We start from the raw sequence: 72,089 nt of genomic DNA, 5'->3' as shown, positions 1-72,089 counted from the left end.
AAGTGGTTAAATGTCTTACTCCAACATGATGACAGTTCTGTCAAACAAGTCTAAGCTGCCTAAGACATCCATGAACATTTTTATCTGCAACGCAATTTTATACAATATGTAGTGCTGGGGGTCCCTGCTTCATCTCTCTCTCTCTCAGCTAAGGGGTCCTTGGCCTGAAAACGTACGTTGAAGACTCCTGATGTAGACTGTGAGGGTTTTCACCTATCGACCTGCCCAATATACAGTTTCCCATTCGCACGGGGGGGTGGTGGGAACAAAAACAAGGAACCTCACACAGGACAGGTCAGGTCAACAAGCAACTTAGCGAGGTCGTGAACTTGACACCCGAAAGAGCCGAACCCTCACCGTTTCCCAAGGAAACACATCAAAAACATTTTTTACACATGAAGCGCGCCTCCATCCTTCAGACGTTTATTAACACTTCTACTGCCAGATTTATTATTTATTTATTGGGGCTGGTGCCAGCAAAAAGCAGCTTACCTTTGCGATGTTATAGAAAATTATCTATTGATTATTTTCAAACTAATTCGTTTTGCAATGGACGCTCATATGTGTACTTTAGCCGAGTTGGCGGCAGAGGGCAGCCTTATGCAAAGAATTAATGTGAATTGGGCCGCTCCGCTTGCCATACATTCAGAGCATAGAAATGCATTATCTAGATCAGATCCACAGAAAACAGCCAGGAAGTGATTTGGGACTTCGTTATTGCTTAACGTGCGGTGGATTTTTGAGAGCAGCGTTACGGGAGATGTTTTTTACTGTACTCACCCGCGCGACCCCTCATCAGCTTACAGTCATCAGACAAGGTAAAAAGAACGAGCCGTATTGGCAACGAGCTGGTTTGAAAATTGGGGCGAACGGGAACGTCCGAAGCGGTAAAAGAGTTAAAAAACAAACAAGAAAACGGGTTTGTACCCCTCGTCCCTCGAGGTGTACTCCGTCCGCCAGCTCTGAGGAGGAGTGCTGCCTGCCAAGCGGCCGTGATAAAAATGTTACAGCCGACATCAGGGCTGGTGGGAGGGAGGGCGGGCGGTGGGTACGCTAGCTGTCATAAACTGCACGAGAGGAGTCTGTTGGAGGAGAGGGGAGAGGTGGTGTGGAGAAGGGTATGGGAGTATTCACTCAGCACAGAGAAGTGTGTGCATGTGTGTGTGTTCATGTCTGTGTGTGTGTGTGTGTGCGTGTGCAGCTGTGTCACACCACATTCTGGGCCCTGGGTACAAGGATGCACTGCGGGCCCCCCATGAATGTTCTTCATGGGAAAAGGGGGTTTAACCCATTTAGACCGGGAACGCATCATTACGCGTTATTGTGTGCTTTAACTATTGAAAAACAGCGCAGCACCGAGTGCTGCAAGCTTGTAGATCTGCTATTTTTGATACATCGTGAATTATTTTGTGGAAAACCTTTGTTTATATCAGTGGTGCTCAAACCTTTTTCAAGTCAAGGACCCCCAAAATGATATGTATTTGGCTACGCACCCCCATCTCAAAAATATTTAGTGCCAGGGATCCCCCAGAAGCAACATTTGAGTTACAAATGTTCGCTTAAAAAATACATATATTCAAAGATTTGCATGCATTTTCACGACAAAAAAAAAATAGCTAAAGTATAAAATAATTAGGGCCCCTCCACCTTGGGCCCTAGTAACTCAGTCCCATTCCCCCCCCCCCCACCCCCCCCCCCCTCCCTCCCCCCCTTGTGACGCCTGTGTGTGCGTGTGTGAGTGCGTGTGTGCGTGGAGGGGGAGGTTTGTTGGGAAAAAAACACAACAATATCCGATGAAAAGATGAGATGTGAAGAGGGAAAAATGTTACTTCTGCAGGCACTTCTTCTCAAACCAGCGAGAACACAGCTTTTCACCTTTGTGGTGCAAAGGTCAGGCTTCGCCTCAGGCCACGGCAGCCCAGGGTTAGAGCAGCAGAAAACAGAGTGAGGAGAGAACTGTGTGTGTGTGTGTGTGTGTGTGTGTGTGTGTGTGTGTGTGTGTGTGTGTGTGTGTGTGTGTGTGTGTGTGTGTGAGTGTGAGTGTGAGAGAGAGAGAGAGAGAATCCAAGCAAATGTAATAGAAAATGGACCCTGCACATCAGAGGTGTCCAACTTGCGTCCCGGGGTCCAAATGCGGCCCGATGGCTTTGTTCCTAAATCGTACAATAAACGGCCCCCCAGCACCGTCAAACAAGAACATTTTATAGTATAATATCAGGATTCCTTGCTCCCTGTTGTTCTGAAGGGCAGGCTATTTTATTGTATTTTTTTACCTTTGCATGTCTGGTTACATTTGGTAATGTGAGTTATTTGGGTTTTGTTCAGAGCACACACCTGCACACCAAAAGACCATTGATTTTAGATATTGATGATGATATTTAAATACATTTTAATTGCGATGCATATATTTATGTGACATTGTTATGTACTGAAAGTACATTTTCTCAGGAGATGTATTCCAACCCTTGGGTGTTTTAATATGTTCTAATGTGGCCCCCTTTGAAAAGAGTTTGGACACCCCTGGTGTACATTATGTAGCTGTTAATGGGGCTGTTTTATGATCACAGGGTTAGAGCTGTCAATCACATCCTCTCTCTCTCTCTCTCTCTCTCTCTCTTTTTCCCCCCAAAAGATGTCCAATGAACCCTCTTTGCCCCTCTGCCAACTGTGCCACATATTCCTATAGATGTATGAACATGTTGTGCCTACGGATCTGAAGCGATGTCGAGGGAACTCCACGTGAACACCACTGACTTGAGAGTATGGATGGTAGGGTTGGACACGGTAACCGCCGTACCGCGGTAAACCGAGGTCTACCGCGGTGTCAGTGTGCTTACCGCGGTAAAAAAAGACAAAAAAAAGTCTATTTTTTATTGGAAAACAAGCGAGTTTTAAAACAGGGGAGAAGCGAGGACCGCATGCGCTCCATGCCGCTCTGCTCTGGGCCGTGTACCACAGTTTGGAAGCCACATACGTCACTCTCACTCTCAGAGACACAGACAGTCACTGCTGCTGCCTGCGTAGAGGAGTACAGAGCAGCGTAAACTTTCTTTGTAATCCACACGACACAAGGATGTTAATACATACCTTGTGTTGTGGCATATCTTTTTTTATTCATACGGATTACTGGCGGAGCGCGGGCCGCGTGGACTAAAACCGAAAATGAAACTATTTTACTTTTTCCATCGCGTCGCACGTTGTGCCCGTTCGGCGGCGCGTCGGAGATTTTATAACCTTTTCTGTCAAGTCTTGTAACTAAAACCTGTATATAGCAGCACTCAATCACTGGGATTTGAGAGTTGCGACGTGACGTGAGTTTACAGAATCACTGTACACGATCTGACTACCCGTCCTATTCTGGTTTGTTCACACAGCTGTTTGTGTCTGAAAAGCCTACTAGCTAGCCTACGTTACTATGGTACCCGACAGTGCAGATCTAAAAGCTCAGAACGCGTCGCGGATGCAATGTGTTGTGAGCTTGTAGATCTGCTCCTTTCAAAGCCATACCCGCTGTGCTGTACGGAGAAGTATAACTCGGGCGGTCAGGCTGTGTCGCCTCTCCACTGTGGAGAGGCGACTTTAGGGAAGATGATTGCAATATTTTGGCTTATCGCCGAACCTTAATTAATAGATACGGGGGTGCGGTAATTACCGCAGTACCGTCGGTAAATGGGAAGACGGTAATCGCGGTAACAAAATGTCGATACCGCCCCAGGCCTAATGGGATGATATTGTTCATATCACGATTATTGTGACAAAAGAAATCGCGATTTACGATATTATCGCGATAATCAAAGTTCATTATCCTGGGGCTGAACATTTGCCAGTTGCGTCGCGTTTTGAGCTTGTAGATCGGCTATTTTTTGGCAAAAACATTTGATAGAGATTGGAAAAAAAGTACCTTTTACCAATAATAGTGTTTACGTGGTACCGGATATGCAGCTTGGCAAATAAAAGGTGAATTGATCCCAGTGCATGACGGAGGACAATATCTCGATAAATTAAATCTCCACGATACGATTATGGTGAGTGTTCTTTTATCATGATAAACGATAATATCGCAAACCGCCCCATCCCTACTTCAGAGAGAGAGCGAGAGAGAGAGAGGGAGAGAGAGAGAGAGAGAGAGAGAGAGAGAGAGAGAGAGAGAGAGGGAGGGAGGGAGGGAGAGGGAGAGGGAGAGAGAAGAGAAAGAGAGGACTACATGCTGCTTGAAAGAAAAGCAGAAAACACTCAGACATGCCGCTGATGAATTGACATGAGTAAGCGGTGGAGAGAGAGAATGGAAAACGGAGCGAACAGAGAACGAGAGAGAGAGAGACTGAAGGAAGGAGTGGTGAGGGAAGGGAAATCAGAGAACAGCAAACGAGAAAGAAAGAGAGAGGGAGAGAGAGAGAGAGAACTCTGATTAATAATTGCGAGGCTGCTATAGTTGCCGATCCGCTGCTGGCTTCTCACTTCACTGGGCCGGCTCGGGGATCTGGCCTACGGCCGTGTCGGTGGGGCTCATTAGAGCGCCTCCCGGGACCTGACAGAAATTGTTAGCGGGGAATGTGATGGCCAACTCAGGCAAGCCTCAGACCCCCAGCACACCCCCCCACACCCACCTCCACTCCCAACCCCACCGCAACCCACCCACCCACCCTCCTGACTCCACTCCACCAACCCACTACCCACCTCACCCTCACAACACACACACACAGGGGCGTCACAAGCTGGTAAAAGTGGGACTGAGGCCCAAGGTGGAGGGGCCTTAATTATTTTATACTTTAGCTATACATATCAGATATACAAGCTCACAGTGCAAATCTTTGAATATATGTATTTTTTAAGCGAACATTTGTAACTCAAATTTTGCTTCCAGGGGGTCCCTGGAACTAAATATTTTGTGATGGGGGTCCGTGGCCAAATACATATAATTTTGGGTGTCCTTCGTATGAAAAGGTTTGATCACCACTGACATAGAAACGTAGATTAAAAAAAACAAAAACAAAAGACTTGCACAAATTTTCACGATTTATCAAAAATAGCAGATCTACCAGCTCACAGATCTGGAAAACACACTTTGGTGCTGCGCTGTGAGCTTGTAGATCTGCTATTTTTCAATAGTTAAAGCACAAAATGTAAGTGAATCTTTGTACCCAGGGCCCAGAATTTGGTGCGACGCCCCTGCGCATACACACACACACACACACACACACACACACACACAGACACACACACACACACACACACACACACACACACACACACACACACACACACACACACACACACACAGACAGACACACACACACACACACACACACACACACACACACACACACACACACACACACACACACACAGACACACACACACAGACACACACACACACACACACACAGACACAGACACACACACACACACACACACACACACACACACACACACACAGACACACACACACACACACACACACACACACACACACACACACACACACACACACACACACCTACACACACACACACACACACACACACACAGACACACACACACACACACACACACACACACAGACACACACACACACACACACACAGACACACACACACACACACACACACACACACACACACACACACACAGAGAAACGCAGTCGCCCACCACCTCCTCTCGTGGCTGCCCTTCATCCGGACAGGAAGAGGAAGACCCCTCCTCCTCCTCCCCCTCTTCACACAAACCTCCCAAAGCACTGGAAAGGAGGTGTGTGTGTGTGCGTATGGGGGGGGGGGGGGCTAACAAGGCTGCCTGTGCTACACCTGTAATCAAACCACTAAGTAAAGCACCAGGGAGTGTGTGCCGGGGCTGCCGCTGATTGGCGCCACGGAGGACAGACCCGGGTATGAGGAGTATGGGGGGGGGGGGGGGTCTTACTAGAGTCCGATCCATAATTGATGTGTTTGCACTTGGGCATTCACTAAATATTCGAATATTCGAATATCAAAGTCACTATTCAACGTTGTTTTTTAGGCCATGGCCCCCCAAAAAAACATATTTGCACTGGGGACCCCCGCCCTGACAACCACTTAGAATTGTAGGTATTACATTTAATGTGACTCAGTTCCACAGATAAATATTGTGAAAATAGCAGATCTACAAGCTCACAACGCCTTGCGAGCTTGTAGATCGGCTATTTTCACAATGTTCGCCTCTTGCTTACTTAATGTTTCACAGTTTGGTCGAATATTCGACTATTTGAATACTTTGAGGTAGAATAATTCGAATACTAAAAATCACTATTCGTGAATGCCCTATATGACATAAAAAGCAGATCTACAGTATGAGCTCAGCTTATAGATACGACTCGTAAATTAGGCATCACTCGCTCACCGTCTCTCTTTTTTTGAATGTTGAGATCGCTGGCCAGTATTTGTGTGTCTGTGTGTGGCTCTAAAATGATGGATGGATGGCTGGGTCCGTGTGACTCAGTCTGCTGAAGGTCTGCATAATGGACTTCTCCAGGCGCATATCTTCCACTTAGAGGGGCGTTGGTTTTGCAGCAGCAGTCCACTCCCACCAGCCGCCAGGCTCACTTGATCTGACTTTGTAATCCAGTTATATGTGTGTCAGCTCACTGCGCCGTGGCGTGAACATTTGCACAGTCTTCACTGTATACACCTGGAACATGTAAAACTGAAGTATTGTCTCTAGTGAATTTACTTGTCTACGGGTACATAGGGCTGTCACGATATGGCATTTTACATAACGATTAATTGTCACTCAAATAATTGGCGATTAACGATTTAATTGTGTTTTTGTCGTTGATAATTACATTTCTGTTTGGCTTTTAGGCTTTGAAGTTGTACATGGTAGATATGACACATAACCTAAATATACAAAGAAATTACTGACATATTTGACAACTTACTACTTAAAACATTACTTTGATAGTGGAAATAGCCGATCTACAAGCTCACGTTGTGAGCTTGTAGATCTGCTATTTCCACTATTTCGGACATTTTTCAACATTCACGATTATGACAAAATAATTGTGATAATGACAAATAATCACGATTAGACGATTATGTAATAATTGTGACAGCCCTACGGGTACATGAGAGCCTATGGCCACCACACTAATAATAACCTCTCCGTTCCGAAGACATGAACGGTTATGTAATGTTGACTTCTCCATTGACCTTTATCAACCCAAAGGCTAGTAAAGCTCTTCAGGGCAGCCATACTGATTGTTCTCTCCAAGTATTATCAACATCCACACATCCCTTTGCAAGTTATTATGCTAGCAGATACAGCAGGACCGATTACAACACCCAGCCATGACTCGCTACGGATAGCGTGATGCAGGGCTTCTCAAAGTGGGGGCTGCCAGTGAGGTCCAATGGAAAGAGTGTGTGTGTGTGTGTGTGTGTGTGTGTGTGTGTGTGTGTGTGTGTGTGTGTGTGTGTGTGTGTGTGTGTGTGTGTGTGTGTGTGTGTGTGTGCGTGTGCGTGCGTGCGTGCGTGTGTATAATTCATGCAATTCACTACATTATTGTGCCAGTTTAACTCATTCATTGCCTTTTCAAGATGGCCACCAAGTACCAGGGTGCCACGTTCCTAAATTTCTAGTGCACGGATCAATTTTTAGTGCACAGATTGTGCACGCCCATGCCTAGATATGCACCATATGTGTAGTACTTTTTTACAGCTTTCAAACAAAAATCCGATCAGGCATTCATGAGATAGAAGCCTTCAAAGTCAAACAAAACAAACAAACATGGCTGCCATTTTGAAAGATGTGTTTGTTATGGGGCTAAACATGCAATTTCGCGATTGCAATCATGCCTAATACATTTTAGGCATTTTTGGATTTTTTTGTTTTTACTTTTGAAAAAAAAAAAAAAAAAAGACATTGTCTATTTCATTCCCCCCCAAAATGCTAAAACATTCTAGGACTTTAAAAATGTCCAGAGGCTACTAGTAAGGCCATTTAGGGGGTCCACAGCTGGAGAGGTTTGGTAACTTAGTAGTAATTCATTCATTCAGCTTTTGTCTTGGCTGTAGATTGACTGTATCTGGAGCATAAGCGTCACTCACTGTGTGAACTTATAATAGTGACGTGTCATGCCATGTCTGTAGGCCTACCGATTAGAATAGCACATTGTTTAAACGTGATCGCTGTATGTATATTGTTTTTGAAATAAGTACCACTCAGTATTCTATTTAAAATCATATACATTCAAACAATTTAGAGAAATGCTTCTATTGTGTATGGATAGCCTGCTGAAACAATAATTGATTACTTTTATTTCAGTTTTTCTTTGTTAGTGGTGTCAACATTAATCAAGTTTAACATGAGGTGAAAGGTCCTCATAACCAAACTTACAGTGGAGGAGTACAGTAAAGGCCCATTCCCACTGGGCCAGATAACAGATAAAAAAATCTCTTTCTCCAGATATTTTTCCATTCAAAGTGGATGGTAGATACAGAAGAAAAAAAAAAGATCTGCCACAGATATTTCTTTTTTTCTGTGGCAGATATTTCTTTTTTTCTGTGTCTACCATCCACTTTGAATGGAAAAATATCTGGAGAAAGATATATATTTTTTTATCTGTTATCTGGCCCAGTGGGAATGGGCCTTAAGTCTTTCCTCCATGTTAGACCACAATCACGGTACGTTCTCTGAATAATCTCAGTCACGCAGAAACAAAAAGATTATTGATGATTTAAGTCTTCGCATGCTTGGGCGCTTTAACAGTAATTTGGTAGTTCAGCAAAATCACCACTTGCAAAGTTTTACGAAATTTACATAAACCCTCATTTTTAAAAGACCTACAAATGGGTAGTCTGTCTCTATGTGTGTGTGCGTGTGTGTGTGTGCGTGCGTGCGTGCGTGCGTGCGTGCGTGCGTGCGTGCGTGCAGTTTAATATGCATGGGTGTAAGTGTGTGTGTGTGTGTGTGCATGAGACAAATTAAATAATTAGTTTTATCTTGTGAATACAGTATAAGTTTGCAAAGATAACAAAGGTAAATGTTACAATTACTTCATCAGCAGAGATCATAACCTACAAAAAGGTATCAATTGACATGGTGGCAGATTTTATAAGTTGCTAATCCTCCATCTCTTGTCAGTTTAATAATAGCTGGGAGCTGCACAAACTCTATTCTAACGTAAGAATGTCATTAATGAAAACACCCGATACATGTAATTAATATTTGTGTTTGGCACAGCCCTTTGGATTTGGCACATTCTGTAACGTCATTGGTTGCATTTGATTTGCTATTTACCTTTCATTACAAGACAATAAGGTTTGATTTTCAGTCAAGAACACTGTTATTATCATTTTATTTTTTGAATCACTGATTTCCACTATTATAGAAACCCCCCTACTTACAGTAGTTGTGTTGTTTTTACTTTTAGTTGCATTTCGCCTCTGTCGGGCAGAAACCTCATATTTCCAAGTTTCAAATGTGTTTTTTTTTTTTTTTCCCGTAAATTAAAGCTACTAGTACTACTTCATCATATAAAAGTGTCGCACAAAAGCTAGTGAAAATAGCAGATCTACAAGCACACAACTCCTCGCGTTACGAGGCGTCGTGTTCTTGTAGATCGCCTATTTTCACTAGTTTAAAGTTGTACCATGTAACTTTTTTTATAAAACAAATCTTAAAATTGTCCTAACTCTTAAATCGCTAAAGTTTTAGAACACCCACTCCGTTATTTTCAGCTTCTGAAGCCTTCTCTTTATATGTTTTCTATGATCCTGACCGGGGTCCGGTTTTCGCGCAAAATTACGTCATCATACACTATCGGCCAATCACAGCGAGGGTTATACACTGCCGGCCAATCACAGCGCATCTTGAAGTGGGGTCGCTAGCTATCACAATAGGGCGGCCATATTTGTAGGCGCCCGTGTGTCTCTATCTATACTCGGGTGAAACACTCCGTTTCTCCGGAATGCCTGAACGCACAGGAACCATCTAAAGATAGATCTCGGCGAGGTGGAGGCAGACGCGGGGGTGACGCGGGGGTGTGAGGCCCGGTCCGTGGCGAAAAACGGCCGAAAGACGCGGACGCTACTGACCACTAGTTGAGCAACTTACACAGTATAGCTTTAAATACTAAACAAAACGGTTTTGGACTTAAGAGGTTTCCACCCCGACACCGACGATTTGATTAAAAGTATTGCAATTCAGATGGTGCCCCTCGCATTCAGTAATCAGTCCATGACCTCGTGGGTTTGCTCTTTTTGTTTGGATTTTTTTCCCTGTTCAACTGCCCTTTTTTAAAGTAACATCTTTTAGCTGAAGTCTGACACTGTGTGGGAGTGGGGTGTCAAAATAAAAAAATATATTAATATCATAGAAACCTTGATGCACAACAGCCTTAACCGCACGATAACATCCACAACCTGCGTTATGTGTTCCACTCAGACATTCTGTATGTTCTGTGCATGCACTTCCATTGGCACACACACACATACCCCAAGATTTGTACTTGGTTGCCAGTGTCTAGTTACTGAATACTTTGCAGATATAAATTATAATCTTATAAAATATACATTAATTCACTTTAGACCTATTTTATACCTAGGCATTTTGAAAATAGTCGATCTACAAGCTCACAACGTGTCCCGGTGCGACGCGTTGTGAGCTTGTAGACCTGCTATTTTCAAATATTTTGTACTTTTACTTTTGGTACTTTAATTATATTTTGATGCCAATACTTTCGTACTTTTACTCAAGTACATTTTGAATTCCAGACTTTTACTTGTAACAGAGTATTTCTACATTGCAGTATTGATACTTTTACTTAAGTCAAACATTTGAGTAATTTTTCCACCACTGTTGGTTGCGCTCAGTGTCACACACCAAATATAGCCCGATCTTCAAGCTCCCAACGAGGTTGCAGAACAAACACTTTGTGAGCCTGTAGAGCTGCTATTTTCGCTGTGCGGTGCGCGCGCAACTAAGTATACAGTGTGATGCCGAATGTAAAAGTTTAGGTTAGAAAAAGATTACAATTACACTTTTCTTTGGGGAGCAGTTGATCCAGTCAATTCGCTAAAACCCATGTAAATCTGCATCCTTTTGACCAGCAGGGTGGCGGGCTTGGGGTATAGGGTGGGGGGGCTTGCTTGTTATTAGAAGAACGCTCAGAAAGAGATTGATCAAGCATAAAGAGAAGAAACAAACAAAAGAGAATCCTAGTGTCCTCACCCTTCGAGTGTCAACAGGTGAAAGTGGGCGATAACATTGTTTGATGTTGCCAGACAGAAATTTCTACCCGCCAACTTTGCCCCCCCCCCCCCTCTCTTCTTGGACCTCTGAACAGACATCAAAGTCCTCTCTCTCTCTCTCTCTCTTTCTCTTTCGCTCGCTCCCTCTCTCTCTCTTTCTCGCTTCTTCTTTCTCTCCTCTCGCTTTAAATCCACTACACCACCAGAGCTCTTCAGTTCAAAGCACCTTCCCCACTCTCAGTCAGGGAACCAACCTCTCTCTCACACAGGCACGTGCACACATAGACATCAAAGGGGGCTTGAGCCCCTGCCCGTTTACCCGTCTGTAAAAAAGTGCCCTCTCCAGACCATGAATGCAGTTTTTACTATGGTGAAAGAAATGCAAATGCCCCCTCTTTCCATGCCATACCTGAAGGCAGCATTTCAATTCAAGGGAATTGCCTTGTCCAAGCTCTCCTGAACTTGAATGCAGCATCTTATGTTGAAAGAATTGCCCTCTCTGTGTAGAAATCCATGCCGTCACGCCACATCTCCAGTATTTACTTGATGATGCTTACTGGGTATCAAGTTCAGTGTGGTATCAAGCACCGAAATAGCCGACCTCCAAGCTCACAACGCGTCGCAGAGCTTGGAGGTCTGCTATTTTTTGATGTTTTCACCAAAAGGCCCTTTTGGAAATGTCAGCCCCTGCCTCTCTAACATTCTCTGCACGTCTCCTGCTCACACACACACACACACACACACACACACACACACACACACACACACACACACACACACACACACACACACACACACACACACACACACACACACACACACACACACACACACACACACACGCTGCGCAGCGCACGCACACGCACACACACACCATTATCAAAAATACAAAAACCTGCAACCCCAAATTTGTGCCCCTCGCACTACGCCCCCCACCCCCCCTCCCCCCCCCTTCCTCACGTCATCCCACCCCGTCCTCCCCCCCCCCCCCCCCCCCCCCCCTCCGGCGAGTAGCAATTACAGCCCTAGCTGTAGCGTGCTGACCAGCTCCCCGCTATTAATTAATCCCACAAAGAGAGCGTTCATTTCCTGGCCTTCTTAGATTGACAAGAGGGAAGGGGGGGGGGGGGGGGGGGGGGCAGCGGGGTGTGTTGGGGTGGGACTGCAGAGATGCCTGATTCAAACGCTCTGACGCAGAGAGAGAGAGAGAGAGAGAGAGAGAGAGAGAGAGAGAGAGAGAGAGAGAGAGCAGGCACGTGCACACATAGACATCAAAGGGGGCTTGAGCCCTTGCCCTTTTACCCCGCCTGTAAAAAAGTGCCTTCTCCAGACCATGAATGCAGTTTTTACTATGGTGAAAGAAATGCAAAAATGCCCCCCAAAAATTGCCTTGTCCAAACTCTCCTGAACTTGAAGTCTAATGTCGAAAGAATTGCCCTCTCTGTGTAGAAATCCATGCCGTTACGCCACATCTCCAGTAGTGACTTGATCATGCTTATAGTTCAGTGTGGTATCAAGCACTGAAAATAGCCGACCTCCAAGCTCACAACGCGTCGCGCTGCGACGCGTTGTGAGCTTGGGAGGTCTGCCATTTTCGATATTTTCACCAAAATTTTAAAACATTTTAAAATGTCAGCCCCTGCCTCTCTAACATTCTCTGCACGTCCCAGAGAGAGAGAGAGAGAGAGAGAGAGAGAGAGAGAGAGAGAGAGAGAGAGAGAGAGAGAGAGAGAGAAGAGAGAGAGAGAGAGAGAGAGAGACCTCCCACCCTAAATGAGGTGGAGGTGGCCGGGCGGCTTCGTTTGATACACGGTCCTACTTGAATGTGATTGAATGCTTTGTTGTGGAGAGCTCTTTGCTCTAATCTGTACCTGCACAAAGATACGGGACACTTTACAACAGGCCGGCTGCGGGGCCCTTAGTGGAGAGAGAGAGAGGCTTGGGGCCCCTGGGTGGCCCCGGGAGCATTTTAATGTCCTGTCCAGGGGCGTCACAATGGGGGGGAAACTTAAGTGGGACTGAGTTACTTAGGGCCCAAAGTAACTTTGGGGCCTAAGTAACTATTTTATAATTAGCTATCTAAAAATAGCAGATATACAAGCTCACAGCTATTTTTGAAAAGTCGTGAAAATGTGTGTAAATCTTTGAATACATATATCTCTTAAGCGAACATTTGTAACTCAAGTTTTGCTTCTGGGGGGGTCCCTGGACCTAAATATTTTGAGATGGGGGTCCGCGGCTAAATACACGTAATTTTGTGGGTCCTTCACACGAAAAAGTCTGAAGGACCCACTGACATATAGAAACATACTTTTTTCAAAAAACCTCAGAAGGATTTGAAATATTCAAGGACTTTCACAATTTTTCAAAAATAGCAGATCTACAAGCTCGCAGCGCGGCACTCGGTGCCGTGCTGTGAGCTTGTATATCTGCTGTTTTCAACAGTTAAAGCACAAACTAATTGAAGTGAATCCTTGTACCCAGGGCCCAGAATTTGGTGCGACACCCCTGGTATATGTCAATGCACTTTCTCTCTCTCTCTCTTTCTCTCTCTCTCTCTCTCTCTCTCTCTCTTTCGCTCATGAAAAAGGCCTCCTTCTCCTCCAACAGACAGGCGGTTTAGAGAGGGAACGAGATGAAACCACACGGAAAGAATGGAAAGAGAGAGAGAGAGAGAAAACGGGAGAGTAAGGGCAGCGACTGAAAGAAAAGCAGAATGGGGCAGGACGTTTCATTCATGTCCGGTGTTTGAATAGTGTGACTCAATCCACTCGACACTCTGTTCTCATGGCATTCATCTTAATACTGTGAAGTGACGTATCATAGCCCACACCATCAATGACCATTAGCTCTAGAGGAGGAATAACATGAACCACAGTCCGTAGTACTGATGTCATGCTGTCCATGCTGGCAATGTAGCAGTTAGTATATGAATCAGGGGGCATAGTTCTGCAGATTTAAAATGACTCCAATACGGAACTAAAACTTCCTATGATTGGCCGCTAGTTGCGCTGTTTTCCCCCCCCGGCCGATCGCAAAAAGAATTGCCCTCCATTGGATCCCATTCATTTTCCCCTTTCGTTTTCTAACCTTAATTAACATTTTCATGAATACTGTATGGTTCCTATCGCTAGTTAAACATTGCCTTTCAATCACCATCATATTCGTTTTGTCGAAATGTGGTCCAATGCATTTTAAAATAAATGATAAAGTTGCGGGGGGGGCGTGGCCAACTAAACTGATACCAGCCGGCTGTGTTCTTCTTCGTGTGCTGTATTTCGGGAGGCTCCGACCACATTCTCCCATGTATCCCTGCGTTGCACGTGACCGTTGGCAGCCAATAGGATCTCTGATGCCTTTACAATTCTATGATGGCGACACCCATTCCAAGGGGTAGAAAGGGGCCATTTGCGCTGCATAGAAACCAATGGCTTTGCTTTGTCCATATTTTTCTACAGTCTATGATATGAATGTACATGCAGGGGTGTCGCACCAAACTCTGGGCCCTGGCTACAAGGATTCACTTGTGGGCCCTCACCATGAATGTTCTTCATAGGGGAAGCAGGGGGTTTAACCTATTTAGACTGGGAACGCATTATTACGGGTTATTTTGTGCTTTTAACTATTGAAAAATAACAGATATACAAGCTCACGGCTGCGAGCTTGTAGATCTGCTATTTTTGAAAGATTGTGAACATTTGTGCAAGTCTTTGAATATTTCAAATCCTTCTAAGGTTTCTTGAAAAACATATGTTTCTATGTCAGTGGTGCTCAAACCTTTTCACGTGAAGGACCCCCAAAATGATATGTATTTGGCCACGGACCCCCATCTCAAAATATTTAGTTCCAGGGACCCCCCCCAGAAGCGAATCTGAGTTACAAATGTTCGCTTAAAAAAATACATATATTCAAAGATTTGCACACATTTTCACGACCTTTAAAAAATAGCAGATCTACAAGAGTGCCGCGCTGCGAGCTTGTAGATCTGCTATTTTTCAATAGCTAAAGTATAAAATGATTAAGGCCCCTCCACCTTGGGCCCTGGTAACTCAGTCCCACTTTTCCCCTCCTTTTGACGCCCCTGACAGTCCATAGTCCGTAGTGACGTCATGCTGTCCAGGCAGCAATGTACCAGTTAGTATATGAAAGTAGATAATCACAAAATGTATGCAATTCTAGGAAAAGGTGTCACCGTGTCATTGATGACACAGAAGGCATGCTAACAGAAGCAATCTGCTTAGAGTGAACAGCTGTGCGTAAAAAGAGAAAGTAATAATAGTGAGCCCACTGTACAGGAAAAAGACCTTCACCTCTTACATGGTTCAGGGAAAAGAACAACATTTATCAGACATTAACTTAAGAGGATTATAGAAGGAAGTGCAGAGCGAGTTTGTGTATTGACTGCCATGCAAGATTGTATACACCAGGGGTCTTCAACGCTTTCAGGCCAAGGACCCCTTAGCTGAGAGAGAGATGAAGCAACCTTATATCATAGATTCAATATACTGTAGTTTCATTGTTTGACAGCATGATCCTCAGTGTATGTTGGATTTGTCAATTTGTGATTTCAGATATTGAACCACTTGAACCGTCAATACAATACAACTTGACTTTTTACTCTGTACTTAGTCTGCTCTTTGCCGAAAATAGCCAAACTAGTAGTAGTAGATCTGCTATTTTGGCAAAAGTTCTCAGAATATGGACGCTAGGGTTCAAGTGGTTAATATAACATTTTTGAAAAAAAGGTTCTATCACACAAAGATTTGGAGGACCCCCTGTAGTAACTCTGAGGACCCCCTAGGGGTCCCGGACCCCCTGTTGAAGACCCCTGGTATTCACTGTGTCATCAGAACAATGCGACAATAGCCCTTCTTCACGCACTTGATGGTGTGTCAATATTCTAAGTAATCAATTTCTCTGAAGAGTTTTGATTGGCAAGGTTTAAATAATGTTGGGATCGTTGGCACTGGCAGTCAATGCAGTTTAAACTGCATTGAAGTGGTTTTCTTTGTCTACAGCTTCACTCTGGGAACAGTACAGTTGACTTAAGTTAGAACGCCATTTTCTTTCTACTCAAGCAGCTCTACTACCTCCTCGGCCAACTCTGTTTGGTTTCAAGATCAGTTCATTTTCAATATGGCCGCTTCTGAAATGCCGTTTTTCCTGGCGTTGGCTGTGTTTACACTAAGATTCAACAGATTAAAGATATTGTTTCCTCAGCCATGCATAATTTTTCATACATGCCAGCCTCATACATTCTTAATTTACTGAACTGCAAATGATGGAGTTGCGTCTCTTCACAGTAAAATCCCCAGTGTTGATTAGAGCCCGACCGATATATCGGTCAAACCGTCGTTTTTGGACCCTGATGTCGGTATCGGACATCGGTCATCATCTCTCCGATGTATCGGTCGTTTTTATGAGTAATATTAGACCACCATTTGATAACATTTAGCCACTCAGACCCAAAACTTAGAATATATTGTCGTTGCCTGTAAGGATCCATTGGGATTCATTTTACACTCATGAGTTAAAGATCTTATAAAGGGTCCATTTGTTTACCAAATCTCCATCATGTTGCTGGGGACCACCTGGAAACCCCTCAAGGACCACTGGTGGTCCCCGGACCATTGGTAAAAAAAAAGGAAAAAAAGGTTTGAAATTTAGGCTATTCATTATTATTTTATATTATTACAAAACGTCGGTTAAACATTGGCAATCGGTGCTCTATCTGTCTAGCACTCTCCATCGGCAAACATCGGCATCGGTCAAAAAATATGGCATCGGTCGGGCTCTAGTTTTGATTTATACATCTGTAACCGAGAGTGTACAAACGGAACCAAATGGACCCTTATACGAGTCCATTTGATTCTCAGAGTTAACTTACCACTAGGGGTGGGCGATATGGTGATAATTATCGTTGAGACGATACAATGTCTCCACGATATGCCTTTTCAGAGGTATCGTATGTATCGTGATACAATTGATGGAGCCTTGTAAAAAAATCCTGTTTAATCGTTAATACAGAGATTCATTGCAGGATTTAATAAACCTGCATTTTGGTCTAAATCAGTAGTTCTCAAACTTTAAAATGTCAAGGTCTCCACTTAACTCTGACAGTATACAAATGAAACCAAATGGACCTACATTTGGTTTCATTTGTATGCTGTCAGAGTTACATACTTGTAAAGTTCAATTTAGACCTCCCAAAAGGAACCCAGAGAGTCTAGTTTTTGTCAAGTAACTTTGAAACTGTAAAAACCAACCTGAAAAAGAATCGTGATAATATCGTGTATCGTGATACAGCTTGGAAAAATATCGTGATATTGTATTTTTCCATATCGCCCACCCCTACTTACCACTGAGGGTTTTTCTGTGTGTAGGCTAATGAATATCCCTTTGGTCTACGAGGGACGCGCGGGGTCACAGGTGAAGGAGCGCGGTCGTGCCTCTCTGTCCAAGCACCGTCAGCCAAATGAGGGCAAAGCGCTGGCAGGTGTGAACGCCTGCGTCTCCTTGACGTCCAACAGCTCTCAAACACGGGAAGTGGAAAGCTAAATATTTCGGCCGGAGGGCGAGAGAGAGAGAGGGAGAGAGAGAGAGAGAGAGAGAGAGAGAGACGGGGGCCATTTTCACTGACCCCAAATGTCTACGCACACCCCCCCACCCCCCCCCAAACCTGAACCCGCGCCCCGCCACTCTCAGGACCGAGCCAGATGTTCTTGTACATATTTATATGCGCTCGTTCTCACGTGCACCACACACACACATGTAGATAACAAACACACACGTAGAACACACATGTAGAACACAAGCACACATATGCACACACACACACACACACACACACACACACACACACACACACACACACACACACACACACACACACACACACACACACACACACACACACACACACACATGCAAACCTGGGAAAAAAAGAAGGTGAATCTGTTTATTTTGACACAGATGGGCCTGTGCATGTGCGCATGTATGTGTGTTGGTGAATACATGTGTGCACGGATACATAAAAAAAAACACAGATCACAGAGGTGTCCACATCTCCCTAAACCAAGGGGTCTTCAACAGGGGGTCCGGGAAAATCTTTGAGTGATATAAACTTTTTTTCCCCTTTTTTATATTAACTACTTGAACCCTAACGTCCATATTCTGAGAACTGTAGCCGAAAATAGCCAATCTACAAGCTCTTGTAGATTGGCTATTTTCTGCAAAGAGGTTTGATGTAGAGGGGAAAAAGAGCAGACTAAGTACAGAGTCAAAGGTCAAGTTTATTAAGTATTGACAGTTCAAGTGGTTAAATATCTGAAAACACACATTGACATGAATCCAAAACACACTGATGATTGTGCTGTCAAACTGTCAATGAAACTATATATGGCATCTATGAAAAGGTAGTGGGGGTCCCTGCATCATCTCTCTCTCTCTCACCTAAGGGGTCCTTGGCCTGAAAACGTTGAGAAGACCCCTGCCCTAAACTAGTTGTTTTTCTACCATTCATCAATGTTGCTGTCAGCTAGACGTCGGCTTAGAGCAGTTATTTCCATCAAGGGTTAAAAAAAAAAAAAACCCCGACACAAACCAGATTAATGGCCACACCTGATTGGATATGATTGCCACTTCCTGTTTCATGTGCGGCCACGGTCCAGAGTTTGTTTTGGTTTTATTAAGGTTAGGACGTGTTCTAATTTGGGACCGGGTCCGCCTCATAAGTCTCACCTGCAGTGACGCGTACTTCTTGCGAGTCAGACAATATGACAAAGACGTGTTCCACACATGGCCGGCGTTACCAATTCTCCCAACGCACCGCAACGCTTCAAAGTGAGCCTTTGTATGGCTGTTATAGCCCCTCCCAGGGGTGTCACAAGGGAGGGGGGGGGGGGGGGGGATGTGGGACTGAGTTACTAGGGCCCAAGTTGGAGGGGCCTTAATTATTTTATACTTTAGCTCTTGAAAAATAGCAGATATACAAGCTCACAGCGCGGCACCGAGTGCCGTGCTGCGAGCATGTAGATCTGCTATTTTTATTATTTTATTATTTTTACAAGTCGTGAATATGTGTGCAAATCTTTGAAAACATGTATTTTTTTTTTACATTTATAACTCAAATTTTGCTTCTGGAGGTCCCTGGAACTAAATATTTTGAGATGGGTGCCGCGGTGCGAACTTGTATATCTGCTATTTTTCAATAGTTAAAGCACAAATGAATGCGTTCCCAGTGTAAATGGGTTAAACCTCCTCCCCCTATGAAGAACATTCATGGTGGGGCCCGCAGTGAATCCTTGTACCCAGGGCCCAGAATTTGGTGTGACACCCCTGACCCCCTCCTGCAAAATAAGAGCTGGCACTCTCCAAACAAGAGAGCTTCCTTCGGGGATAATTTGGTCCACGGGGACGGTCTTATGAGCCATTAACTAACGTCCCTGTGCCGTTCGCAGGGAGGTATGATTGTAAGAAAAACTAACACTTTAAAAAACGTAATATTCCCCTCCTTGTTTAGCCGACCTGATTAGCGGCATGCTAATTCTGCTCCCCGGCGCAATTAATCACGTTGACACCTGTACTGCAGGCCTCCGAAGCCTTCACTCTCAATCTGCCAAGTGGCTCGTAGCTATGCGCACAGTGAAATCCTCGGTGTCAATTTAACTCTGAGAGTGTGCAAGTCCATTTGGTCCCATTCCGGGGTCTGGGCCCTGGGTACTTTAACTATTAAAAAATAGCAGACCTACAAGCTCACAGCGCGGCACCGAGTGCCGCGCTGCAAGCTTGTAAGTCTGCAATTTTTTTAAAGTCTTTTAGTCTTTGAATATTTCAAATCCTTCTAAGGTTTTTTGAAAAACCTATGTTTCTGTCAGTGGTGCTCAAACATTTTCACGTGAAGGACCCCCAAAATGATATGTATTTGGCCACGGACCCCCATCTCAAAATATTTAGGTCCAGGGACCCCCCCAAAAGCAAAATTTGAGTTACAAATGTTCGCCTAAAAAATACATATATTCAAAGATTTGCACACATTCTCATGACTTTTGAAAAATAGCAAATCTACAAGCTCACAGCGTGGCACTCGTGCTGCGCTGTGAGCTTGTATATCTGCTATTTTTCAATAGCTAAAGTATAAAATAATTAAGGCCCCTCCTCCTTGGGCTCTAGTAACTCGTCTCAGTCCCTCTTTCCCCCCCCCTTGTGACGCCCCTGCACGGACGCACAGTGAAATCCTCAGTATCAGTTTAACTCTTGAGAGTGCAAATCCATTTGGTCCCATTTGCACGCTCTTGGAGTTACAAATGGATCATATGAACACTGAGGATTTTGACTGCGTAGCTCCTGCCATATCAGCGCTTTTTCATGTGTTCTGTATTATATGAAGGTACTGTAGGTTGAAAAGTGGCAAAGTCGTCCTTTAAGTAAACCCAAATATCTAATAGGGCAGGGGTCTTCAACGTTTTCAGGCCAGGGACCCCTTAGTTGAGAGAGAGATGATTTTTGGATTCATGTCAATTTGAGTTTTCAGATATTTAACCACTTGAACGATCAATACTTAATAAAGTTGACCTTTCACTCTGTACTTGGTCTGCTCTTTTCCCCTCTACAAAACCTCTTTGCCAAAAATAGCAAGCTTGTAGATCGGCTATTTTTGCCTAAAGTTCTCCGAATATGGAAGCTATAGGGTTCAAGTGGTTAATATAAAAAAAAGAGAAAAAAAAAGGTTTCTATCACACAAAGATTTGGAGGACCCCCTGTAGTGACTCTGAGGACCCCCTAGGGGTCCCGGACCCCCTGTTGAAGACCCCTATAATAGGGAATTAATGGGGAATGGAAAGAACAATACCCTCGTATATAAGCGGCTTCATGTCAATATAGCTCACAGGAGAACATGGGAGCGCATATACCGTATGTGTAACACTAGACATGCTGCTTGTCTCTTCTTGGCAGATAAAGACCACTAAAACATCCCAATAGGTCACTTGAAAACATCTCCTTGGAGCTTAGTTTATAACCCAAAACAAATGTATTATCCTTGGCAACTGCTCATTATTATGAAAAGGAACTTCTAGGTCTTGTTATCCATCAATCAAAAAAATAAAACATATATAATGTGAGATTAACCAGTACAACTTTACTTTTTTATTCTCTCACATGTCTCATCATTCATGCACCCGCTGTCAGCGTTCAAGTTCAAATTTGGCCTGCAGCACAAGGCATGCAACGCATGGAACATAATCGTAGTAAATGCATTAATGAGATCAGTATACATAACGCTATATACTGTATACATGCACTTGCCCCAACTGTTTTAACCCATTTAGAACGGGTACACACATTATCGTGTATCATTATTTTATGCTTTAACTATTGAAAAATAGCAGATATACAAGCTCACAGCGCGGCACCGAGTGCCGCGCTGCGAGCTTGTAGATCTGCTATTTGAAAATTAGAATTTTGACCCGATTCTATAAGTGTCTTTTGAATCCTTCTAAGGTTTTTTGAAAAACCCTATGTTTCTATTTCAGCAATCTGGCCAGCCACCGTCAAAGAAAATGTCCGTTTCACTTAAACGGAGCTCAGTTAGCCTGTTCTTGAGAGACTACTATGTCAGTTGTTCTCAAACCTTTTCATGAGAAGGACCCCCAAAATGATATGTATTTGTCCACGGATCCCCATCTCAAAATATTTAGTTCCAGGGACCACCACCAGAAGCAAAATTTGAGTTACAAACGTTTGCTTTAAAAATACATTTATTCAAAGATTTGCACACATTTTCACGACTTTTTCAAAAATAGCAGATCTACAAGCTCGCAGCGCGGCACTCGGTGCCGCGCTGTGAGCTTGCATATCTGCTATTTTTCACTGGTTAAAGCATTCAATAATTCTAGGCCTAAATGGGTTAAATACAGGCAAAAAAAACAAACAAACTATAAGCTCTCCACTGCCTCCTCAATTAAATGTTCAGTCTTCATGCAATTAGACTTTGACTATTTTTATGCAATTTGTTTTTTATCTATGTAATTGTATTTCTTTAGTCTCATTATGTACATGTTACCTTCTCTGGGGCACTTAGTGCATGCCCTGGGTGCATGCAATGTGAAATACAAACACATATCCGCCTTGCCACGGTACATTCTACAAACAACTTAACAAAGACTAAAAACGAAGATTTCGGTTCAAAAGGTCCTTTTCGACCATAAAATTACGTCCCTCGCGACTTCTTGAAAAGCATTAGACCGAATTAGAGTTCAGAAATTTGCACGTCGTCAAAACACATCACGATATGAGTATTATGGCTTCAAAGGGCCGCACTTGAGTAACTACCGTACGTCTCCCTGTCATGGTGAACACTCTGTACTGTGTTTCAGAAACCTTCGGTTTTATGCCTTGAGGCTGAAATTGTAGCAATTTAGAGTCAGAGAAAAGGACCTCGTACTGATGTATTTTCCGTTTCAGCTGGTATTGTGCCTCCAAGACTTTGGAATTAGCCAAACAGCTCAGTAGAGGCTCCAATGTGAACATTGTGTGACAGACTACAGAATAACGGCTTATGTTTTATTTTGTTTTATTTCCACAATCAGATCCATGTGGCAAAATCACTGTTGCAGCAGTGTTCACAGTGCCACTCTTTTATGCCCATATATGGTGTTCTGTGTCCAGGCCAGTCTGTGATGTTATCTCCAAATTTGGGCACTGTGATGTCAGTCATTGATGTCAGTCAGTGATGTCAGTTGGGCATTGTTACCATGGTGGCGACACTGTTTAGTATCAGTGATGTCAGCATGCAGATGGTCAGACAGACATTCGCTAAATGAATAGTTAGATACAGTACATTATAGTTTTTCGCGCGACATCGCCGTCACAATGGTGCCCTCTCCAGAACATAAATGCAGTTTCTACTATGGTGAAATAAATGCAAATTCCCTCTTTCCATGCCATACCTGAAGGCAGCATTCAAGAGAATTGCCTTGTCCAAACTCTCCTGAACTGGAATGCAGCATCTTATGTTGAAAGAATTGCCCTCTCAGTGTAGACATTCATAGCCTCGCATGGCCATCCCGAGCTACGTCATCACCAATGTGCTTCCTTTCTCGCTCTGGTGTCCCTCCCATCGAGTCTCTTTATGAGAACTTAGGTTCTCAATTTCCAATCAAATGGCTGCATTTGGAGCGACCCACCTCACACCGCTCCTGATTGGTCGAGCAGCTGCTACAGCTGTAACATTTTGAAAACAAACATGGCGGCCCCCATACTCGACGCAAGTTTACACATCGCAAATAAAAGCTGTATTAAGCTAACTTTTATCTGAAATCAACGGCATCTCATAACTTAAAATGAACAACAGTTTGCACCTTTGGAATTTCTGTCTGGAAAAGACGTATTTGCTGTTCTGCCGACGATGTTTTGATGCGCTGATGACTACGGACTGGACCTGTCAGTCAAAGTGAGTAACTACGTCAAACTCTCCTGAACTTGAATGCAGCATCTTATGTTGAAAGAATTGCCCTCTCTGTGTAGAAATCCATGCCGTGCGTCACCTCTCCACTAGTACTGCCGTTTTTATGCTTAACTTAGTGTCGTATCAAGTACCGAAAATTGCCGACCTCCAAGCACACAACGCTAGCGCGACGCGTTATGAGCTTGGAGGTCGGCTATTTTCAATATTTTCACCAAAAGGCTCTTGTAGAAATGTCAGCCCCTGCCTCTCTAACATTCTCTGCACGTCCCTGATGGGAGGGGTGGGTTTCTTTGTGGCAATTGCTCCAATATGGATGCCTCAAATGAGTTCAATGTGCCATATTTGTCAAACGCCATACATAGTGAAATGTTAATTTATGTTCTTGCAACTCAGAGAGTGTCACACATTGGTAAAGCTCATCATGAAGAACCAATCGCTCTGGTGAGCAATTGGGAATATGTTTTTTTGGCCATGAACGTGCATACCGGTAGTTAGCTGCCTGTAACTAAATGTGCAGATGAAATTGAATCAGTAAGTCCTAAACATGTAGGGTCTTCAATGTTTTCAGGTCAAGGACCCCTTAGTTGAGAGAGAGATGAAGCAGGGACCCCCATAACCCATAGATACCATATAGTGTCATCGTTTGACAGCACAATCATCAGTGTATTTTGGATTCATGTCAATTTGTGTTTTCAGATATTTAACCACTTGAACCGTCAATACTTAATAAAGTTGAACTTTGACTATGTACTTAGTCTGCTCTTTTTGCCTTCTACACCAAACCTCTTTGTAAAAACAAAATACGCCTCGCAGCGCGGCGTTGTGAGCTTGTAGATCGGCTATTTTTGGCTAAAGTTCTCAGAATAAGGACACTAGGGTTCAAGTGGTTAATATAAGAAAGGAGAAAAAAGTTTCTATCACACAAAGATTTGGAGGACCCCCTGTAGTGACTCTGAGGGCCCCCTAGCGTTCCCGGACCCCCTGTTGAAGACCCTTGATGTAGAGGGTCGATCTCGTTTGCAAGGATTTGCTGTACGATGGCTGGATGAGTAAATTCCTACAATTATGTTTCTAGAATGTGATGATAGAGGAATTCTGGGTAAAAAAGAACTGCACAGTCAAATATGTAGAGTTGGTTAGATTCCACAGAGTGTACAAATGGAACCACATGGACCCATAATGGTTATATTTGTACACTCTTCTTCTGAGTTAAGAGAACACTACGAATTCTACTGCAAGAGAAAACATATGACGAAAGAGTAACCTCCCACCACACACACACACACACACACACACACACACACACACACACACACACACACACACACACACACACACACAAAGGGGCCAAGGGGGCGCTCTGCGCCTCAAAAACGTTCTGGAAGCCAAATGTGACAGTGCACCTGCCTAGCATTTCAATCCCCGTACCCCCGAACCCCTCTAGCACCAGAGCAGACCCCGCCATCAAAGAGCCTGGCCCGCCCGCCCGCCCGCGCTGACTCACATGCAAGTTACAGCCAGGACATCTGTGGATTTTTGGCAGCAGCGTGTGTGTGCGCGAGCGTGTGTGTGTGTACTTGTGAGCAGGGGCGTCACACCAAATTCTGGGCCCTGGGTACAAGGATTCACTGTGGGCCCCCCCATGAATGTAATCTATTGAAAAAAATTGCAGATATAGATCAGCTATTTTTGAAAAATTGTGAAAATGTGTGCAAGAAACCTATGTTTCCATGTCGGTGGTGCTCAAACCTTTTCATGTCAAGGACCCCCAAGATTATATGTATTTGGCCACGGACCCCCATCTAAAAAATATTTAGTTCCAGGGACCCCCCAGAAGCAAAACTTGAGTTATAAATGTTCGCTTAAAAAATACATATATTCAAAGATTTTCACGACTTTTCAAAAATAGCAGATCTACAAGCTCGCAGCGCGGCACTCGGTGCCGCGCTGTGAGCTTGTATATCTACTATTTTTCAATAGCTAAAGTTACTAGGGCCCCTCCACCTTGGGCCCTAGTAACTCAGTCCCACTCCCCCCCCCCCCCCCCCCCCCTTTGTGACACCCCTGCATTTGAGCATGCATGCATGCTTGCTTTGCGCGCGTGTGTGTGTACGTGTGTGGCTGCGTGCACACGTCCAGGCAGACAGCATGTGAAAACGAACATCACGGCCAACTCTGACTCCTACTCAGACTGTGTTTGGCCAGCGAAGGCGCTGGGAGCCACGACGTGTGTTACAAGTGGAGGCCCCCTGACGGAAACAGGGGCCCGCGGGCGGCTGTGGCCCCACAGCCAGCCAGCCCAGCCAGCCCAGCCAGCCCTCCCTCACTCCAACCAGGGGTGTCACACCAAATCCTGGGCCCTGCATGGGTACAAGGACTCACTGCGGGCCCCCCATGAATGTTCTTCATATGGGGAGGAGGGGGTTTAACCCATTTAGACTGGGAAACGCATTTCTGCTTTAACTATTGAAAAATAGCAGATATACAAGCTCACAGCGCGGCACCGAGTGCTGCGCTGCAAGCTTAGATCTGTTTTTGTTTTTTTTTGAGAGAGAGAAATCATGAACAATTGTCCAAGTCTTTGAATATTTCAAATCCTTCTAAGGTTTTTTGAAAAACCTATGTTTCTATGTCAGTGGTGCTTCATGTGAAGGACCCTCAAAATGATATGTATTTGGCCAGGGACCCCCATCTTAAAATATTTAGTTCCAGGGACCCTGCAGAAGCAACATTTTAGTTACAAATGTTTGTTAAAAAATACATATATTGAAAGATTTGCACACATTTTCACGACTTTTCAAAAATATCAGACCGCGCTGTGAGCTTGTATATCTGCTATTTTTCAATAGCTAAAGTATAAAATAGTTAAGGCCCCTCCACCTTGGGCCCTAGTAACTCAGTCCCACTCCCCCCCCCCCCCCCCCCCTTGTGACACCCCTGACTCCAACAGGAATCCGACTGGCTGTCCTAGACCTCTGCCAACACACACACACACACACACACACACACACACACACACACACACACACACACACACACACACACACACACACACACACACACACTCATGGCCTCACATTGCACGTACACTGGGACGCAAAAATGTGCTGCCCCCATGTACTACTGTACACACACACACCAAAGCACGGGCACACGAAATCCAGCGCATGAATATTCATTTAGTGGAAGTGTGAAGGACTGTGACATGCGTTGCTGGCAGGGCCCGCGGACCACATGGCCGGGGTGCTGCAGCAACAGAAAGGCCATGTCAGAGCGTGTTACTCAGGCCTGCCTCGTTCAATTGGATCCAATGAACCACGCTGGGATTTCTCAATCTCAGATGGATTCCAGACGATCGCTTAACCCCGCCCCTGCCCGGAGTCTCTCCTCTCCTCTTCTCTTCTCCTCTCCTCTCCTCTTCTCTTCTCCTCTCCTCTTCTCTCCTCCGCCCTTTTCCTCTCTCTTATCCTCTCCTCTCCTCCAGGCACGGAGCACACATAGACATCAAAGGGGGCTTGAGCCCCTGCCCTTTTATCCATCTGTAAAAAAAGGTGCCCTCTCCAGACCATGAATGCAGTTTTACTGCATTCAAGAAGCCTGGGCGATCGCGTTATGATCGCTGTTGGAGGAAGTGTAGAATTTCCCTAACCAATCAGAGTGCAGAGAGCGTCGCACCGAATGTGTTGACGTCATGACGCACCAGCGTTCTCTGCGCTGAGCAGAGGAGCAGAGGGGGGTGGGGGGAGGAGAACACATGCTATTGGCCAGAGACTCGCGGAGAGATTCGCCGTGCCTGCATGCAGCATTCAAGAGAATGGCCTTGTCCAAACTCTCCTGAATTTGAAATGTTGAAAGAATTGCCCTCTCTGTGTAGAATTACATGCTGTTACGCCACATCTCCAGTGTTCACTTGATTATTAGTTCAGTTAGTGGTATCTGCGACGCGTTGTGAGCTTGGAGGTCTGCTATTTTCGATATTTCCGCCAAAAGGCCAATTTTTGAAATTTCAGCCCCTGCCTCTCTAACATTCTCTTCACCTCTCCTCTCCTCTCCTCTCCTCTCCTCTCCTCTCCTCTCCTCTCCTCTCCTCTCCTCTCCTCTCCTCTCCTCTCCTCCCGCTCTTATTTCAAAAGAGGATATCTTTGGAACTGGCAGATGAAGGGAGACGAACAGAGTAATGCATGCTCCTGTGTGTGTGTGTGTGTGTGTGTGTGTGTGTGTGTGTGTGTGTGTGTGTGTGTGTGTGTGTGTGTGTGTGTGTGTATGTTGCGTGTGTGCGCACGTGCAGTGCATGTGTGTGTTTTTGGCTGAAGAAGAAGAATAAATAGAAAAACAAGCAAAGAGAGAGAGAGAGAGAGAGAGAGAGAGAGAGAGAGAGAGAGAGAGAGAATGGAAGCCATTTTGATGAAAGCTGTAACTTGTAGCACATCTTTAATATATTTCCCAGACACGAAACGGTGCTTCGGCCACAACTTCCCCTTCTCTCTCCCAGTGCCCTTGCTGACTGGGCGAGTGTACAGTACACAACTAGATAAAACGCAGTGTGCAGCAGCAGCCCAGCCCCCTTCACACTGAGCAGGGGCGTCACAAGGGGGGGTGGAAGTGGGACTGAGTCACTAGGGCCCAAGGTGGAGGGACCTTAATTATTTTATACTTTAGCTATTGAAAAATAGCAGATATACAAGCTCACAGCGCGGCGAGCTTGTATATCTGCTATTTTTTAAAAGTTGTGAAAATGTGCGCAAATCTCTGAATATATATATATTTTTAAGCGAACATTTGTAACTAAAATTTTGCTTCTGGAGGTCCCTGGAACTAAATATTTTGAGATGGGGGTCCATGGCCAAATACATATCATTTTGGACTTCCTTGAAATGAAAAAGTTTGAGCACCGCTGACATAGAAACATGTCAAAGACTTGCACAAATCTTCACGATTTAAAAAAAATAGCAGATCTACAAGCTCGCAGCACGGCACTCGGTGCCGCACTGTGAGCTTGTATATCTGCTATTTTTCAATATTTAAAGCACAAAATAACGCAGTGAATCCTTGTACCCAGGGCCCAGAATTTGGTGCGACACCCCTGATACTGAGCCGCGTCGGGGCTTGCTACTCTTTTTGAGGATGTTTGTGCGCGCACACACACACACACACACACACACACACACACACACACACACACACACACACACACACACACACACACACACACAGGGCAGGCTGGCATAGCTAGCCCATCATGGCGGGCGGGGGAACAATGCCGGCCCCTTTTTTTCCGCGGCTGCCCATTGTGCACAGATCTGTGCATTGTTTGGCCCACCCCTCCACACATCACCCTCCTCGCGCCCAGCCAGCTGGCACGGAGATGGCAGGGCCCGTTGACAACGTGCACAATACCCCCTAAAGTCCCCGGCCACAATGGGGGGACATGGACACAGGCAACTCTATGGTACACAAGAGGGCCGAGCAAGGAGGGGGGTGGGGGGGCTGGTGTGTGTGTGTGTGTGTGTGCGTGCGTCCGTGCGTGAGTGCGCGCACGCGTGTTAGAGGTGGGATTTATGGCTCTCTGAAGTGAGCCGGATCTCTGGGATCCGTTCCTTTACAAAGAGCCGTTCAAAAGACTGTCTCATTTTAGTTACTTTGTAGATTTTGATTATAATTACAAATCACTTCAGCTATTTTCAAATGTTTTTTTCTACATTTTATTCATTTGAAAACCTGTGAAACAGGACATTCTGCATAAAGAGTACTTTCTACTATTGGTACTTTGTACTTTAAGTACATTTTGATACCCATACTTTTGTACTATTACTCAAGTATATTAAAATTCCAAACTTCTACTTGTGGCAGAGTATTTCCACATTGATTGCAGTATTGATAAGTAAAGAAATTGAGTACTTTTCTCCACAACTGTTCACTAGAAAGGAACAGCTTCCTGCTACTGTGAACCGGATCCCTCCGTTCACTTCGAAGAGCCGTTCAAAAGACTCGATTCGTTCACGAACGCCCCATCTCTAGTGTGTGTGTGTGTGTGTGTGTGTGTGTGTGTGTGTGTGTGTGTGTGTGTGTGTGTGTGTGTGTGCGTGTGCGTGTGCGTGTGTGTCATAAGGCAGGTGGTGTTGCCAGCGTCTCAGCGATGCGTTGGTAGCTTTCAGCGTTGACAAGTGGCTGGCAAGGAGAGTTCCTCTTTCCCTTTTTTCCATTTTTCTTTTCTTTTTTAAATCCACATTGTTTCCGAAGGGCGCTCTAGAGCACGAGTGTTTGTGGGCTGTTTTTTCTAGGCTAGACTGTAGCAGGGATGGGACGATGTGAAGATTTCATATCACGATTATTGTGACAAAAGAAATCGCAATTTACTAACATCCATAATCCTGGGGCGGAACATTTGCAAAAAAAATTGCAGATCTACAAGCTCACAACGCGTCGCATTGCGACACGTTGTGAGCTCGTAGATCGGCTATTTTTTGGCAAAGACATTTGATTAAGAGTGAAAAAAGACTGTATCAAGTACGTATATTATAAGTACCTTTTACCAATTATAGAGGGTTTAAGTGGTATACCGGATATGCAGCTCGGCAAATAAAAGGTGAATTGATCCTGCAGTGCATGACGGAGGACGATATCACGATAAATTAAATCTCCACGATGCGATTATCGTGAGTGTTTTTTTATCACGATAAACGATAATATCGCGTATCGTCCCATCCCTAGACTGTAGGGACGTGGAGATTATAGTCTCTCTCACTCTCACCGTGCACACATGCTGCTCAGAGCAGCACGCATGTACGCGTGCACGCACACACACACACACACACACACACACACACACACACACACACACACACACACACACACACACACACACACACACACACACACACACACACACACAGTCTTGTAAATATAGCTTTCTCCAGCAGCTCTACCTCTGTCTCTCTACTCTAACCCTTTCACTTCAGCGCTGCACCCGAATTCTTTGTTCGTTCGACGTTTGCGTTTTTCCACGACGACTATACTGTACTGTAGCTTCTTTGTCAGGGCTTATCAGCGAGCAGAGGTAGTGGCGGGATCGCATGTCGTTGCAAAACCTGGGGAACGGGGTGTGTTTGTTGGTGTGCCGTGGGTGTGGGTGTAGGGTGGGGTGGTTGTTTGTTCTGTTTTTCGGAGAAAGTGGAGAGAGAGAGAGAGAGAGAAGGTTTGTGTGACAGCGAAGAGGCAGTGAGTGACAGTCGGATGCAGGGGCGTCACAAGGTAATGGGGGGGGGGGGGGGGGGAGTGGGACTGAGTTGCTAGGGCCCAAGGTATAGATATACAAGCTCACAGCGCAGCACCGAGTGCCGCGCTGCAAGCTTGTAGATCTGCTATTTTTTTTAAAGTCGTGAAAATGTGTGCAAATCTTTGAATATATGTATTTTAAGTGAACATTTTGTAACTCAAATTTTGCTTCGGGGGGGTCCCTGGAACTAAATATTTTGAGATCGGGGGTCCGTGGCCAAATACATACAGTATCATTTTGGGGGTCCTTCACATGAAAGAGTTTGAGCACCACTGACATAGAAACATAGGTTTAAAAAAAAAAAAAAAAAAAAAAAAAAAAACGTATAAGGAGTTCGAAGACATTTATAGAATCGGGTCAAAATTATTCAAAGACTTTTCAAAAATAGCAGATCTACAAGCTCGCAGCGCGGCACTCGGTGCCGCGCTGTGAGCTTGTATATCTGCTATTTTTCAATAGTTAAAGCACAAACTAATGCGTAATAATGCATTCCCAGTCTAAATGGGTTAAACCCCCCTCCTCCCCCTATGAAAACATTCATGGGGGGCCCGCAGTGTAATCCTTGTACCCAGGGCCCAGGATTTGGTGTGACACCCCTGTGTGTGACAGCTCACAGGCAGTGAGTGACAGTCGGTTGCCAGTTTGCTGCTCTTCAAGTAACGACACAGCGCTGGTAGCAGGTGTCCCAGCTCTCGCTCACTGACGGCTGAGCCAGTGGTGTAGAGTAACTACTAGTACATTTAGGCCTACTTAAAGGGATATTCCACTTTCAACAGGGAAATAGGGGAAGGGCTTCTCTCCACACCCATTGTAACTTCAAACTTTATTTTAATCATTATAGATTCATTAAAAACACCCATTATTTTTTTCTGGTGACTCATACTACCCTCCTAATACGTGAGCAGGCCGTGTTTTTTCCACAACGTTTTTCATTTATTTTTAATAATTATTTGGGAAAAATGGAAAATATGAAATACAAAAAATAATTATAAAAAATAAATGAAAAAAGTTATCGAAAAAACACGGACTGCTCACGTATTAGGAGGGTAGTATGAGTCACCAGAAAAAATAATGGGTGTTTTTAATTAATATATCATTGTAAAATGAAGTTTGAAGTTACAATGGGTGTGTGGGGAGAGGCCCAAATTATTTTGGGGTGTCCCCCGATGATTAGCTTAATGTGTAACATTGTTTTCTCATTCAACAGTAAACAAACCAACATGCAGTTTAACTGTATAGAGGGTATCTGCACATTTCTAAAGTGATAATTTAAGGACTTTTAAAACCTTTTTAACACATTGGCTACATTGTCAAATATTAGAGGCAGACATTGTGAAAATAGCCGATCCACAGTGAGCATGTAGATCTGCTATTTTCACAATAGAACCGTGTTAAACAAAATCTAACGCCTCAACTCTTCCAACTCCAAGTAGTGCTCTTCAGAGTGGGTGGTCCCCCAGTTCAACTATTATTTTTATTTTGGGGGTCGCGGCCTGAAAAGTTTGAGAACCACTGCCATTAATGACCTGTAAGGGTCCTTGAAGAAGAAGGGAACCTGCAGGGACCCTTAGTTGTTCACTCATTGTTTAGTCGCACAGGCAGGCATACATGCCTCAGTCAATAATAAATACCAAAACATTTAAATGCACTTCTCCCCGTGTGTGTGTGTGTGTGCATGAGTGTGCTCAGGCGTGTGTGTGTGTGCGTGCGTGTGTGTGTGTAGAGACTAGAGAGTAAAGTCTTCCTTGGAAACAGTCCCAGTGGTCTGGCTGCTAGATAACCTGCAGGGTTTTAAGCGCGCTGAGCGACTCAAGGAGTTGCACCTGTCAACGCGATGAGAGCATTACTCACGAAGAACTATCAGCAGGCAGCCACGTAATCGTCTGGAAATACCTGCGTCGGGGGTTTATTTTGGTCCACTCAGCATGGCGTCTCTCAATCACCCAGAGTTTGAAAAATGGACCGGGATGGCAAAGTTTTCTGTTTTTCTTTTCTGTTTGCCTTGGATGAAATTAAAAAAAAAAAAAAAAAAAAAAATCTCCTGCTTTGACCGTATAAGATTCCGTGACAGTTGGGAGAGCTATACGGCTCCGACTCTTTTACTTTGATACACGCTATTGGTCGCTTGTTAAATGATGGCGATCCAAGAAAGGTAACCGGTTGCCGGCTGTTTGCAATAGAATAGTTCCGATACCGATACCAATTTTGTAAAAGCTGCCTATCCTACTCGTCACTGTCGGGCAGAAACCTTGTATCTCCAAGTTTCAAGTTTGTATGTTTTTTTTTCCTTCGTAAATCAAAGCCTTACTAAATTGTACAATAGTGTCGCTCAATAGTAGTGAAAATAACAAGCACATGGGGCATCTGCTGGCCTACTGGTCCAGGCGCATACTGCCACGTAGACATGGATGCCTGGCGGCATCGCTGGTTCGATTCCCGATCCGGACCAAGGAAGGTTAGGCAGGAACAGACAACACCCGGAAGTTGGCACACCATGGGACGCCGCCATGACACTTTTGGGTGGCGGAAGTGACGAAGTGCTCATAGACGCTAATGTTATTTAGCCTAGATGACGTTGGTGACTGTTCTTGCTGAGACCTTCTTTGATCCGGACGACCTTTGCTGCATGTCACTCCCCGTCTCTCCCCCATTTCCTTTCAGTCTACTGTCCTATCAATAAAGGCATAAAAGTCCCAAAACAAATCTTACAAAAAAAAGCAAGCAAACAAGTATGCTTAATTGTACTGTAGATCTGCTATTTTCACTACTTTAAATCATTTTTAAAATAATAACAAAAAAAAGGAAGGTTTTGGACATATAAGGTTTCCACCCGACAACGATGATATCCTATTGGCGAGTATGCCAGTCTGTGCCAGTCTGTACCATCCCGATACCGCCTCACTTATCACATGATGATGTTTCCTTTACAGTCATATTTTGAATGCTTCAGTTGATGTTGCATGACTGTTTTATACTCTGTAGGCTACTATTTACGTTATTATTGTGTTAACTTATAGCTGCACTTTTGATTTATTAATTAGGGACCCACGGAGGTTAGGGTTAGGTTTGGTTGTCGTAAAGATGACATGTAGAAATAGTGAAAGGGACTAAAGCCAATCACACGTACGCTGGCAGGGTGGGGTTTGGGAGAATGTAGTTGTATATCACTATAATGCTTCAGAATGTCAATTGAATCCAGCCGCAGTACAAGTGAATGGGCCTGACATTTAGATTGTCAGCTTCTTTAACCAATCAGATCTCGAGCTTGGCCTGCTGGGCGTATTCTTTCAGATAGCAGAGCCTTGGCCCTGATGATGTTGCTTGCTTGCCTCAGAAACCTAAGGCTTTTATTTTGGCGTTTCTAGCTTCCCATAGTCCTACAGTCTATACATAGATCCCATCCCTGGAAGTGGTTCCCGTTTCTCATTGGACAGGTCTTTCAAAGAACTGTCCAATGAGAAACGGGAACCACTTCCTCCAACCAAACCTTTGTTTCACTTCCATGTTCTTCTGTTTACTCTGAGCTGATGAGTGATGAGTTTAGTTTGCTAAATCAACTCACAAACAAAGAACACAAATAACGAAACATGGCTGAAGGAGGAGAATAAACAGATTTTGGTGTGCATTTACTGGACAATTACTGGACAACTCTTTCGAGTAGGACTTAAAGAAAAGCTTGTCATTGATGGACACATTCAGCCATGGTGAGTTTAATCGATCTTTATAGGCTATTGTTTTGTACTCGCTATGATGATTGATCGTTTTATAGGCTATAATATAGTTGTTGGTGCCTAACAGTACTTTTTGCGTGTAGAAGAGCTTGTGGTCACTGAACACCTGTGTTTTCACACACGGTAAGCAGACCAAGACCACGTCACTGGGATGTTGTGCTGCGTTGTGTTCATTATTTATTTTGTCTTATGGCAGGTTGCAATTAAGGACCTTTTCACCCGCGGACGCACAACAATGTCAAATGTTAATGTATGTGTTTGCATAAAATCCTGATGGCTTTTTGTCTTGTCAGGCGAGGGGGGGAGGGGTTGGGGGGGAGGCCGTGTGCGTTGCGTGAATGTCATTACTGTCAGAGGAGTAAACAGCAGGCCAGTGGCAGCACCAGGATGGTTGTGATGTCAACATGCTACAGTGTCACGGCGTTCTCCACAGCAGCCATGTGGCTTCAGTGACATTAGTAGATCTACATAGAGGGAGGGAGGGAGGGGTGGACTTGTATGTTGTTGAAAAGATAAAATTGCTGTGATCCTATTTGGATCCAGTTATTAGTCACAAGATCTTTGTTAATACTTTTCATAAGTTTAATATTATAAAACCAGCAGACAGACATGAAAAATGCTAAAAGAAATTGCATTCTTCTAAAAAAAGATCATGCTATGTAAAGGTAGCTCAAGTGGTACTTAGTAGTACTTAAGTAAATGTACTCAGTTACGGTAGTTTCCACTACTGCAGGGATACTCAAACTTCTGAACTAGTGGGCCACATTACAAAAATGTCAAGGGGCCATCATATCGATATAGTATTGATATATTTCGTGTCGAGCCCTCTCCTTTCTGTCACTGTCGGCCAGAAACCTTGTATCTCCAAGTTTCAAAATAGTACGTTCTTTCGTAATTTAAAGCCCTACTTCATCATACCTAGAGTGTTGCACAAAGGTAGTGAAAATACACCGCTATTTTCGCTACTTTAACTTGTTTTTAAATAATAATACATTAAAAAAAGGGAATGGTTTCCCCCCGACATCGAAGTTTCACTGTATGCAACTAGGGCTGTCACGATATGACATTTTACATGACGATTAATTGTCACTCAAATAATAGGCGATTAACGATTTAATTGTGTTTTTGTCATTGACAATTACATTTCTGTTTGGCTTTTAGGCTTTGAAATTGCACATGGCAGATATGACACAAAACCTAAATACACAAAGAAATTACTGACATATTTGACAACTTCCTACTTAAAAAATAACATTGATAGTGGAAATAGGCGATCTACAAGCTCACAACGCGTCGCGATGCGACGCGTTGTGAGCTTGTAGATCTGCTATTTCCACTATTTCTGTCATTTTTCAACATTCACGATTATGACAATTATGACAAAATAATTGCGATAATGTCAAATAATCACGATTAGACGATTATGTAATAATTGTGACAGCCCTATGTGCAACGCTCCATCAGCAGCTGGGAGGGAAATGCATCTACAGTCGTTGTGCACTCTGTATAAGAGCGAGGTGTGTGTGTGTGTGCGCGTGCACGTTTAGCCCCAGCACATCATCGCTGTACGCCCGGCTTCCTCTCTATAGCTTCACTTTATCCCTTAGCCCTAGCGGTGGTCCGTGTTCTTCTCCACAGGCCTGGGGTCTGTTCTGGTTGCACTAATGGACCTGGACTGGTGATGGGGGGGGGGGGGGGGGGGGGGTCGGGGGGAAAGAGGAGCGCAGGCCAAGGGAAGGCAGGGGGGCCAGGGACGTGCAGAGAATGTTAGAGAGGCAGGGGATGGAATTTCTAAAAGGGGCTTTTGGTGAAAATATCGAAAATAGGCGACCTCCAAGCTCTGCTCACAACGGGTACAAATTCTAATTTTCACTATTTTTCAAAAATAGCAGATCTACAAGCTCGCAGCGCGGCACTCGGTGCCGCGCTGTGAGCTTGTATATCTGCTATTTCTCAATAGTTAAAGCATAAAATAATATGTACCTGTTCTGAATGGGTTAAAAGCAAGTTGTTACCTGATTAAGTGGCGACTTATGAAAAGCCATATTATTGATTTGTGTTCTTTTTCACCGTGCATATAGGTACAAATGGCAGACCTCCCAAGCTCTGCTCACAAGGCGCTGCGAGCTTGGAGGTCAGCTATTTTCCATGCTTGATTTCTGCACATTTCTTGATTTCAACATAAGATGCTGCATTCAAGTTCAGGAGAGTTTGGACAAGAAGGCAATTCTCTTGAATGCTGCCTTCGGGTATGGCATGGAAAGAGGACATTTTGCGTTTCTTTCACCGTAGTAAAAACTGCATTGATGGTTTGGAGAGGGCACTTTTTACGGACGGATAAAAGGGCAGGAGGTCGGCTATTTTCGGTGCTTGATATCACACTGAACTAAGCATGATCAAGTCAATACTGGAGATGTGGCGTAACGGCATGGGTTTCTACACAGAGAGGGCTATTCTTTCAACATAATATGCTGAATTCAAGTTCAGGAATGCTGCCTTCAGGTATGGCACGGGAAAGAGGGCATTTGCATTTGGAGGGCATTTGGATTTCTACACAGAGAGGGCAATTCTTTTAACTTAAGATGCTGCATTGAAGTTCCTCAATGCTGCCTTCAGGTATGGCATGGAAAGAGGACATTTGCATTTATTTCACGTAGGGGTGGGCGATATGGAAAAATTCTATCACAATCTTTTCCCAAGCTGTGTCACGATACACGATTTTATCACGATTCTTTTTCACGTTGGTTTTTATGGTTATTTTTCAAGTTACTTGACAAAAACTAGACTCTCTGGGTTCCTTTTGGGAGGTCAAAATTGAACTTTACAAGTATGTAACTGGATGTAAATCCGTAAGGGTCCATTTGGTTTCATTTGTGGAGACCTTGACATTTTAAAGTTTGAGAACTGATGATTTGACCAAAATTCAGGTTTAATTGAATTCTGCAATGAATCTCTGTATTAACGATTAAACAGGATTTTTTACAAGGCTCCCTCAATTGTATCACGATATATACGATACCTCTGAAAAGGCATATCGTGGAGACATTGTATTGTCTCCATGATATTTATCACCATATCGCCCACCCCTACTTTCACGATAGTAAACTGCATTCATGGTCTGTGGAGTCTGTGGACTTTTTACAGTCAGATAAAAGGGGCAGGGGCTCAAGCCCCTCTTTGACGTCTATGTGTGCAAGTGCCTGCTGGGGGGGGGGGGGAGTGGGCCCGGTGTCTGTGACCTCTGGGCTTGCACAGGGGGGTGGGGGGGTGAGGGGGGGTTGGGGGGGGGTCGGCTAGGAGGAAGCAGCAGAGCAGCAGGGGAAGTGGGAGCACCTGTGCCAGGTCAGCGACGGCTCGTCAGCCTTAACTAATTTTGAAATTGACCTTCGGCCCCCCCCCCCCCCCATTCCCACGGTACAACGGGGGCGGGGGGGTGGGGGGGACGTGGGGGGGCGCCAAGGCTGAGAAAGAAAGGGCCCCGGTCTTGTCTGCGCCAAAGCTCCAACTCCTGTTTCTAATTACTGTTTTTTTTTTAAAAGCAAGTTGTTACCTGATTAAGTGGCGACTTATGAGAAGCCATATTATTGATTTGTGTTCTTTATAGGTGCAAATTAGACCTGTTAGCACACAACGGGGATGCAGCAGGGAGTGGTGACTTAATACGTAATGAAGCCAAAGCCCATAATGGTGGGTGTTTAGTTGAACTGGCTACGGCCTACTGTGAAGGATTAACAAAGACCCCCACCTCGTGACACGTACATGCACGCACGCACGCACACACAGCGCGCACGCACACATAAATGCACGAACACGCTCACCCACACACACACACACATGCACACATGCATGCACACCCGCATGCACACGCACAATTACAGAAACGCACGCAGACATGATCCAGTGTGCATGCTTGTATTGCATATGTCAAAAGCCCTTACACACATACAGTATAGGCAGGGGCGGCCTTAGTAATCTGGAGGCCCGTTTCAAGAGCTATTTATGAGGCCCCACCGCGCCGCAGCCAGCGCACGAGGCCACAGTAGCCGCGCAACAATCGCACACAGATGTTGACCTATAGTCAACGACTGGCTGCTATTTATATATTATTATTATATCACTACATAATGTTATAGCATTTAACTAAATGGTGTTATATTAACAAGGATATATGATTATTATAAAGTGTTATAAGTGTGTTGCAAGTTGAACAAGGCTTGCTGGCTAGCTCTTGGAGGCCCCCTGGTGGCTGAGGCCCGTTTCAATTGAAACTGGTGAAACATAGCTAAGGCCTCCCCTGAGTATAGGGCAGGGGTCTTCAACGTTTTCAGGCCAAGGACCCCTTAGCTGAGAGAGAGAGAGAGATGAAGCAGGGATCTTCAGACATTTAACCACTTGATCTGTCAATACCTACTGGTCTGCTCTTCTTTTCCCTCTACACCTCTGTGCCAAAAAATAGCCGATCTACAAGCTCACAACGCCTCGCAGTCGGCTATTTCTTGGCTCATCTTCCACTAGAATAGGGATTAATGTAAAAAACGTGATCATATCACACAAAGATTTGGTGGCCCCCCTTTAGTAACTCTGAGGAACCTTTTTGCCTTTTTTTTTTTTTTTTTTTTTACTATTTTGAATATTTTTTTAAATAGTTCAAATAGCCTACCTACAAGCTCACAACATCAGGTTCTGAGGTGGTGTAGGATTCATCTTACACCTCTTAGTGTGTGTGTGTGTGCGTGTGCGTGTGCGTGTGCGTGCGTGTGCGTGTGCGTGCGTGCGTGCTTGTACACAAACACCTGTAACTGCAGGAAGAATGGGATTGATCGTACTTGTCTGCACTTGTATCAACACAGTATAGGCCTAGTATTTTATAGGTTTCGCAAACTAAATACATTAAGTTATTTAATTTAGCTATTATTGTTTTCTCAGGTATTCATTTGCAGTAGTCCTACTGCATGGTGAGTTAGCTTGAGTAAACGTTACTGTATCCCCAGAGGGCCCACGGGGGGAAGGCAGTGACATCCGCTAGCAGACTTATTTTTCATCCTAATTGTCAGAGGCCTTTTGTGGAGCTGCAGGGACAGCCTGCACTCAGGATTCTTGACTCACTGCCAAGCTGCCCTGCCTACTCCCTCCAGGGGCGTCACAAGGGGGTGGGGGGGAGTGGGACTGAGTTACTAGGGCCCAAGGTGGAGGGGCCTGGATTTATTTTATACTTTAGCTATTGAAAAATAGCAGCTATAGACCTGCTATTTTTGAAAAGTCGTGAAAATGTGTGCAAATCTTTGAATATATGTATTCTTTAAGCGAACGTTTGTAACTTAAATTTTGCTTCTAGGAGGTTCCTGGAACTAAATATTTTGAGATGATGCTCCGTGGCCAAATACATATCATTTTGGGGGTCATTCACATGAAAAAGTTTGAGCACCACTGACATGGAAACAAGGATTTGAAATGTTCAAAGACTTGCGCAATTTCTCACGTAAAAAAAAAAAAGAGAGAGAAATCTACAAGCTTGCAGCGCGCTGTGAGCTTGTATATCTGCTATTTTTTAATGGTTAATGGTTTCAATGGTTAAAGCACAAAATAATGTGTAATAATGCGTTCCCAGTCTAAATGGGTTAAACCCCCTCCCCCTATGAAGTACATTCATGGGGGGCCCGGAGTGAATCCTTGTACCCAGGGCCCAGAATTTGGTACGACATCCCAGCCTACCCCTCTCTCTCTCTCTCTCTCTCTCTCTCTCTCTCTCTCTCTCTCTCTCTCTCTCTCTCTCTCTGTCTCTTCCTCCCCCATCTCTCCACACTTCTCACTCTACGCTGCGCTAATGGAATTTTCGCCTTGTTTGTTGTTGCCATGGCAAAGGGAGCACCTTGCCAGACGTGTCATGTTTTGGAGCGTCTCTGCCGCGTAAGATTCCATACACAGCCGCCATGCGGAGGCGAACAGGCAGACTGGCACCACACCTTGATTGTGACCTTTAGCATCCCTACGCGCGCGCACTCACGCACGCACGCGCACACACACACAGACACACTCTTGCATGTAGAATGATAGTACACACATCAATTTACGTTGCTTAATTTCCCAACTGTGTTGAAACTGTAGATCTGTATATATCTTATATTTATTATATGATGTTCAGAAATACAGTAGGTAAACATTTTACTTTGTCGTTCCTTTCCTCAGCTAGATCGTTATGATTTGTGATTGATTGAAGGGAGGTTACAGATAGGCAGTGGTGTAAAGTAACTAAGTACATACTGACTAGTAGGTACAGTTTTGAGGTATTTGTACTTTACTTGAGTATTTCCAACTTATTTTCCAATACTTTTATTTCTACTCCACTACAACTCAGATCCAGATATTGTACTTTTACTCCACTACATTTATTTGAACTTTAGTTACTAGTTACTTTGTAGATTTAGATTTTTTATCACAAACATGCATTAACCACATTTCGACCATTTGAAAATAGCGGATCTACAAGCTCACAATGGGTCGCGATGCTTCTCCTTGTGAGCTTGTAGATCTGCCATTTTCAAAAGATGTTTCTACATTTTTAAATAGGACATTCTACCTACTTTTGGTACTATAAGCAGGCTTGTCAACTCTCCTGGATTTCCCAGGAGTCTCCTGGATTTTGAACCCCTCTCCTGGGAGTCTCCTGGATTGGCAAATCTCCTGGATTTCTCCTGGATTTGGTATCAAACTCCCAAAATTCACCAGAACACAGGAAATTACATCTACTATGTAATTTTTTTTCTGGGGGAGGACCCCCAGACCCCCCGCTTTAGGGCTGGGGCAATGAATGCAAGAAAGATCAGACACATATTCACTTAAGTAATGACTTAAAAAAAAATAGAAGTCATCATTAAAGATGTCCTTTGGTTCAGTCATCAATACATGCGTATAAAACATGCACAAAATTCACCAGAACACAGGAAATTACATCTACTATGTTACATTTTTTCGGGGGGAGGACCCCCAGACCCCCCGCTTTAGGGTTGGGGGCAATGCATGCAAGAAAGATCATATACGACTTAAAGATGAGAAGTGATTATTATTCACCTACATTTGGCATTTTAAGGCTGAAATTGTACCAGTGCTAGTAAAGCAAGCCTGATAAAAGTATCAAACGTGCACAAAATTCAACAGAACACAGGAAAATATATATATCTGTTAAGAGGTTTTGGGGAGAGGACCCCAGACCCCGGTAGGGGAGTCCCGCGCACCCCCCAAAAAAATAATCTCCTGGATTCTGACCGTCCAATGTTGACAACCCTGACTATAAGTACACTTTGATACCAATACTTTTGTACTTTTACTCAAGTAAATGACTTTTACTTGTAACAGGTTATTTCTACATTGCAGTTTTGATACTTTTACTTAAGTAACAAACGTGAGTGCTTTTTTCCACCCCTGCCGATAGGGCATTCTCACATCCCTCTCATGCCAGCGCTCCGTGCCCAATGCTGCCCATGTGCAATCTGCAACTTGTCCACTAATCCACTAAGCAGGAAAATGCACGGGGGCATTTCCACCCACAGCAGTGTCTTAACTCATTTAGTGCTCCAGAAATTAACGGATTAAAATGTCCAGCGTGCCTCCCGCAGGCTGCATCCACGACCGTTGTCTTATTTTGAAGGCCAGAAGTCCATAGCGTAAACACTTCCGGTTTGACGTCATCACGTCCTTCACCGGAATCGCTCGTCATCAACATACTGTTGTGTAATGGCGGATCGGTGCTTTTCAACATGTGTTATATAAGCGAGAATCTACTGCCATCCTCCCTTTGAAAGTGTTGTTTCGAAATAATGGACATTAAAGATGAGATTCCCCGTCTGCCTCAATGTTATGGGATTACTATTTTGTGCTCGTGGATCCGTGATGATGATGAATCGGCGAGGGCGATCGTGTCAGGACCTTCCGCACACCAACAGGTAATAGAGTACCGCCGTTACAGTAATAGAGTACTTTTCACGAGTATACTCGGGATCGGCAGCATGTGCTACTCGAGTATTTTTCACAAGTATTCTCGGGATCGGCGCTAATTGAGTTAAATGAGTAGGTACATTATGTCCGAACCTTTGGCACTGAACTTGGTACTGTACTTACATAGACACATGTCTTATGCCACAACCATAATAATCCCCTCAATTCCCATTGTTTGTAGACTGCTCGTTATTACCATCATAAGGGCTGTCGGGGATAGGCCTGGTCTCATTCACAGCAGGGACGTGCTGGGCCCCTGATTCAGCCCGGGAAAAAGAGTTGGAGAGGCCCTCATTGTGCGCTATAGAGAGAGATCTCTCTATAGCGCTGCTGCTACTCAAAGATTTGCCATTTCAGATCATGACAAGTGACAAGCCAGTGGGCCAATTACATGAGTTATATTTCGTCGTTGTCGGGTGGAAACCTTGTATGTCCAAAACCGTTTGTTTTGTATTTATCGTTTGAAAAATGATTTAAACTAGTGAAAACAGCCGATCTACAAGCACACAACGCCTCGCACCGCGAGGCGTTGTGTGCTTGTAGATCTGCTGTTTTCACTACTTTTGTGTGACGGCCTTGTATGATGATGAAGCAGGGCTTTGCTTTGCGAAAAATTTACAAATTTGAAACTTGGATGAGGTTTCTGCCCGACAGTGACGATTTACTTTGTTGGCCGCCTAGCCCCCAAAATGGAACGAAGGCCGACATTTTATTTTTAATTTTTTCCTAATGGCCGGCCTGGACCGGCCCGGGAATGAACCGGCCGTTCGGGAGTTGTCCCGCTTTTCCCAATGGCCAGCACGTCCCTGATTCACAGAATCATCTCCCAATGTATGGGGTGATGAAATCTCTGTGAATGTGTGTATTATGTTATGTGTATGTTGGGAGGATGGGATGGGATGGGGGGTATAATCTGCCCCAAGAGCAACAGCTAAATAAAAACCAGCAGTCTCCCCCAGAGTGCATTCAGCCAAGCAGCGAAGGCTCTCAGAACAAAGGCTGGATGGCCGTCTGTTTCCAATAACCATGGGATGCACGGGGATCTCTGACCTCAGCTGAGCTTGACCTTGCCCTGCAGAGCAGGGGTCTTCAACGTTTTCAGGCCAAGGACCCCTTAGTTGAGAGAGAGATGAAGCAGGAGGGACCCCCACAACCTGTTCATAGATTCCATATAGTTTCATTGTTTGACAGCACGATCATCAGTGTATTTTGGATTCATGTTAAATGTGTGTTTTCAGATTTTCAACCACTTGAACCGTGCACACTTAAAAAACTTGACCTTTCACTATGTACTTAGTCTGCTCTTTTTCCCATTTTCCCTGAAAATAGCAGATCTACAAGCTCACAACGCCTCGCAGCACGAGGCGTTGTGAGCTTGTAGATCTGCTATTTTTGCCTAAGTTCTCAGAATATGGACGCAAGGGTTCAAGTGGTTAATATAAAAAAGGGAGAAAAAAAACAAGTTTCTATCACACAAAGATTTGGAGGACCCACTGTAGTAACTCTATGGACCCCCTAGGGGTCCCAGACCCCCTGTTGAAGACCCCTGCTGTAGAGGGGGACGAATTGTGGACAAACGCAAAGTTGCAACTTGTGTTCGTCATACAAAGAATCCGCACAGATAACTTATTTGACGATGTGTGAAAAGAAAATGAGAATTTTGATTGGCACATTTTCACTGTGTGGCAACTCCAGAGAGGGCTGAAGAGACCTCAGATTTGGAATGGGCGTCGAGAGTGGCGGGTTTGTGAAGCAGATCCACAAACTGTCCAAAGGTGGTTCCAGATGTTCTGGTCAGCTGGCCCAGTAGATAATGGAATTCATTTATAAAATGCTATAAGAGCAAATACGTCTAGAAAGGTTAAATGTGGAGATGAAATTTAAAGGATCATAAATTCTTCACAAAGCCTTTTTTTCCCTCACTGATTTTGTCATACTAGGAGTCGGTATATTTAACATACAGTATTCCATTTCCTTGTCTTTCGGTTCCTTGTGCGTCCTTTTTTTAACATTTGTTTTTGGGCTTTTATGTCTTTATTGATTGATTGATTGATTGAAGACTTTATTAGAAGTTTGCATAGGAAAAGGTACAGTTTCATGACGGTACAGTTCACTGGTACAAGGTCTACTACTAGGAGATCCTAGAAAAGACTAAGCTTATTTCCACAGGAAACCATTAAAGTATCTCATATAACATTGAATGACAGACGAATAGAACACAGGACAGTAGACTGACAGGAAACTGTCCTGTCAGTGACGGGGAGTGACATGTGGCAAAGGTCGTCCGGATCGGGAATCGAACCAGCGACGCCGTCAGGCATCCATGCCTATGTGGCAATGCCTAAGTAGTATGTACCAGTAGGCCAGCGGGCGTCCCTCTTGTGCATCCTTTTAGTATGAAATACTTTTTTAGCAGAGCCTGCTGTCCATTCTCCACCAGTGTCCAGGCCAGTGGGTTCCAGCCAGCTCCCCTACTGGGAACCAGAGCTGGGGAAACCGACGTACACGAGGCTGCACTAAAACACATGCTGGGCCCCCTGCACACCTGCTGTTAAACCTAGTGAAGTGCAATACCATGCGTCTCTGCTGCTTCACATCTAGTTCATTCTGTGCTCTGCACTGAAAGAGATGTGTGTGAGGGAAAATGAGAAAGCGAGAGGTCGAGTTTGTCACAGTGAACTGTACCGTCATGAAACTGTACCTTTTCCTATGCAAACTTCTAATAAAGTCTTCAATCAATCAATCAATCAAACAGCCAAAAAAATAAATGCTTTGAAATGAAATTACACTTCCATTTAAACAGCTAATCATAAAGCACTTCTCAAGTTGTAGAGTGTGAGAATGTCAATAAAGCAGTAACTATAAATGTTCTGTAGATCATCGCTGTCGGGCAGAAAAATGTATCTCCATCTTCTTTTTTTTTTTTACTCTAAATTTTTATCCCACGATTTTTGTAACCCATTTTTTCACCCGGTGCCAATTGCCTAAGCTGTGATCCTGGGCTCTACTCTCCCTCTGCCAACCTGGGGAGGGCCCCGAACTGAGCTCATGCTTCCTTCAATGCATGAGGAGTGAGCAGGCCGCTTCTTATCACCTGACAGGGGGAGCTTCCCCGGTTGGACGTAGCGCGTGGAAGGAACACGTTATTCCAACCAGTTCCATTTCCCTCCATCAGGCGCCCCGGCTGGCCAGGGGGAGGCTTTATAGAGACCAGGATTACTGCATGTTTTTGTGAGGGTATCTACCCTAGGAGAATTTTTGGACACTGCTCCTACAAATTTTGCCCTAAGAGCACCCAAATCGGTACACAGTCTACACTCATGTCATCAACATGGAATCTGTCCCATATAGCGCCACCATCAGGCCGATTTTTTTCAAACACAATTATGCAACTTACAGGCCAATTTGTGTATACATGCGACTATGACTATGACTATGACTATGAGAAAAGATGAGTGTTGAAATATTTTCATTTACTGCTTTCTATTGTTTTAGCGATTTAGATTTTTTGTGGGGGTTCATGCATACAAGTGGCTAGATATGTCTTTTTAGACACAATAAGCCCATTCCCAAGATGCACCGCAATCTCTCCTGGGCACATGTGACTTATGGGGGCTGGTAGTGTTACTGTAAATAGTAATAAAGAAATCACCGGCTTATTGTGTCTAAATGCCCCCACCCACTGATAACAAAATCGCTAAAACAATAGAAAGCAGTAAATGAAATCTTTTCTTTTCTCTAATTACAATCTAAAATATGAACCCTCTTTGTAAAAAAGAAACCCTAATTATATTTTATACTTTGTTATATGACAGTGTCACATAAAAGTAGACAAATTGCCAAACTGCAAGCTTGTAGATCAGCTAGTTTAGCTATTTTTGAAAGCAGGTTGCCAAGTCTCTCTATGGGGTTTTACAAATATTTAACCAGTGAAGAGTATTTAAAAAAACAGTGTGTGACCAAATACTAACTACAGTGAATACAGGCTATTATTTTCCCCCCATTTCCTGAAAATTACATTTTTTGACAAACAAGCTTTCCGCACAACAGTAACGATATTCTCGTTGGCGATCAGCTAACCTTAAAGCAGGGGCCTTCAACGTTTTCAGGCCAAGGACCCCTTAGTTGAGAGAGAGATGAAGCAGGGACCCCCACAACCTGTTAATAGATTCCACATAGTTTCATCGTTTGACAGCATAATCATCAGTGTATTTTGGATTCATGTCAATTTGTGTTTTCAGATATTTAACCACTTGAACCGTCAATACTTAATAAACTTGACCTTTCACTCTGTACTTAGTCTGCTCTTTTTCCCCTCTACACCAAAGCTTTTTGCAGAAAATAACCGATCTACAAGCTCACAACGCCTCTCAGCGCGAGGCGTTGTGAACTTGTAGATCTGCAATTTTTGGCTAAAGTTCTCAGAATATGGACGCTAGGGTTCAAGTGGTTAATATAAAAAAGAAGGAAAAAAAGTTTCTATCACACAAAGATTTGGAGGACCCCCCTGTAGTAACTCTGAGGACCCCCTGTTGAAGACCCCTGCCTGCCTTAAAGCATTTCAACATCAAGACGTTTATCCAGAGCGCCTCCTGCGAGCGCTTAGACAAATGCAATTCCACTTTTTATCGGGTAGAACACACTTTAGCAATCATCTCATTTTCCACTCGGGCAACCGCTCACGTCCTCAATCTATATTATTCTCACATGCCATATATGGTGTTCATGCATGCTGAGGCTAGGCTAGCTGCCCCGCCAGAGGGAAGAGGTGCAGTATATTTGCATGGTGTTCATGCAGGCTGAGGCTAGGCTAGCTGCTCCTCCAGAGGGAAGAGGTGCAGTATATTTGCATGGTGTTCATGCATGCTGAGGCTAGGCTAGCTGCTCCTCCAGAGGGAAGAGGTGCAGTATATTTGCATGGTGTTCATGCAGGCTGAGGCTAGGCTAGCTGCTCCGCCAGAGGGAAGAGGTGCAGTATATTTGCATGGTGTTCATGCATGCTGAGGCTAGGCTAGCTGCTCCGCCAGAGGGAAGAGGTGCAGTATATTTGTATGGTGTTCATGCATGCTGAGGCTAGGCTAGCTGCTCCGCCAGAGGGAAGAGGTGCAGTATATTTGCTTGCAGGTCCTTCTACGCGGAGCCAAACGCCATGGGCACACTTCTACTGTAGAGCAGCCAGTGGCGTAAGTTCAGAAAAAGCTAAGGTATGGCAACATGACTGGTGTCTTGCACGCGTGCCTTTGCACACGTGCAAGACACCAGTCATGTTGCCATACCTTAGCAACAGGCATGATACATTTATTTTAAGAAGTTCATTTTATTTATTTTTTCCCGTTTCTACGGTTTCTTATGGATATGGCAGCCTGGAACGGTTGTTCAAGTGCAGCTAAACTTGGCATGTTAGTAAACGTGCCACAATTAACAATAATGCATTGCACCTGTGCAGCTGACCTTCGGAACCTGGGAATATACCATTTTGTCAATACAAGTGTGGAGAATATAATTATAACACCTTGTTAAAGTGACCATTTTGTGAAATTTTTCATTTCTAGTTATTTTACTGTAATTTAACAACATAACCAGCACAGATAGACAAAGAGACATTCATGGATTTATATTTACCAGTAACTTTTATTTTCCCCCCTCGACCAAGGGTATGGCAGCTGCATACCCCTGCCATAACCAATTGACGCCCCTGAGAGCAGCCATTCCAAACCTGTGTTCCGGGGCCCACTGCTGGGCCCCCAAGATTTTATTAATCATAAAAAATAATGTAAAAAAAATAATGTAAGAAAATTCATAGTATTTTTCTTTAAAACGTCTCATTCCGAACAGGGGATCATACCCAACTGTTTACATGGAACCTGAATATAATAATATTCGGATTTAAATGGTATACAGTATATATACCACCCCTCCAGACTGGAATAGAATATTCTATTCCACTTGAGGTGTTTACAGTACATGAGCATTCAGAATGACTGCTCATTCAGAATAAGCTGGCTCACTCTCTACTTAGTGTGCTCTTTTTCCCATACACCAAACTGAAAATAGCCGATCTACAAGCTCCGTGGCCAATACATATCATTTTGCGGGTCCTTCACATGAAAAAGTTTGAGCACCACTGACATAGAAACATGGGTTTTTCAAAAAATAATCAAAGACTTGCACAAATTTCACGATTTAAAAAAAATAGCAGATATACAATCTCGCAACGCGACACTCGGTGCCGCGCTGTGAGCTTGTATATCTGCTATTTTTCAATAGTTAAAGCACCCAGGGGCCAGGGCCCAGAATTTGGTGCCGACACCCCTGGTTATAATCAGCAAAGAAAGCCTGTGATAATTGCCTTCCACTTCAGTCCCGCAGGCAGCCTAGGCTTCAGACAATCACAACTGCCCTCTGATTGCTACAATATGTATGCTTGTTTAAATATTTCACGTGTGATATCTAATATGCAGCCAGGGTGCGGCTCCGAAACGGCCCCTCAGATGGCAGTCCTGATAATTGGAGGGCATACACTCTCTCTCTCTCTCTCTTTCTCTCTCTCTCTCTCTCTCTCTCTCTCTCTCTCTCTCTCTCTCTCTCTCTCTCTCTCTCTCTCTCTCTCTCTCTCTCTCTCTCCCTCTCTCTCTCCTTCACAACTGACCCCTCCCTATGTGTTGCACACCTTGCAGACCTTCAGAGCTTCTCACTGACTTTAGGGTGCCTTTGTTAAACTGCCCGCTTACGCGCCGCGCCGTCCCATGAATACATTTCCATCCGAGAGAAATTCCATAATTTTTCATATGCCAACATGATGGATCGTCTCCATTTTTTTTCTTCAAGATCCCAACTTTGACAAGGCTCTTGAGGGGAGACCACACCATTGCGCGGCGTGGCCTTTGTTTTGCATTCCAGCCTATTTGCTGATAGACAATAAATCTTACACCACCACCGCCCCCCCCCCACCCCCACCCCCCATGCAAATTTCTTTATCTACCGTAAGTGTAGGCCTATGTTTCCTGAAGGTTAACATGCATGGTGACGAGATTAGCATTTCAGCCACAAAAACGGTAGCTTTTCAAAATGTGTCCCTGCGATGAAGTAAGCCACGTATACAAATGGGTAATATAGTGGGATATTAGTAGCGATGATAATGCTCTTCCACTGTCAAAAAGTTGGAAGGAATTATTAAAGCTGCAATCTGTAACTTTTATGTCTGGGGTCTTCAACAGGGGGTCCGGGAACCCTAGGGGGTCCTCAGAGTTACTACAGGGGGGCCACCAAATCTTTGTGTGATAGGATAATTATTTTAAAATGAACAATCGAACCCTCGCGTTCCAATTATGAGGAGAACTTTAGCCAAAAATAGCAGATCTACAAGCTCTCAACGATTCGCAGTGCGAGGCGTTGAGAGCTTGTAGATCGGCTATTTTCCGCAAATAGGTTCAGCGTAGAGGTAAAAATGTACAAAGTGAAAGGTCAAGTTTAGTAAGTAACGACGATTTAAGTGGTCAAAAGTTTGACAAAAAAACACATAAATAACACAAATCTAACAGACTGATGACAGTGCTGTCAAACAAGTCTATGGATCTATCTTTGAAATCGATGTAAATCTGCATTATACAATATATAGAGGGGGTCCCTGCTTCATGTCTCTTTTCTCCTTGGCCTGAAAACGTTGAAGACCCCTGTTTTATGTTATATGTGGGATTCGAACCTGTGTCTCACAAATGAGAGGGCACATTTCTATCGCTCATCCAGTAGGCACTGCCTGGAGATATTTGTACTTCTGGTTGTGACCGTCAGGTCGCAGTTACTATCAAAACCTCCACCGGCTGTCAGTCTGTCAGTCTGTCAGTCATGTCACACTTTCCCCCTACTCATATCTCCGCCACCGTTGCCCCTATCCATGCCAAACTTTGCACACACACACTCCTTGTTGATGACATGACTTTAGTGATACTGTGTACCGCTTTGTGTGATTTTAGGGCAAAATATAGGAGCAGTGTTCAAACATGTGCTTTGCAAAAGTCGGCCTGATGGTGGCGCTAGATGGGATAGATGCATGTTGATGACATAACTGTAGAGATACTGTGTACCGCTTTGCGTGATTTTAGGGCAAAATCTGTTGGAGCAGTGTTTTGCAATCAGCCTCATTGTGGCGCTAGAAGAGGGACATGTGAGAAATGAGGGGTGGAGGTTGTGGTTTGGCAGCCAAGGAGTGGAGTACTGCTTCTCAACCAGTAGGTGTCCTACCCAGAACCATAGTCTGAATTTCTCAATGTTGTGAAACCACCGCTCTCACCACTGCAGATGTGCCAATTATATTTGGATATTATTGTATAGTCTACCACACAGACTGGTTAAAATAAAAATGTATTCATTGAAATACGTTTCAGATTGCAGCTCTAATTATTAACTAGGCTATTAAAGATATCATAATATGTGTATTCTTTATCTCTCTACTTTTATGGACGCGTGTAAAAGCGCTCCGTTGGTTGGATTTGTTACGAGTCCTCACGTATCCACGTCGTTTCATTTATGTGTGTGCACGCGTGCACATGTGTTTTCGCTTTTTACGCATGCCTGCAAGCTACTGTGGGCACATGTGTGTGCGTGCATATGCATGCATGCACGCACGCACATGCGCACACATACGCGCACGTGAAAGTACACACGCAGGTGCGCGTGCACCAGCACAGGGGTGTCGCACCAAATTCTGGGCCCTGGGTACAAAGATTCACTGGATTATTTTGTGCTTTAACTATTGAAAAAAATATAGCAGATATACAAGCTGGTGCCGCGCTGCAAGCTTGTATATCTGCTAGTTATTTTTTAAATCGTGAAGTTTAAAAAAAAACCTATGTTTCTATGTCATTGGTGCTCAAACTTTCTCATGTGAAAGCCCCCCAAAATGATGTGTATTGGCCACGGACCCCCATCTCAAAATATTTAGTTCCAGGGACCCCCCAGAAGCAAAATTTTTGTTACAAATGTAAAAATACTCATATTCAAAGATTTGCACACATTCCCACGACTTTTCAAAAATAGCAGATCTACAAGCTCGCAGCGCGGCACTCGGTGCTGCGCTGTGAGCTTGTAGATCTGCTATTTTTCAACAGCTAAAGTATAAAATAATTAAGGCCCTTCCCTCCACCTTGGGCCCCAGTGACTCAGTCCCACTCCCCCCCCCCCCTTGTGACGCCCCTGCACCAGTGTGTGTGTGTGTGTGTGTGTGTGTGTGTGTGTGTGTGTGCATTCAAAATGAACCAGACAGCTTCAGAACATATACGAGCAGAGGCGACTGCACATATGCGTGCACACACGCATAATGCACACACACACACACACACACACACACACACACACACACACACACACACACACACACACACACACACACACACACACACACACACACACACACACACACACGCACACACACACACACACACACACACACACACACTCACACACACACACACACACACACACACACACACGCACGCACTCACACCCTGGAAAACAACAAAAGCGGGGGAGGCCCGCTCTCCCTCTGATAAACAGACATAATTCAAATGTCAGCATTTGAATGTCATCCTCAAAGAAGCCTCTCCATCAGTGCGCCAGTCATTACAGACGATAACGGGGAAGAGGAGAGGAGGGGGGGGGGGGCTTTGTTTCATCTCTATGAGCTTTCTACCCCTCTAATTATTAATCCTCAAAGACCCGGAACGCACCGAGTCGCGTTCGATTTGAACCACTTTAACCAAAATAGCAGATAGCTCGTAGATCTGCTGTTTTAGAAAAAAATCTTGAAAATGTGTGCAAGTCTTCGAAACATCTTTGACACGATCTTTGACCCGTCTTCTAAATCCTTCCTCTGAATCAGTGCTTCTTAAACTTTTTCACGTCAAGGACCCCCCAAAATTACAGGTGTTTGGCCGCGGACCCCCCCCCCCCCCCCCCATCTAGAAATATGTTGTTCCAGGGACAAGCAAAAATATTTGAGTTACAAATGTTCGCTTTTAAATAGATTCGTTCAAAGACTTGCAAAAAACAAATCGTGACTTTTCAAAAAATAGCAGATCTACAAGTGCCGCGCTGCGAGCTTGTATATCTGCTATTTTTCAACAGTTAAAGCATTCAGTAATTCTAGGCCTACATGGCTTAAAGCACCTTTCTTCCCCTTTAAAATAAAGCGCACAGAGGGAGAGTGAGATTAGAAGTATTGTTGGCTTTTGACAATTCTATTCCTCCCCCCTCCTCCCCCCCCTCCCTCCCCCTTCCTCCTAGCCCCATACAGGTTGAGTTTTAACCCGTTTAGGCCTAGAATTATTGACTGCTTTAACTATTGAAAAACAGCAGATATACAAGCTCACAGCGCGGCACCGAGTGCCGCGCTGCGAGCTTGTAGAGCTAGGTGGTCCCTGGAACAACATATTTTGAGATGGGGGTCTGCGGCCAAATAAATGTAATTTTGGGGGTCCTTGACATGAAAGTGTTTGACAACCACTGATTTAGAGGAAGGATTTAGAAGTCGGGTCAAAGTAATTCAAAGACACACATTTTCAAGATTTTTCAAAAATAGCAGATCTACAAGCTCGCAGCGCGGCACTCGGTTGCCGCGCTGTGAGCTTGTAGAGCTGCTATTTTTCAACAGTTAAAGCATTTAAAATAATGGTAAAAGTGGTTCAAATCTAAAGCGACTCAGGCGTGTTCCCGGTATTTGAGTTTTAATTTGCATCCGTTGAAGAATCTGTGCCCAGATGGCCATGCAGGCTCGCCTTGTCATCTCACTCTCTCTCTCTCTCTCTCTCTCTCTCTCTCTCTCTCTCTCTCTCTCTCTCTCTCTCTCTCTCTCTGTTTCAGGCAAGTGCACACATAGACATCAAAGGGGGCTTGAGCCCCTGCCCTTTTATCTGTCTGTAAAAAACTGACCATAAATGCAATTTTTACTATGGTGAAAGAAATGCAAATGCCATCCTCTTTCCATGCCATACCTGAAGGCAGCGTTCAATAGAATTGCCTTGTCCAAACTCTCCTGAACTTGAATGCAGCATCTTATGTTGAAAGAAGTGCCCTCTCTGTGTAGAAATCCATGCCGTTACGCCACATCCACCGAAAATAGCAGCTGCGACGCGTTGTGAGCTTGGAAGTCTGCTGTTTTCGGTGCTTCCACCAAAAGGCCCTTTGGGAAATTCAAGCCCCTGCCTCTCTAACATTCTCTGCACGTCCCTGCTCTGTTTGTCTGTCTATCTCTCTCTCTCTCTCTCTCTCACTCTCTGTGTCCCTCTCTCTCTCCATCTTTCTTGCTCTCTCACTTCATCAGGCCTTCTCCTGCTCCCTCTCTCTCTCTGTATTTCTCTCTTTTTTTCTCGCTTTTTTCCTCTTTCTTTCCCTTCCTCTCTTCGTCTCGCAAAAAACGGCACCAGAGGATAACAGAGATATGCAGATGAGGGGGCGAAGCGGTACGCTTTGGATCGATGCCAGAGAGATGGATAGAAAGAGAGAGACAGAGAGAGAGAGAGAGAGAGAGAGACAGAGAGAGAGAGAGAGAGACAGAGAGAGAGAGAGAGACAGAGAGGGACAGAGAGAGAGATCCTCTTTCACAATAGCGGCGGCGCGGGGGGAACAAATTGATGCGTCCCAGCAAACTGTGTCACAGTAGCAGCAGGTTACCGCGCGGGCCTGCCAAGTCTGTCAGTGGCAGCGTCGCGTTGTGCCAGGCGGGCGCGGGCCGGCGGGCACGGGCCGGCGGCCGCCGCGCCGTGTCCCCGGTGGCAGAGCGAGGACACTGCGGCAGGCGGCGGGGCTGAGTGATTGCCAGAGAGGCTTTAGACACAACATGTAGCAGCGTCGCAGTGTCAACAGTGTCATTAGACATAAAGACACACTGCCAGCAAACTCATTAGCCCAAGTGGATGTAGAGTTGTAGACCCCCCTCCTACCCCGTGCTGTGGTGTCGCTGTGATATCAACGACAAACTCTCACTTCTCGAGGGCTCTTTCAACAGGTTTGATAGTTTTTAAGTGTTGTGATTTCAGCTCTGGCGAGGTTGCATGCGGTCATGTTGGTAAAATAAATAAATAAAACGGTACCCATTACGGTGCAGCTGCATAAGTAGGTGTTAGCAAGCATGTGGTGCGGTATGTCAAGTGCTTCGCCAAACAATGCGGCAAGTGTTGCGAAAGGTCAGACGCCTACTTGAAACTATATGTACAGTAGACAGCGTTGGATTTTCTTTTTTTTTAAAGGGCGAAGGAAGATGTTGTAGCTTGAAATGGCAATCCCTAACTTTTAGATCAGGGGTTTTCAACGTTTTCAGACCAAGGACCCCTTAGTTGAGAAAGAGATGAAGCATGGACCCCTGCATCAGTGTATTTTGGATTCATGTCAATTTGTGTTTTCATATATTTAACCACTTGAACCATCAATACTTAATTTGACCTTTCACTCTACTTAATCTGCTCTTTTCCCCCTTTACACTAAACCTTTTTGCCGAAAATAGCCGATCTACAAGCTCACAACGCACAGCACGAGGCGGTGTGAGCTTGTAGATCTTCTATTTTTGGCTAAAGTTCCCAGAATATGGATGCTATGGGTTCAAGTGGTTAAAGAAAAAAAGGTTTCCATCAAACAAAGATTTGGAGGACCCCCTGTAGTAACTCTGAGAACCCCCTGGGGGTCCAGGACCCCCTGTTGAAGACCCCTGTTTTAGATCTTGAGAGACCAAATATTTGCTGCTCTGCCAAGGGGCAATGCCTGCTTGTGTTGTTAATGCCCGGGAATCGAACCCTGGTCTCCATGCATGGGAAGGGACACTAAAGCCAAATCCCGGCTTAACCATTAGCCTAAAGGGGAATTACCCCTTGGCTGGGGGAGATATTGTAGGCGTTTGTCCCTCAGGCAGAGGCTCTGAGCTACTTTACACTTGTGCAAGGGCGATTATAATATCGCCCTAACACAAGTTTAGCAGATATTGCACTCATGAGCGTCAGGCAGTACTCCTCGTCGACCAGTAGGTGTGCTATACCCAGCACCAGGGTATACTTTTCTCAATGGAGTTCCAACCACAGCAGATGTGCTAGTGATGAAGTACACTCCCAATTTAGGCATTTAGCACATAATAGTTATAGTATAGTATAGTTATAGACTTATAGTTATAGTTATCTTTGATAGCTAAGATATTTTGGTTTAAACATGTAGCATTTTGTTTATTAATATCAAGGTAATCTTAAAATGTATGATGAACACAAATAATGCTCTATAATCTTTATAATGCCTTGTCACGTCAGAGCATCACCCTCTGTGTTTCCTGAGGTTGTATTTACACAGCTGGTAGGCTAGCTGTCACTGATTGAATCAGACCTGTTGATGAGTAGCTATTCTTCCTGTCCTTTGATGTTTTGATTGATCAATGTGTATTGCATGGGCAGCTGTTGTCTGTCAAGGTGTCACATGTAGCCTACCATTCTGCGGGTCCACCGCTGAGGTGAGGTCAGGCCTGCGTGCTCTGATTCTCTACTTGATTCTATACATGCTATCCTGGACTTTGTTTTTGATGCTTCTCTGAATAAAGCTGCAAGGAACGACTACCTCATTACCTCCGGATTCCATCTTCTTTTATATTTTAGTAAAGGTTCTATCTTTCTTTTATTTGTATTTCCTATTTATCAATCTTATCCAGAGCGACTTACAGTAACAGTGCAAGATCGGAATAAGAAGATTAAGCATGACCTCTAGACCAGGGGTCCTCAACAGGGGTTCCGGGACCCCTAGGTGGTCCTCAGAGTTACTACAGGGGGTCCTCCAAATCTGATGTGATAGAAACTCCCCCCCCCCCCCCCCCCCTTTTTTTTTTATATTAACCACTCGAACCCTAGTGTCCTTATTCTGAGAACTTTAGCCAGTCGTTGTGAGCTTGTATCGGCTATTTTTTTGGAGAGAGTTTTGGTGTAAAGGGGAAAAAGAGCAGACTAAGTACAGAGTGAAAGGTCAAGTGTATTAAGTATTGATGGTTCAAATGGTTAAATAGGCCTACCGGCATCTGAAAACACACATTGACATGAATCCAAAATACACTGATGATTGTGCTGTCAAACATTGAAACTATATGGAATCTATGAACAGGTCGTGGGCGTCCCTGCTTCATCTGTCTCTCAACTAAGGGATCCTTGGCCTGAAAACGTTGAAGACCCCTGCTCTAGACAGCAAACTACAAGATAAAAATAAAAAATAAATATAATAAATATTATATATATAAATAAATATTTAGTCACATAAGTAAAGTATAAAGAGAATAATGTAGTGCTGTAAACATTTAACCTAGGTACAATGTATTAACATACTCTACCATACAGAATGGTAAAAAACTAAAACTAAAATATCACAAATTGTACTGCATTACTACAGCCTGAAGAAAAGGCGCACAGAAATCTATTTAAGTTATTCTGAATCTTCTGAGAGCTGAGCCCATACATTGGATCCATGCAGGCATCTAGAGTCAGCGTAGATGGTCCTACCATGTATACGAGGGGAGGGGAGAGGGGGGGGGGGTCTACAGGGACCCCCAGGCCCCTGGTGGCATCTCTGTGTCGGAGCTCCGTCTTTTGAAGCGTAATGAGGCTCAGTCGGGGTCCCACATCCCCACAATCAGCACAAATCGATAATACACGCAACAAACATGTCTTATCCCTTCCTAATGAATGGGGGCTTGCGTGTGGAGAGGGGTGGGGGGGGTACCAGGGTGGGGGTGGTGGGGTAGGGGGGGGGGGGAATAGGTTGGAGAGGATAATCATATCTCCACCCTCAGTCAATAAGTCCTACAACCTCATTACCGATGCATGAGGATGGGTGGAGGGGCGACGAGAGCGAGAAAGGAAAGAGAGAGAGAAGAGCGCATGCGCACATGCACGCACTAGTGCAGGGGTCTTCAACATTTTCAGGCCAAGGACCCCTTAGCTGAGAGAGAGATGAAGCAGGGACCCTCACTACATATTGCATAAAAATTCATAGACTTGTTTGACAGCACTGTCATCAGTCTATGTTGGATTTGTGTTAATGTGTTCTTTCAGACATTTAACCACTTAAATCGTCGATACTTAGTCAATTTGACCTGCTCTTTTTTAACCTCTTCACCAAACCTATTTGCCAAAAATAGCAGATCTGTCCGGGGGTAATCTTGTAAACTGCTATTAATAGCCCACCGTAGCCAAAAAAGTATATCCAGTACACACATTGAAATAGTTTTTACCAGGCAGTAGTTGAAAGGGTTAGAAATTGACTCCTGCGAGAATCTTGTTGTTAGCAGTATTATTTTGTCCTGTTGTCTGTCTGCGACAAGCTTTGACTGCAAAGAGGGGGGGGGGGGGGGGGGCGTCTATTGTTCTATACCAGGGGTCCTCAAATAGAAATCTTGAAGGTCCACAAATATTTTTTTGAGCCAGGTCCGGGTCCGGAAAAACAAATATATTATATATATATATATATATATATATATGTATAAGTAATGGTCTGTTTCCAGATTCTTTATTAAAAGGGTCTTAGGTCCTTAAATTATGACTGTCATCTGGCCTGGGGATTCCTCCAAAAATCATTTGGGGACCTCACTTGACTTAAGTGCAACAACCCATTGAAGGGAGATTACAGAATGTTTAAATCAAAGTGGAGCAGAGATATTTTGCGCTAATGTTTGTTTCTTTGTTTTCTTTTAACACACTGGGATCATTTTCGAATAATTTATGCTTGTGTCACAAGTTCTCACAACATGAATATCGATCTGTGAAACAAGTACCGCGCGTCAGAGACTAAAGCGGCTCGTAGCTCACTCCTGTACTGAGTAGTGCAGCTCACAGCTAGCTTAGCTGCATGGCTAGCTGCATATCCATGCAGAAAGAGAGACGATGGTGGCACGTCTCGACAAACTCTCTGGAGAGAAGATTACAATCCTACAAACGTATTCACGTTGATGTTGTTGTGCGTGAATGAAACCCACTGGTTTATAGTTGCGCTGTTGCAGGCTGCAGCTCCGAACGCTTACTACTGAGACGCTTCGCTTCCGTGGTCTGTGCAAGGAAGATTTTGGGTCTGTGGATTGAACTCTAGTGACCCAGCTGGCATCAGCCAATCAGCTTGTCGTTGTCCCTCTCTCTCTCTCTCTCTCTCTCTCTCTCTCTCTCTCTCTCTCTCTCTCTCTCTCTCTCTCTCTCTCTCTCTCTCTCACACACACACACACACACAGCGCATGCAATGAATGAAGTGAAACGAAGCGTGGAGATATTTTTCCTTTTTTTTTTCTTTACTATAATTCGTCCTGGGTCCGGTCGGCGGTGCCTCGCGGTCCGGACATGGACCACGGTCCGCCTATTGAGGACCCCTGTTCTATACCAATACGTGACTTTGTGTTGGTATCAAATACCTACTCTACAGTATGTCGCTTTTCATCATCATCAGCACCGCTCACTTCACACAGGTGTGATTTTTTTCTTCATAAATGAATGCCCTACTTCGTCGTACAATAGGGTCATGCAAAAGTTGCGGCAAAAGCCTGTCTACAAGCTCACAGCGTGTCGATATGATGCACTGTGAGCTGGTAGACTGCCTTTTTTCCCCCGCTACTCACAGTAATAAAACCTTTGAAAGTGAAAGAGTTTACACGTGTCTTTGGGTTTAAACCAATGAAAAGTATTAACACGAGCCTGTGACTAAAGCAGGGGTCTTCAACGTTTCCAGGCCAAGGACGCCTTAGTTGAGAGAGAGATGAAGCAGGGACCCCCACAACCTGTTCATATAGTTTCATTGTTTGACAGCACAATCATCAGTGTATTATGGATTCATGTCAATTTGTGTTTTCAGATATTTAACCACTTGAACAGTCAATTCTTAATAAACTTGACCTTTCACTTTGTACTTAGTCTGCTCTTTTCCCCCTGCAGAAAAATAGACGATCTATCACTAGATTGGCTATTTTTGGCTAAAGTTCTCAGAATATGGACACTAGGGTTCAAGTTGTTGAAATATCAAAGATTTGGAGGTCCCCCTGTAGTAACTCTGAGGACCCCCCACCCCTAGGGGTGCCGGACCCCCTGTTGAAGACCCTTGGACTAAATAGTAACTACATTGGATCCATTAGAACGCAGCTTTGTTTGTACATTTCCTGAAAGGTGTCGGTTTCGGACGTACAGGGTTTCCACCCGACAGCGACGACGTGTTACTGGGATTGGCTAATGGGAGCGCCGTGGGCAATATGCAAATATCACACCGTCTCTCTCCCCCCTCCCCCCTCTCTCCATCCTCCACCTCTTCTCTCCGGTCTGTCCCCCTCCTTCCATCACTCCCTCCCTCTCTCTCCCTCTCTCTCTCTCTCTCTCTCTCTCTCTCTCTCTCTCTCTCTCTCATCCTCCTCCTGCGTCTGAAGGGCAGGTCCCCCTCCTTCCATCACTCCCTCACTCTCTCTCTCCCTCTCTCTCTCTCTCTCTCCTCTCCTCTCATCCTCCTCCTGCGTCTGAAGGGCAGGTCCCCCTCCTAATTGATCTGTGGAGATTTCGGGCTAACCTTCTTCTGCATGCAGAGAGAGAGAGAGAGAGAGAGAGAGAGAGATGAGAGAGAGAGAGAGAGAGAGAGAGAGAGAGAGAGATGAGAGAGCAGAGATTAGAGGTAGAGGAAAAGGGGAGGAGAATAGAAAGATGGATGGCTACTCTTTATGCCTCCACCGATACACAGGCCAGTTTATAATAAGCACCCCGACGTGAGAACGAGGCGCGTCTTTTGTTGGCTTTCTTTGCCGGAATATAAATAGACGTCAATTACAGTAACATCTCTTTAAGCCATTTAGGCCTAGAATTATTGAATGCTTTTAACTGTTGAAAAATAGCAGATATACAAGCTCGCAGCGCGGCACCGAGTGCCGCGCTGCAAGCTTGTAGATCTGCTATTTTTTGAGAAAAAAAATCATGATTTGTTTTTGCAAGTCTTTGAATAGATCTGTTTAAAAGCGAACATTTGTAACTCAAATATTTGCTTCTGGGGTGGTCCCTGGAACAACATATTTTGAGATGGGGGTCCGCGGGCCAAATACCTGTAATTTTGGGTGTCCTTGAGATGAAAAAGTTTGAGAACAACTGATTCAGAGGAAGGATTTAGAAGTCGGGTCAAAGATCGGGTCAAATATATTTCAAAGACTTGCACAAATTTTCAAGTTTTTTTCCAAAAATAGCAGATCTACAAGCTCGCCTCGCGGCACTCGGTGCTGCGCTGTGAGCTTGTATATCTGCTATTTTTCAATAGCTTAAGTATAAAATTATGGTTAAAGTGGTTAAAATCGGGCTCGTTCCAGGTCTTTGACGGTTAATGCCGAAGAGTGTAACATGAGTTATCTGCTGCTATTGATAAATAAGAGAGAAAGAGAGAGAGAGAGACAGAGACAGAGAGAGAGATGAGAAGCCACTCCTAAAGATGTCCCTCAATGCCTTCCGGCCCTCTAGGAACCAGCGAGGTGATAAGCGGAACCATTATCCTGCCAATCGATGGCAGGGGGGGACCGTGATTAATGTCACCCCTGGCCTGAGCTACTGCGTCCCAGGGCCCGGCCGCCCGGGCCACGGGGACATCATGGAGGATGAACTCTGTAGTCTCACATGGAACCGTGACCACTAGTGGCTCAGGACGCACTTTATGGACATGCCAATTACTGTAGCGGGGCTTCATACGCAACGCAACTCATCCTACATTGTTTGTGTTGCGCCCCTTAAAGGAGTACTTAAAGGAGTAGTTCACCCCCAAAATGGCTTTCTTTCTATTGATTTCTCATGTCATGGAGACTTGAGTTCAATCATATATTTTTTTTTTTGTATTTGTCGCATTCCTAAGAGAAGTTTTTGATTATAGTAATTTTGCTCCTGTTGATTTCGGAATGGGGGTACATTTATTGAAATCAAATTATTGTTATGGTTTTTCTGCCTGTTAGTCCTGTTAGTCCTGTTAGTCCTGTTAGTCCGTCAATCTATCCTTCCATGCATCCATTCATCCTTCCATCGCAGCGCGAGGCGTTGTGAGCTTGTGAGCTTGTAGCGTTGTGAGCTTGTAGTTCTGCTATTTTTGGCTAAAGTTCTCCGAATATGGACGCTAGGGTTCAAGTGGTTAATATGAAAAAGGAGAAAAAGTTTCTATCACACAAAGATTTGGAGGACCCCCTGTAGTAACACTGAGGACACCCTAGGGGTCCCGGACCCCCTGTTAAAGACTAATATTTACAAGGGTTCAGCTGGCCTCTGTGTTTCTCTGTGCAACATGTTAGCAAAAAAAAAAACTATAATAAGGGCCTTATTCCGTATAGTCCATCAAAAGCTAGTGTGAACGCACCATGTAATGCCATTCCCTTCATTTCTAATTATTCCAACACTTCTTCTGTCATAGGGATTCAATGCTATGTGGCCCGGCCCCTTAATTAGAGCATTGTCTTGAGCTGAGAGGAAGAGTGACCCCGGGTCCCCTAATAATAATTCCCTGGCTAAATAAATAAAGTCCTGCTTATACTGGATGGTCATGGGGGAGCATGTTTTAGTGCTATTCTAATTGAAATACATGATACCGACAGCTTGTTTCTGCACTCGGTCGCAATGAACCATATCTGATTCGTCATTAAGTAATTATGAATGCTAATGCAAATAAAGCACCTTTCAAACGGAGCTCGCTCTCCCTTCTCTCTCTCCTCCTCTCTCTCTCTCTCGCTCTCGCACAAGGAAATTAATCACTCGCTCCTTGGCGGCGAATAAAGATGGCGTGACGCGAGGCAACCATCCACAGGACGGTCACTTTGCTCTTCTCCGAGAGACAAGATAGGGAGGAAGGAACGCAAGGGGGCCGAGGCATTAAGAAGAACGTCTGGGGGGATTCCACCAGGGAGAGAGAGAGGGAGAGAGAGAGAGACAGAGAGAGAGAGGGGGGGGGGGCACCACTCAAGAGAAAGTGTCGGCCCCGCGCATTCCCCCCCCCTCCTTCCTACGTTCCTTGCCGTCTTAATAAAGTGAGCAGAGGATGGAGAGAGAGAGAGAAGAGAGTCACTTAGAAGTCTGTATGAACCACATAAAGCACAAGCCAGAGCGTTTTGCAGCAATTACAGACAGATTGGGGATTTAGATATTAGTGCCCGGTGGTCCATTAGCTGGTAATTTGCCTGTCTTTTTTTTTCTCTCTCTACACTCCTCTAAGTAGAGGAGTGTTTTGCGGGCTAAGATCTTCACCACTCTAATCCTGTAAATAATAGCTCCATGTGGAGAGGAGAGGAGAGGAGAGGAGAGGGGAGGGGAGGGGAGGGGAGGGGAGGAGAGGAGAGGAGAGGGGAGGGGAGGGGAGGAGAGGAGAGGAGAGGAGAGGAGAGGAGAGGAGAGGAGAGGAGAGGAGAGGAGAGGGGAGGGGAGGGGAGGAGAGGAGAGGAGAGGAGAGGAGAGGGGCGCTGAGTGACATTGAAACGCTGAATGAGTGAGTGAGTGGTTGCCTGCGATGGAAGGATGAATGGATGCATAGAAGGATAGATTGACAGACTAACAGATGGATGGGTGGATGGATAGATAGATGGATGGATGGATGGATGCATAGTGCTTAATTACCAGCGCGCTGTGTTAAGCACGACTGGAATGTAGATCTTTGCAAAGATGATGACTTAAAGGTCTCATGACATCAATTTGTATTTATTTTATTCTTAGGCTTTTTGTCATGTCTCAATTACACCAAGAAAAACCTGACCTTTCGACATTCAGTGTTTTTTCTGTAATCTGTAGTTTTTTTTAAATAATTAGGCTCAGAAAGGTGAGTTCATTTGTCTCTGGACGTACGCATCATCATCCAGGGGAGGGTGTGGTTGTACAGGGTGAAAGGTCAAGTTTTTTTAAGTAGTGGTTAAATATCTGTAAACACAAGTTGACATGAATCCAAAATACACTGATGATTGTGCTGTCAAACGATGAAACTATATGGAATCCATTAACAGGTTGTGGGGGGTCCCTGCATGCTTCATCTCTCTCTCAACTAAGGGGTCCTTGGACTGAAAACGTTGAAGACCTCTAGTGTGTTTCATGCATATCCTTGCGTACAGAGCTAAGGAAGTGGACTCCGTTGCGACTGAGGGAAAACAAGATCACCCAAAGTATCTCCCATAGCAGCCATTCTCAGCTGGTTCTGTTCTTGCGCCCACACCCGTTCTGTTGACCTCAATGAATTCAAGACCCAGTCTATGAAATAACACAATACTCTTCTTTATTCGCTCTCCGTCCGCCTGTGTTAGGACACTGTGGTCTGCTTAAGGGTCCCGAGCCTCTACTTGGGAAACCCCATTATACTGGGGAGAGGACATCAAAGATCTCGCAGCGCCACTGCAACAGCATCTTTGATGGCGGGCGTTTATCCTAATCTGACTCGCCAAACTTGTGGTACTTCAAAAGAAACAGTGGAAAGCTCTAGAATTATTGAATGCTTCTATTGAAAAATAGCAGATATACAAGCTCACAGCGCGGCACCGAGTGCCACGCTGCAAGCTTGTAGATCTGCTATTTTTGAAAAATCGTGAAAATGTATATATTTTACAAAGCAGACTTTTTTAACTCACATTTCTGCTTCTGGGTGGTCCCTGGAACAACATATTTTGAGATGGGGGTCCGCGGCCAAATAAATGTCCTTTTTGGGGGTCCTTGACATGAAAAAGAACCATTGATTTTTATATTCAAAGATTTGCACACATTTTCCAAAAATAGCAGATATACAAGCTCGCAGCGCGGCACCGAGTGCCGCGCTGTGAGCTTGTATATCTGCTATTTTTCAATAGTTAAAGCACAAAATAATGGTTAAAGTGTCCTGCTTAAGGGTCCCGAGCCGTTACTTGGGAAACCCCCATTGTACTGGGAAAGGACATCAAAGATCTCGCAGCGCCACTGCAACAGCATCTTTGATGGCGGGCGTTTATCCTAATCTGACTCGCCAAACTTGTGGTACTTCAAAAGGATACAGCGGAGAAAAAAAAGTCCTTTTTCTTGTATTTTAGAACAAAGTAACTTTCTCTCCTCGCTCCCCGTTGCTGGCGTGAAAAAGTGCCTCCTTAGCAATATCCATTTTAATCAAGCCAAGCCACAATAGAAGACATGCAGGAAATGTGTGTAAATAATGCATTAATAACCCACCCTGCCCAACAACCCCGGAGGCGGTGCCGGGTACGTAGGGGAGTTTAAATATCTCCAAGGGATACCTTCATCTGAAAAGTGCAGCGCTCTCAGAGCCTCTGCTTTAAGCTGTTTAGACCGGGGTACGCATTATTGTGGGCTCGCCTGAAAGGCGAGAACACTATGTTATCCTCATTATTGCCAGACCCATGAAATGGGTAGGCCTACATAAGCAAATGTCTGTCCGGGTTTTCTATATAAAGGGTATATATGATGATGACATGATGATGACATGCCTACAAAAGGCATGATGTCATAAATGATGATGACAGACAGGGGGTCTGGCACAACCAGGTTGACCTGGTCTAGTTTATATAGTGAGTTCCGCCGCATATTTCTTCCACAGACAGTACAAAGGCAGGGCCCTTAGCCAATGAGGCGCAATTGGTTGAAACAAATCTGGGAGTGGTGTTAGCTGGAGTATTGGTTGAGCTTCACATGACAGTTAACACGCTGCAGAATATAGTCATGAGCGAGCCCACACTGTTTCGTAGGAACAGTATTTCTAGTTTGTATTATTATTTTACGCTTTAGCTATTGAAAAATAGCAGATTTACAAGCTCGCAGCTTTGTAGATCTGCTATTTTAGAAAAATTGTGAAAATTTGAATTTTTACCCGATTCTATAAGTGTTTTTTGAAAAACCAATGTTTCTATGTCAGTGGCGCTTAAACATTTTCATGTCAAGGACCCCTAAAATTATATGTATTTGGCCACGGACACCCATCTCAAAAATATTTCGTTCCAGGGACCACCCAGAACCAAAATTTGGGTTACAAACGTTTTCGTGACTTTTTCAAAAAATAGCAGATCTACAAGCTCGCAGCGCGGCACTCGGTGCCGCGCTGTGAGCTTGTATATCTGCTATTTTTCAATAGTTAAAGCTGATTCAATAGTTCTAGGCCTAAACGGGTTAATAAAGAAGAGAACCCTCAAACTAATTGTGCAGAGTTCAGTGGCAGTTCAGCATAGAGAGCACTAACACCCAAGGCCTCGGTGGATGGAGATGGAGGACAGCCAGTCACCTCCGCATCAGGCACGTGCACACGTAGACATCAAAGGGGGCTCGAGCCCCTGCCCTTTTACCCGTCTGTAAAAAAAATTGCCCTCTCCGGACCATGAATGCAGTTTTTACTATGGTGAAAGAAACGCAAATGCCCCCTCTTTACATGCCATAGGCGACACTCAAGAGAATTGCCTTGTCCAAACTCTCCTGAACTTGAATGCAGCATCTTATGTTGAAAGAATTGCCCTCTCTGGGTAGAAATCATGCCGTTACGCCACATCTCCAGAATTGACTTGATTATGCATAGTTCAGTGTGGTATCAAGTACCGAAAATAGCCGACTTCCAAGCTCACAACGCGCCGCGCTTCGATATTTTCACCAAAAGGCCCTTTATAGATATTTCAGCCCCTGCCTCTCTAACATTCTCTGCACGTCCCTGATACCGCATTGCCCTCATTGGCTTCTGTAGTTCCGAGGGCTGTAACCTCTGGTGATTGGCTATTGATGCAGGCCCACACCGGTCTCCCAACTTTTTTTAGTTCTCTCAGCAGCACCCACGGCGACAAAACACCCCATCTGAAAATAACTCTTATTATCATCTCCCACAATTTTAACTTTCTTTTAGGGGACTTTTGGAGCCACCGTTGTTCCCTATTAGATTTCAGCCTCTCAAACCTGTGAAAAGTGATGAGTCATCACTTTTTGGTCCGTTTTCTAGCCCAAGGAATGTTTTTCATGCAAAACAAATGCTTGCAATGGATTCAGAATCATCAAGAGCCCCTAGTTTGACCCCTCACATGCTACTTAAAGCATATTTATTTTGGTGTGTTTCTTTCCTGTATAGTGAAGTCGATGGAGTGAATATACAGGTACAAATGGCCATAACCTTTTTTCGCAATGTTTCCGACAGAGCAGGCCTCTCATTCTGTGTACCTTAATGACCAAATTAATAGAAAAAACAAAAATAAAAAGTATGTCATGACGTCACAGGTAAAACCCTATTCTTTGAGCTTTTGGGCCTGTGGCTCCCCGGCTAACATGTACATCAGATTGTCGGTCACTGATCGAGAAGTCTGATCTAAGTCTTACAATGCTGTCGCACGCGAGAAAATCGCCAGTCTACAAGCTCTACAACGCGTCGCATTGAAGATCGGCAACTTTTGGCATAATGCATCATAATGCATAATGCATCGCACACATCTTGTATGCCATGTGGAACCGCTTAATTTCAGTGATCCTCCCTCAGCCGTCAGCAGGCAGGCACGTGCACACATAGACATCAAAGGGGGCTTGAGCCCCTTGCCCATTTACTCGTCTGTAAAAAAAGTGCCCTCTCCAGACCTTGAATGCAGTTTTTACTATGGTGAAAGAAAGGCAAATGCCCTCTTTCCATGCCATACCTGAAGGCATCATTCAAGAGAATTGCCTTTTCCTGAACTTGAATGAGCTTGGAGGTCTGCTATTTTCGCCATTTTCACCAAAAGGCCCGTGCCTCTCTTGCCTTTTCCTGAACTTGAATGCAGCATCTTATGTTGAAAGAATTGCCCTCTCTGTGCAGAAATCCATGCTGTTACGCCACATCTTCAGTATTGACTTGATCATGCTTAGTTTAGTGTGGTATCACGCACCGACAATTATAGCCGACCTGCAAGCTCACACAACACGTCGCTGCGCGACAGAGATTTCAGCCCCTGCCTCTCTAACATTCTCTGCACGTCCCTGGACGTCAGTACATGCAGAAAGCTCTGGCCTTGCCTTGTTCTTGGAAGCCTTGAGGCGGCGTTCCGATCGATGCGTAGGAACCTTATAACGGCAGCGCCCGCTGATCAAACCATGTTTATGTCTCTGGCGGTCAATAGAATCCAACCTTGGATAATACGACCATGTTTCTGCATGCCTTCATATTGCATATCCTGCACGCTTCCCCTCGCCGTGCGCGTTTGAACGTCTGTCTGTGCTGCGGTCCGCGCACGCGTGCGTCTGTGTGTCTGTCACAGGGGTGTAACGATATAGTAACTGAATCGAAAGATCTATTTTAATTTGCAGTGATCTACTACTGTATACAATGCAGATAATCGGTATCGAATCGTTTTGCAGTGCAAATAATTTATTGTATGGAAACTAAATATTTCTGCCTTGTATTTAGCAATTTTATGAAGGAAAATGAAAAGGAGGGGTTTAATTACTTATCCATTCCATATACTCTAGCTACTCTTGGTCTATCGATAAATGTGAATCTCTGTGTTCATGTCAATGTTGCAGGTTTGTCCATATGTGTTGTAATATAACTAGAATATCGCCCGCCTTCGGCGGGCGAATCCTAGTGTTCGCACATAAATCCTTAGTCTAGTTGTGGGAAGAAAAAGATATCATCATCATCATGGCCCCAAATAACTTTTAAATATCTTGCAATTGGCGACGAGTCTCGACTCTTAATAAATCGGCAAGAGTGCCTCTCATTTTCAATACAAAGGCTAAGCTATATAAGCTCTCCATCATCAGCAATAGTAGTCAGTGGTGCGTGTTCCCCACACTCCCAAGCCCCCACCGTTGCGCTTAGGTTCACCGGGAAAAACTCGGTCGCGAGAGGCGACATGGGTTCTGAAGGCAAAGGTGGAGTCAGTGACGTAGCGGCGGCTCCGGCAGAGAAGTATAGGTTCCACTTGCGCAAAGGCACGTCGCATCCGCATACGTCAGGGACGTTAACTTGAGAGACACGGAAGAAGGAGAGACTGTAAAGGATAAGTGATTGTCGTCTCAGGAAGAAGGACAGACCTTTCAGGAAGAATGATATGTGACGTAGCACCGTTCGCGGCTGAGGCAGAAAAGCGGGGCAAAGAAGGTAAAAGAATGCATAAAGAGACAATAAATAGCGACGGTCCAAAAGCGAGAGGTATGATTGTGCTGTTGGTTAAATGGTTTTGGGAATTGGGCCGTGGGTCTGTGCTAACATAGCTGCAGTGTAGCAGCGGGATACAGTACACGGGGCGTGATTAACTTCTCAGGGAGTGGCTAACTTCTAAATTGTATATAAGGATGGCCATGTATATGCTCGAGAATCACAGTGTTTACTTATTTATATCCATAATAATAGATTTTTCCCTAAAAAAACCTGCACTATTGACACGTTTCACACAGATTTAATGTCTTTGCCAAATAGTTACTATATCGATTTTAAATCATTGATCATCGAATCGTATCGTATCGCCATGAATGACCCAATATCGTCCCAATGTCATTTGCAAAGTAGTGTATCATATGGTCCACCACGTATCGTGATGCGTATTGTATCGTTGTTAAAATGTTGCACAAAATCGTTACACCCCTAGTCTTGTCAGCGTGCACTGAACTGTACTGTATGTGGGTAAACGCATGCGTTAATGTGAGAAGGGAGACCATTGTTAATCTGGAAGCTAAAACAAGCAGTTGCAGCTTCACTTAGCTGATGGCTGCTCAGATGGTAATGATGAGTACTTGAGGGGCTGTTAGACGTTAAGAGTCCTGCTCAGGGACACTTCAACACACAGACATGAGCCAGTGGCCTTCTGAACAGCAGACAGCTTCTCTTACCCGCTCTAAATGTATGTACTGTATAGTGTGTGCGTTGCTTTACACCTGAGGCTCCCCTCGCACATGGATGAAAGCACAGTGATTCTCAACCTTTTTTCATTTGAAGGACTGCCCAGTTTGATATGCACTACTATACTACAGACTAGAGTCTCAAATTCTGCCCGAAACCGACCATACCCGAACCCGACCCGACATATAGGGTAGGGTAGGGCCCAACATGTATGCTAATTAGTCGGGCCGGGTAGGGCCTGGGCACAATGAAAAAAGAAAATATTTGTTTTAATTATTTTATTAGTGATAGAATTCTCAAATTCTTTCCAAACCTGACCAGACCAGACCCGACGTTTTTGGGCCGGGTAGGGCCTAAAATGTATGCTAACTAGTCGGGCCGGGTAGGGCCTTGGGCCGGCCCAGATAGGGCCGGGACTTAATTTTCAGGCCCATTGAGAACTCTACTACAGACCCGCGTTTGATACGATCATTTTAATCCCTGCGTGGACGCCAATCGACGCTGTAAAATCCTCAGTGTTATACACAGTATTTCTAAAGTCATGGATCTGTCCCATTTCCCATATTCCCTCCTGATTGGCTACCATTGCCTTCTAAAGTTTGTGTATGCGACCTGACAGTTGCTTATCTCCCTATTAGGGAGTCTTACTGGTATTTAACTCTGGTAGTGTATACCAGTAGTTCTCAACCTATGGGCCAGGCGGTCCCCAAAGTATTTTGGGGGGTCCCCCAGATGTTAAGCTTCACATTAACATTGTTTTCTCACTCAACAGTAAACAAACAAACATAATACAGTATAAGTGTATACAGGGTACAGTATCTGCACATTTTTTAAGTGACAATTTTAGGACTTTTAAGGGCTTTTTAGTACCTCTGGTTAAACATACACCACCAAATTGTCAAACTAAATGTAATGCCAACTCTAACAATTCCAAGTGCTTGTCAGGGTAGGAGGTTGAAATATGATTATTCTGGGGGTCGTGGCCTGAAGAGGTTGAGAACCACTGGTGTGTATACGAATGGAACCAAATGGACCATTATAAGGGTCCATTTGGATCCCGTTGAGGAACAGGGATGTAAAGCACTTAACACTCGCCCCCCACCCTCCACGACCGGCCAAGTCTGTGGCATGTGATTCTCTCCCCACTGTCCCCAGGGGCGTCACAAGGGGGGGGGGGGGGGGGGGAGTGGGACTGAGTTACTAGGGCCCAAGGTGGAGGGAGGGGCCTTAATTATTTTATACTTTAGCTATTGAAAAATAGCAGATATACAAGCTCACAGCGCGGCACCAAATCTTTGAATATATGTATTTTTTAAGCGAACATTTGTAACTCAAATTTTGCTTCTGGAGGGTCCCTGGAACTAAATATCTTGAGATGGGGGTCCGTGGCCAAATGCATATCATTTTGGGGGATCTTCACATGAAAAAGTTTGAGCACCACTGACATAGAAACAGGTTTTGCAAAAAAATCTTTGAAGGATTTGAAATATTCAAAGACTAAAAGAGCTCATAGCGCGCTGTGAGCTTGTAGATCTGCTATTTTTCAATAGTTAAAGCACAAAATGTGAGTGAATCCTTGTTACCCAGGGCCCAGGATTTGTTGCGACGCCCCTGACTGACTGTCCCACACGACAAACACTACACAGGACCCCGCTGGCCTTCCAGTGGTCACCCTTTGCCAGCGTTAAGCCCCTTTAATGACTGGATTTCCTCCTGATTGCCAAGTTACCGTGTAATCGCCTGATGGCCAACTCAGCACTGTGCCAGAGGTCTTTTTTTTCGGGGAGGGGGTGGAGGAGGAGAAGGAGGAGGGGTTGTTCTGGCTGGCAAGTCGCCGTGGCGGCGTTTGGCTCGGGCCGGTGTGAACAGAATTAGCTTCGGCGGCGGAAGCTTCCTAAATCTCTGCCCCGGACAGTCGGAGGGCCGGGCTTTTCACACTGTGTGTGTGTGTGTGTGTGTGTGGTGGGGGGGCTATAGGAATGAAACGGCTCCTTGTTGTCACAGACAGGCGGGAGGGGGAGGGGGTGGGGGGGGTGGGTTGTTCCTATCTGCTGAACCCAAGTAGGGTTGTTTTATCCCTGCGCATCACTTTACACATGCATTAGTCTCGCGTAGCCAGACAACTATTCCACCATCTCTGAATGCTATATAAAAGTCTGGAACTACACCTCCTGAATGGCGAGTAGTAATGGCAGCTGGCGTTTCCTGTTCACGAAAATATATTTTGAATTGTCATTTCTGCTAAGCAGCATGCTAATTATGCGTAGATGATTTTTTATTTATATAATGATAATTGTGCGCGATATAGTGTCCATATTCTGAGGACTTTAGCCTCTGCGTAGTGCTGCGAGGCGGTGTGAGCTTGTAGATCGGCTATTTTTGGCTAAGAGGTTTGGAAGGGAAAAAGAGCAGACTAAGTACAGACTAAGAGTAAAAGGTAAAGTCTATGACGGTTCAAGTGGTTAAATATCTGAAAACACAAATTGGCATGAATCCAAAATACATTGATGATTGTGCTGTAAAACAATGAAACTATATGGAATCTATGAACAGGTTGTGGGGGTCCCTGCTTCATCTCTCTCTCAACTAAGGGGTCCTTGGCCTGAAAACGTTGAAGA

This window comes from Nannobrachium achirus (assembly GCF_963921795.1).
Source record: "Nannobrachium achirus genome assembly, chromosome: 24".
NCBI classification, from domain to species: Eukaryota; Metazoa; Chordata; class Actinopteri; order Myctophiformes; family Myctophidae; genus Nannobrachium; species Nannobrachium achirus.
This window is presented reverse-complemented; position numbering follows the sequence as displayed.